General features: G+C 37.3%; 2 protein-coding genes across 2 annotated transcripts; both read right to left on the bottom strand.

Moving 5' to 3' along the window:
- Nucleotides 1-18,119: 18,119 nt before the first annotated feature.
- LOC140169303 (uncharacterized) lies at nt 18,120-48,398 on the bottom strand. Its single transcript, XM_072192561.1, has 3 exons — nt 48,264-48,398; nt 19,905-20,726; nt 18,120-18,919 (listed from the first exon to the last, which is right to left on the bottom strand). Exons 2-3 carry the CDS (start codon nt 20,125-20,127, stop codon nt 18,120-18,122), a joined length of 1,023 nt encoding a protein of 340 aa, XP_072048662.1. The 5' UTR covers nt 20,128-20,726; nt 48,264-48,398.
- On the bottom strand, nt 20,159-20,707 carry LOC140169304 (mitogen-activated protein kinase kinase kinase 20-like). Its single transcript, XM_072192562.1, has one exon. The coding sequence runs from the start codon at nt 20,705-20,707 to the stop codon at nt 20,159-20,161; it is 549 nt and encodes a 182-aa protein (XP_072048663.1).
- Nucleotides 48,399-54,692: the final 6,294 nt, after the last annotated feature.

Here is a 54,692-nt window from a genome sequence, read left to right on the forward strand (position 1 = left end):
TTCTGTATTCACGGGACACACTTCTCAGAATTTCCAAACTCTCTGGTCTCTGGGTGCGATCTTGATGCCAGCATCTCTCTATCAACTCTCTCAAGAATTTGGGGCAATCATCTGGAATCGTGGGACGAAGGCCGTTCACACTAACTTGGAAGATAACAGTCTCAGCTTGCATGCCTTTGTATGGTATATCACATGATACCATTTCCCAAACAATGACTCCAAAAGCAAATATATCAGCTTTTGGTGACAGTTGCAAATCAGTAAACCTCTCTGGCGCCATCCATCTTGCACTTCCTTTTGTGCTTTCTGTCGTCTTCGTACTAGTAAGTTCTTTTGCGATACCGAAGTCACAAATCTTTAAGACATCATCAGCTGTTAAAATGCAATTGTGCGATTTCAAATCGCGATGTGCCACATCATGTTTCTTAAGGTAGTTAACTCCGCGAGCTAAGTGAAAGATCCATCGATGAAGAAGATGTTCTGGAAGTTTGTCTTTATCTTTGAGATAATCATAAAGGGATCCTTTGGCAGCAAATTCAGTTACAATAACTACATGTTCCTTCTCCAGGACTGTATCATAATACTTGACAATATTCTTGTGATCAAGTCTCTTGAGGAATTCAATCTCACTTTTTTGCTGGGTTGTCAGTTGTCCATCAAATCTAATCTTCTTTGCGGCTGCTTCTATTGTCCCAAATTCTTTGGATTTCCAAGTGACCCTGAAGACTTCCCCACTGGCTCCGCTCCCTAAGCGCTCATGATAGGTCAAATTTGCACCCATATGGGCTTAAATCTAGTTCTGAAAGAAAAGAAAAGTATATTTTGTTGTTCATTTTGAGGGGAAAAATCAATAATAGTATGTTCCAAAAGTTTTCAAAATCATAAGATATTGATTGACCAAAAGTAACACATTGCTTGATCACAAGGCATATTACATGTATACAACTTTGTTTTTTTGTGTTAATTAAACTTCCTTACATACATATCATAACAAAAGAAGAAGAGAAGATGTGTGATTCTTTTAATAAAAATCATTAGATATTATGAGCTAAAACTTACCGTAAAAATCTAGCTGCCAAGTTTGTGTCGTCGTCATAATTAGTTGTGGGAAATATTTTGTCGGTATAAATAACTTGGGTTGTAATCAAATTGGGCTATTCCAGTTTGTATCCTCACACCCCTATGGAAGACATGACCTTAATCTTTCACATGGCGAGTAAGAATTTCATGGGGCTACCCAAGTGTTCAATTACCTACATTTGAAATCTACACCTCCTGTATGGGAGATTAAGATCATATCTTCCATAGGGGGCATAGGGATTTCAAATGGAATAGCCCATTGGACCTTGATCAATACCAGTTTTGTGACTTTAGGGAGTAGCATCGAACACAAGAGTTTGTTCACTTGACTTTGGTAGCTTTTGGTGGTTTATATATAGAGATAATGTTTACCCTGCTTGAAATTTGTGGAATCATGTTCAATCAAAACAATTTATCTTGTCAGAGTGAGATAAGTGGTGATTACAAGTTTTGTACAATTGAAGAGATAAATAAAAATTCCTTTAAAAGGAATAGGGCGAGCAAATGAAAAATTGTCAAGAGAAATGAAAGAATGTGTAACCCTTCACAATTAAAAACAGCTAAATATGACACAACATTGATTTCCAATGGAGGAATAACACAAAACTTATAAACAAAGTTAAAAGAGTTTTTTTTAACTTTATACGTTTATGTTATTCCCCCATTGGAGGTTGTGTCATATGCTTGATTTTGATCTTATCCATTGCTTATCCTTTGGTTCCCTGCTGGTCAGTTGGAACAGATTTTCCCTGTTTTTATATTAACCCTTCACATCATAACAGAAGACGTTTTATGTTAACATTTTATATAAAACATTGTTATAAAATTTTTGTAGATAATAGTTATTTAAAACATTTTCGTAAGCATACCTAGAGTTTTTTTTTTTTATCATCAGATAGAAGGACTTCTTCTCTCGAGACAACAGGGCTGGGGTATCTTTCCATATCAGAGTTTCAAAATCTGTCATATCAATTTCCTCAATATGTTGTTTTGATACAACTTATGAGGGGGAAAGTTTGATTTTACAATATTTCGATATTATTTTTTAACTTTGTAACTTTATCATGATTAACATAACTGTATTTCAAAGTGTCAAACTATATCATTATTTTGTCCCAACAAATATAATCCAGGGAATAAAATATTCATTCATATGTTTATTTATTTTTATTCAACCTGGGCCATTTCTACTGGTGCTACATACATGCAGGATTTTTCAATAATACATTATACAAGCATCAGCAAGCACAATTTGCCACAAGATTTGGAAAGTAAATAGCCTATGTACACACTGAACACAATGCACATACAAGCTGTAAAGTACATACTGAAGCTGTCAGTATAAAATGATATATATGACCTTCACGATGCTATTAATTTAGCCCAAAGATTAGGAAAACTAGCAAAACTGGAGAACTGGCACTGTTCAAATAAAAACATCTGCAAATCTTGCTGCAATTTCCAAATAGTATTTCTATTACTTAAATAATTATTTTTGTTATTTCTTTTAATACAAACACATTACTGCCTATGATGACTTTATCGTATTACTTAAATATCAAAATCAAGTAATAATTACAAAACTCGCCGTAAACTAGCACCTCTGTGGGTTTTTGGGTATATAACCAGCACGAATATTTTCTGCAAACACTGCATGAGAAAAAGTAGGTCAATAGTCAGACAAAAAAGCAAATATATCTATTTTTCTCAATATAACTTGAGCATGATAAGAAAATATGTGCTGTTTTTGATCATAGTTTCAAAATAATACATTCATAAACATAAGGACAGATGTTGGTGGGGCATTAACACAAAAGTTTGAAAATGTCGTATATTATGTTTTGCATCTGAACTTGTCAATTGGACAGTAGCTATACAGACTGTCATCTAAATGATTGGTATCCATTAATTCTAGTGATGTTGGACTAGACTGCCACATCAAATGATTCCCCTAGTTTGTGGATAAGTGTTGTAAATCAGGCTTGAGATTTTTCAGCTGATCAGCTGAATTCAGCTTTTTTGACTATTCAAATTTACACATTTTTATTTATTTTCAGCCCAATTTTGTGTCTTTTTTTACCAATTTCACACTGTTTTTCAGTATTTTTTGTTATACTTCAGCTTTTTTCAAGCAATTAAGCCACTCTCATGCCTGATAAATGGACATAAAACTATAGATTATAGTTATATCAACAGGATCTCAAAAACATTTGAAAGAAGCAGGCTTTTCAATAAACTTCAAAACTGATGGGTACCAATTATTTTGATATACACGGTATACTGTCAGGTTAGGGTAGTGGTCTTCTGACTTGCTTAAGGAATCGGATAATTACATTTTCCCAGTATTTTTTTGTGGGAGCTGAGAGTACATCAGATATATCAAATTGCATTCTGAAAATGGGGAATGTCCTGATATCAAAATTTTTTTGATTTTTTGAAATTTACGATATAATACAAATTTTATGACAAATTATTCAAATTTGGTATTTTTTTAATTTTTAAAATTTAACAGTCCTCAAAGTAAACTTTATAAATCTAATATACATTTAAAATAGACTTGCTGATTTAAAGCATTATTTACAACATTGTTTCATGCAGGCCAGCCAAAGCCGACCTACACTCATCAATCAGAATATGCTATTCACTGGAAACTGATTATGATGCTCCGATTTCTAGCGCGGAGCACTCACGCCGTTAAGAGTGAGAGCGAAACGCGTGGCCAAGCACGTGGATCTAGTGCTAGATATTCAGACAATTCAGTTGGCATAAATTTACAGTCAAAATGGTTAGATAACATTATTTAAGCAGGTAATCCAAGTACATGATGGCAGTCAATACTTGACATATTGCTGTAGTTGATCAAGAGATACTTCTTCCTGTGCAGTAAAGAGAGAAGAGGCTTAAATATGATGAAGTATTTTTACTCTAGACAAAGTCTGCATAGTTTGTTGGTAGTTGAATAGTCCTTAGCCTGACTAATTAATTTCCATTCAGTTGAATAAGGTATTTTCTTATCCTTCAATTTAATTGATATATTGCTTTGTCAACAGCTTGCCAACGTCAGATCTTGAGATTTGACAATTGTCAGCAATGAAAGTTGTACTCGACAACAGCCCTTGGTGCTGATGTTAGATAAAGTGGACATTTTGGTGCAAGACCCCCCCCCCCAAGAAAGTAGATTAAGCATGATCAAATTTTAACAAAAAACCTTAAGCATTTAAGAATGGTTGACTTTTTATGTGCAACAGCTTCCAAGAAGTTGTAAAAAGTTTTCTTCAAAATACCATTTTGCAGGTGTTTGGATGGATGCACTCATTGACTTTACTCTTAGAGTTTGGTTTGTCTTGAAAATGGTGGGTTTATATTATGTTCTTTTAAATCTCATTACAGTTCTGACGTCTTATTACTTACCAACTGGGCTTCATCGATACCAGAGCCTTATGTTATTCTACAACATCAGGATATTTGAATGATACTTTGGATCAGAGAAGTATGTGGTAAGTTTAAATTTTGATCCACCTTAAAGGAAGGTGACCTGATAATATTTGGAAAATCAAATTCTTTAAAACTTATGTGTAACATAAACTGTTGTCCCTTTCAAGCATTCATGAAAAAAGATCATGTAAATGTTCATTATAAACGCGACCAATTCTTCATGGAATTACTGACATTTAATACAGCGTAAAACTGGTAGTCTACAGTGTTTTTATTAATGATAATCATCATGATCATGTAATAAATTGATATCAAATAAAAGATCCTCTTTTTCTCATTAACATACTGAAATTTACAATTCCACCCTGGGAATTCCACTTATATGTCAAAGGATTCCATAGCGCCATTAGGCAAATCTTTACGGTATTGAGGTTTGTGTAAATGGCACAATATCTATAGCGTGAAGAAGAATAGATGATAATCCTATGTCCTCATAAACTGTTGTCCCTTTCAAGCGTTCATGCAAAAAGATCATGTAAATGTTCATTATAAACGTGACCAATTCTTCATGGAATTACTGACATTTAATACAGCATAAAACTGGTAGTCTACGGTGTTTTTATTAATGATAATCATCATGATCATGTAATAAATTGATATCAAATAAAAGATCCTCTGTTTCTCATTAACATACTGAAATTTGGAGTTCCAAATCGGTGTATATCCAAAGATATCATCAAAAAACTGCTTAATTTGTAAAAAATGTGGTATACCATATTTGAGACTAATTTGGCAGTTTTTTGACGATTTCTTCGTTAATATACCGATTTGGAATGCCTAATTTCAATATGTTAATGAGAAAAATATGAGCTTTCACCTGATACCAAAATCTACATTTTGATAGGGTAAAGTTGGGGATGAGGCTGTCAATCAGGTCACCCATCTTTAAGCAGTGTCTTGGCTACATACTATAAAGATTTGCCTAATGGTGCACTTGGGCTCCTTTGCCTTGGGGGTAAATTTCATATACAAAGAGAAAGCTCCCTCCTCTGAAATCCTAGCCTTGATCAAGGCTTCCTCCTTACTTTTTCTCTATTTATGCTCTTCATTGGATCCATGTATAATCAGTGGTAGAAGTAGGCCTATCATATACTGGACTCTCTAAAAATTTTAGTCAGGTCAGATTTTTGTGTAGCGCTGGCAACATGAACTAGGGAGGAAGTGTGCCTTGTGGGGTGGGCGTGGTGGCATTTTGCTCAAACACTACCCCTGCAGTGCACAGTATGCCTGGAGTAAAGTAAAGATAAGAAAGTCCACTATCTGGTCTCAACAATTCAAATGTCAAATAATTTTTTACAAAGTTATGATGCTAAATAATTATTTCTAAAGAATAACTTTTGAAACAGAAATTTTTGTGGCAAAGCTTCCATGAATTTTATATTCACTAACTCTGGACGCCAAAGGACTTGAAACAAGTCTACTGAAATCCCAACAAGAATTAAGGTTCTGTATCCTTATTTGCTGGTTTACAGGAAGGTACTTTTAGTTTGTGCCTACAATTCCACTAATGTCCAAAGATTCCATAGCGACATTAGGCAAAGTTTTACGGTATTGAGGTTTGTCCATCATTTTAACCAAATTGCCCATCCTATTAATTGGATCTTGATCTTTGGTAGGATAATATTTTGAATGATATTGTATGCAAATATTGTTTAATTGATACAGTGAGCTTGCAGACTAAATAAACAAACCATATATTAATTGTATTACAAGTCAAAGGTTTATTTTATTCATTCCTTGTTTGCTGGTATCACCAGGATCTTAATCATGCTCATAGTCAGGACACAGTTCTTTAACCCCAATATGTTTGTACATTCATAAAATGACCTTTGAATGTGTTGAGTACAAACAACTCATACCCTACAACATTAGGTCAAATTTTAAGCCTGACCTAAATAGAGGTTAATGAACTGTGCCCCTGGTTATGACACTAATTTGGCTCATATTGGGCTATTCTTTTTGAAATCCATACGCCCCCTCATGAAGACATGACCTTAATCTTTTACTTAGGGGATGAAGATTTTAGATGGAGTCACCCATTCAGGTAACCCCAGTTAAAATTCACACTCCCTGTGTGGAAGATTAAAGTCATGTCTTCCATAGTTGGTGTATGGATTTCAGCACATTGTGTTATACATTTTATATTCTTTAATAATTGCTTCTGTTATTACATATTTCATACAAAAATTGAACCTTTTGGACATATACATTGATTGCACTCTTGAATGTTGCTTAACCCTATTGGTTTAGGATATGGATTGTCAAAACTTACATACAATGTCAAATATTGTTTACATACAATGTCAAATATTGGCCTCCTTTATGTATATGAGAAATGATGCATTATTTTGAAATGAGAAATAGGTTGGATATCCAGGACATATATATCCGGGCAGACGGGCAAGGCCTGCTTGAAAAACACAGCTATGGATTCCATAGTATGGAAGGAATCAATGAAATTGCATTATAAAGATTTTCAAATATGTAAGAATTTTATTTCAAAATATCCAGGGAAAATCCCCTTTAATCAAATACCAATATTGATGTGATCTTTGGTAAGATAATATTTTACACAATATTATTGTAACCTAATATCGCTTACCGTATTTAATTAATATAACAAACTGTCAGACTAAATAAACAAGCCAATCAAAATTAAGAAAATTACAATGTTAAAGTTTCATTTGTTCAGTTTCTTGTTTGCTGGTATCAAACACAGTCTCAAACATGCTCAAGACATGGTTCTTTAACCCCAATATGTTCGTACATCCATTACATGACCTTTGAATGTATTGGGTACAAAAACTCATAACACAAGGCTCAAAACTAATTTTAAGCCTGACTTAATGAACTGTGCCTCTGGTTATGAGACAAATTCAGCTCAATAATAATGTAAGGCTGTGTCAAAATCATTGGTACCCATCAGTTTCCAGTGATAATGAATAAGACTACCACATCAAAATGCAACACAGAAGCTGCGATTATAGATGAATGTTGAAAAGGCGGTAAAACTACAAATCCTGGGCATTTCAAGAGGAGCCAATGTTGTATCCCAGCAAACACAAAAACGTTTGGTTTACATAAAAACGTTTTAATAACATTAAAATAATAATAACATTAAAATTAAAGGTCATGAAAACGTTTTAAAACGTTTCGTATGAAAACACACTACAACAATATTTTTCAAAAATGTTATTGTAAACTATTTTTGCAAACATTTTGCCAAATATTTTGTCAACACTTAAATAACATTATGTTAAAATATTTGCACTCAGCAAACACAGAAATGTTCTTTAAAATGTTTTTTTTTCAAAACGTTTTAGTAACATTTAAATGTCGGGTTATTTAAAGGTCATGAAAACGTTTTTAAAACTTTATTGCAAATATTTTGGGCAAACACAAAAATTTTTTCAACAAAATAATATGTTTAGAATGTTTTGTATCAAGTTTTCAAAAAATGTTTTTGGAATGTTATTAAAACGTTTTATACCCTTTATATAACCCGACATTTAAACGTTTTCTCTAAAACATTTTTTGTTTGCTGAGCAGTAGATTATCAAAAAATGATTTTTAATGTTATGAAAACGTTTTATACCCTTAATATACCCTTTATATAACCCGACATTTAAACGCTTTCTGACAACCTTTTATAACCTTTTGCGAATGATGTCAAAAACATTTTGAGTTTGCTGGGATATTGAAGAAGCAGGCTTATCAATAAACAACAAAAACGGATGGGTACCAATTATTTTGATACAGTCTGTATGATACAATTATTCTTTTATACAAATTCAGCTCAATAGTATATGATACAATTCTCATACATATGAGTCAAGATACCACAAGCATCGGTATTTGCTATCAAATTCAGTTCAATAATGTATGATACAATTCTGTTATACATATGAGTCAAGATATCGCAATTTATCTATGCCCGTGCAACAGGGCATAGATATTGTATTTGTTGTGTTTAGTCTTCTCCTTCGTCTTCGCCTTCGCCTTCTTCTCCTCCTTCTCCTTAAGACCACTGCTTTGCACTCCTCTAGCTCAATAACTAAAGTAGCCTCGGGGTCCATACTTGGTATAATGATGGCCCATGACCTCTAAAAATTTCCTAGGGTACCCCCGACCCCAGAGGTCAAAGGTCATGGGCTACAGGGGGAAATATGTGTAAAATTTCAAACAGCTCTAGCTCAAGAACTATAGCGCCCTCAGGGTTCATACTTGGTACAACGATGGCCCATGACCCTTAAATATTTTCTGCAGTAACATCGACCCCAGAGGTCAAAGGTCATGGGCTACAGGGGGCAATATGTGTAAAATTTCAAACAGCTCTAGCTCAGGAACTACAGCGCCCTCAGGGTTCGTACTTGGTACAATGATGACCCATGACGCTAGATGTATTCTATGTTAGCCGCATCCCCAGAGGTCAAAGTCTAAAGGCTCTAAAAAGCAAACTAGATACGACATATTAACACAGTTTGGCGCAATAGGTAGTATTTTGTTAGCTACCTTTGTTTGCAATGATAAAGGTCTGAATCGTACGTCAAGGAAACTCATCACTTGACAAAAACTCCCTGAAAAGGGAATGTGTAGGCATTTTGATTTTGGCTCCTTGGACCACCTCAAAATGTTATCATGATGGGACAAGGGGTGTGGTTGGTTAAGGAGTGGAGTATAATTAGAGAGAGTGTGGTCCAGGCTGGTGGTGTTTTAGAGAGAGGGTCTGATGGGGTATAAGAGAGAGTGAAGGCTTGGTAGGGTATAAGAGAGAGTTTGTGCTAGTCTGGTGGTGTTTTAGAGAGATTGATGGTCTGATGGGGTATAAGAGAGAGTGAAGGCTTGGTAGGGTATTAGAGAGAGTGTGGGCCAGTCTGATGGTGTTCTAGAGAGAGTGAGTGTATAGTGAGTATAGGAGAGAGTGAAGGCTTGGTGGGGTATTAGAGAGAGTATGGATCAGTCTGGTGATGTTTTAGAGCGAGCGAGTGTCTGATGGAGTATAAGAGAGAGTGAGGGTCTGGTGGAGTATAAGAGAGAGTGAGGGTCTGGGGGTATTAGAGAGAGTGTGGTCCAGTCTTGTGGTGTTTCAGAGAGAGTGATGGTCTGGTGGAGTATAAGAGAGAGTGAGGGTCTGATGGGGTATAAGAAAGTGTGTGGTCCAGTCTGGTGGTGTTTTAGAGAGAGTGATGGTCTGATGGGGGTATAAAAGAGAGTGAAGGCTTGGTAGGGTATTACTATTAGAGAGAGTGTGGGCCAGTCCAGTGTTATGAGCATTACATGTATATCAAATGAAAGCTTAAAACAAGTGCTTTCACATGGTGCTCATCAAGTTTTCGTTTGTGAATAGGGGAAGGGGGTTAGGTGTGGTCACGGGCATAGATATTCGTGTTTGGTCAAACACAACTGTGGTTTCTAGTTGGATCTGTATTTGCTATCAAATTCAGTTCAATAATGTATGATACAATTCTGTTATACATATGAGTCAAGATATCGCAATTTGGAAATGGTAGCCAGTGTTTACGCTGACCAGAAGTGAATGCTTGGTGGAACTTGCCGGCATAGCACAAGGAGTATAATAAGCTAGGTATGGACACACGGTAGGATCTAGGAGTAGGGAAAATTTATGTAACTCAAAATATGAACATGACTAAGTTGAATTCAATTCAACTAAATGATGCACCTGTGATTCATGCGTTGCTGATGAATAACTTCATATTACAGTCCTTATCAAATATACTTATTTCATAGTGTGAACAAACCCCTTGGTTGTATGATACAATTCACACACATTTGCTTTTATGACATGATTCGTACAAAACTTATTCATAAATCAACTTGTGACTTATTAATAGTGTAGACAGGTCCCTTGGTTGTATGATACAATTCATACACATTTGGTTTTATGATATGATTTGTATACAGTATACAACTTATATTTCAAAAATCAACTTGTGACTTATTCATAGTGTAAACAGGCTCCTTGGTTTTACAGGGTGAGTCAAAAAAAGTGCAATAGAGAAAAGAATCCATTTTTATTTAAGAACTGATTTGAACCTCTTAGGTTTTAAAACATTTTTTTAATGATATATTTATTAGTGACCTTGTGTGAAAAAACCTAGGAATTAGCATTTACCGTTTTGTTTTTATGACACATTTTATAGCGATACCCAATTTTAATGTTTATCCAAGAAACATCTAAAATTTGAATGTCAGCCCACTCTGTGTAAGGTAGATTTGGAACGACTGCTATTTTCTTAATCTCATTGGCATTGAAATAAAATGGAGCACCCAAATTGTTATTGTACTTGGTCTTGTTTAAGGAAAAGAAACATTATTTGTTGTTATTTTCATTTTACCTTTACTTTAAAGATGTTTATTCTCTATCAAAAACATACACATTTTTTCAAATGTCGAAATAAAATGCGCGCAAATTGAAGTGGAGTGAATTATAAATATCCAGTAAGTTGGACATATTGGGATTAAAAAACTGGAGTTGGAGTCGAGTGAGGTATGAAGGACTTAAAGTAATGTTAGAAAGTTTGTTTGAACAGAAAAAGAAATTAAAATAACGCAAAATCAACCTTATTTAAGTTAAAGTCAGTTTCAGAGCTGGTGCCTTTATTGTGCATTGTGTGCTCTCATTCAAAATACATGGTACCTCGTGGACAAATAATGAAATTGGGTATCGCAGCAAAAGGACTCATAAAAATTAAACGGTAGATGTGATTGACTTCATTTTTTCACAACAGGTGACTTTTGAGTGTGGCATTTATAGAAACCTTCAATAATTGGAAAATTCAACGTGGTTCTTACATAAATATCGATTCTTTGCTCTATTGCACTTTTTTTGACTCACCCTGTATGATACAATTCATACACATTTGCTTTTATGATATGATTTGTACACAACTTATTCATACAATGATTTGCACATAACTTATATTTTAGAAATCAAATTGTGACTTATTCATAGTGTAAACAGGCCCCTTGGTGGTATGATACAATTTGTACACATTTGCTTTTGTGATAAAATATGTACACTTATTTTCAGTCCTACATTGTAGGTTTGCTTACTGTATACCATAATTGCCGTAATTAGCACCATAAATCAGTCATTTTCAGGGGGCACTTATTTAAGGTGGAATAGGAGGATATTTCAGGAAATTAGGAAAAGAGCTGAAAAGCATATCATGCTATACAAAGTTAATCTACATCATCCATGGCATTACCTAGTATGGATAAGCAGAGTTTTACAAAGTGTCACAAAATGTGGACCAGTGTAACAAAGTTTTCAAAATTGATGAGGGCCTCAGATTCCAAACATAAGAGCATGTTTCTTGAAGATTTTGGTTATTTTGAGCACTTACTGCATCACATTATAAGCAAGACATATCACCAGGGTCCAATGATGGGGCGAAAAAAGATTTTTTGGGGGGATGAAAAAATTGGCACATTTGACGGGAAAAATGGCTGATTCAGGGGATGAATTGGGTTATTCCAGTTGAAATATATACACCCCCTATGGAAGACATGACCTTAATCTCCCATACAGGGGGTGAAGATTTCAAATAGAGTCACCCATTCAGGTAAACCATTTGAAATTTGAAGATTAAAATCATGTCTTCCATAGGGAGTATAGGTTTCAACTGGAACAGCCCAATACATATGTAGTATATAGAAATTGTTACATCTTTTTGTTTGTTTGGTTTTTTGGGGAGTACATAAAAAATGTGGGGGCTTAATTGCATCGCAAATGGCTGATTTTACAGGGATTTAACCATGTAGAGCTTTGAGAAAATAAAAACCAGTTTAACTAAAACAATAATTTTGATTAAAATCATCATGGAAATACAGGGACCAAAAGAGATTTACTTGTAGCTGCAGAAAGTTAACATTAAAACTTAAATCAATTAGATCAAGCAAAAAAAGAAAGAAGTAAAACAACATATTAGCTGAAATTTGGCATGAAATAAGTAAATTAGGTGTAAAAGTTCACATTGCCTAAAATCTTTTCCTGTAAACTTTTGACAAAAGGGTATTTTAAGCGTACATTGCATATTAACTGCGGCACTTGTCTCTGATTGGCTGCTGAGGCTATCTGCTGTTGCTGAGTGGAAATTTATGTACTTTGCACCATATGCATCACGATAGTACGTGCTCATCAGAGGTTAACAGTAACTTGGTTTAGCTTAGATATCATAAAATGGATGAAACCTGTTTTCAATACGAATTCTATCACATACAATTATTTTTATTAACAAGTGTGTTTTTTATCTGTTTCAATGTCACAACCAGACCTGCTGATAGGGTTAAAGTCCTTGTGTTACATTTTTTAGTATTGACATACTGAGCTCAGTGCTAAAAGCAGACATAGATTTACTTTAAATTACAAGTGAAGCAAAAAAACCTTGTTAGCATGTACAAAATAAGCAAATCATCTCTTTTACATGTGTAATTGTTTTGGAAAATATTGGAGACAAGCTCAGTTCTTTCAAAATCACACTGATGTTCTTCAGGCTAGTTAGTGAAGCATTTCAAAAATAACATTACAGTATAAATGTATATATACACACTGAAACAAACAAATCATCTTTTTTATACATACTCATGCTTTGTACAATAGAGGAAAATATATAAAAATATTGCTGACCCGCTCGGTTCTGTCTAAACTAGAGTCCGAAGTTTACTGTTTTCTAAAACCCATTTTCCGTGTTGTAATCTGTGTTGTAAAATTTGTAAATCCGTGTCATGAATAAAGCTTAATGTATAAACAATGATATTAATGTCACAATAAAGTGTTCAATATCGCGATCAATATGCCCTGATTGGAATATTCTCAGGATAATAGGCCGACTATTACGATATTTGGAAGGATATAGGGGGCTCATGCCTTGGTAATAAACCTTTATTTCGGTATTATTAAACAGTAATTTTATCATAACAATTGACATACACAACTCATGATTGTTTTTAACATTTGTTTCTCTTATCTTTTAACAATTTTTGTCACATCATACAAAAATGTCATTTTCCTCCGATTCTGTGATTTTCTTCCGTTTTCCGGAAAACTTCGGACTCTAGTCTAAACCCATTTTGTTTCAATAACACTATGACTGAAAGCCAGTCAGTGAGGCATTTATAAATAACATCACAGTATTATACAAATTACATCACATAGGTCTTAAGGGCCATACAGGCTCTAATAATTGGACATAGAATGTTTGATGTAACATGTCTTTGCTATTTTATCTATTCCCATTCTATTTCCAGTAATGTTTACCTTCTAACGAATGTTTGATGATGTAAAATGGATAATATGTTACGTCAAATATCTGGTGGAAATATATTATCGATTTTACATCATCAAACATTTTATGAGTTACATCACAAAAGGTCTTAAGGGTCATACAGACTCTGAATATTGGACATATAGAATGTTTGATGTAACATGTCTTTATTATTTAATCTATTCCCATTCTGTTTCCAGTAATGTTTAACTTCTAACGAATGTTTGATGGTGTAAAATCGATAATATATTACGTTATATTATCTAACATTCATTAGTTAAAAATTACTGGAAATATAATGGGAATAGATTAAATAACCAGGACATGTTACATCAATTATTCTACATCCATAGAGGTTATGTGTGAAATTATTGATTGGCAGTGGCTCCAAACAAAGAATTTGAACTGGTGTCCTTCACCGTAATCAAAAAATGGTCAAAATTAAAAAAAAAAATGAAAAACTTGTCTTGGATATTGATATCTAGTTTTTAAAGATTAATAAAAAAAAATTTATTTAAAAATTGTTATGTTACATTGTCCAACTTGAAAAGTGTGGGTCAAAGAAAATGTTTTTTTTTTTAATTTTCTCCAAAACTGAGCATTTTCCAAAATTTGACATCACAGTTAGTTGGATTCATCAAGTCTTTGCCATTCTGTAAAAATGTATACTTTTTCAACTTTATATTAACAATTTAATAACAATTATGAGGCTCAATGCTAGGTTTCCATAATTCAAGGTTGAGACCAACCTTAACAATTGAGGATGCTAGTTCGGAGGGAGTTAAAGCCATATTATAACATTTGCTGAGGAGAACGCCCTCAAAAAATGTTAAATTCTGGTTTTTACATGATTGTAATGTACTTTAGTCAATAAAGATACTCTGCAAAAATCAAGACTTTAGTGCTGTAGTTTTGTCAAAATCCGAGATTTTGAATAAAACGATGGAACCGGCGTTTTATCATTACAATGGAAATATTAGTCGGACACGTATGCACAGTAGACTGCGGAACTCAGTCCTCAATGATAGTCAGTCACTTATCTTTTGGTCGTTATATGACTACCATTTGAGGACTGAGTTCTTACCATACATCTTCCGAGGTGCAGTTTCAGACAATAGCTTGGGATTATTGGGGCAGAGGTTATCTTTTGAATTCTTTCAAGACCACTGAAGCATAGTCAAGCCTGTCAAGGACACTCGGCGTGAATTGAAAGACCATGTCACTCGCCACAAAAGAATGTCAAAGGTCACCCGACACCAATTTGGTTTACTTCCGCGTCTTGGAAAATGATGTTTAAGGTTTAGGACTATATGCACAGTATGTACACGGCGTGCGGGATACACACACACACACATCCTGAGGATCATACCGTATTACAACCGTGGGAGTAACATGCATGGGTGCTAGTAGTAAATTCCAATTTTCTATGCTTTACCTGACTTGTTCGGCTCAAATTGAAAGAGGACATATCTTACAGTATAAGCTAACATTTTATGGAAAATAAATACTAATCTATTTTTACAGAAATGTTATAATATGGCTTTAAGTCACAAAATCATGAAAACAGAGCCAGTATCAGTTAACTGCTACAAGGGGTATTTACACCCTCTGTGCAAGTTTCATATATTGAAATAATGTGGTAGAGCATTGAAACTGCATGATCAAAACCATCTACTTGCATTGGAACTACATGCACCTTCTTTGCTTGCCATTTATCTCAGAAAACACTCAATGTGATTTAACCCCCTTTTAGAATTAGAATCCTCAAATATCTTAATACTAATAACGGCGTGTCCGTCCGTGTCCGTTCGCGTCCGCGCGCTATCGCGTTCGCGTCCGCGCGGTTCGCGTTCACGCGGTGCACTATCGCGTGCTCGCGGTGCGCTATCGCGGAGTATCAACGGGAGTGTGCGCGGAGTACAGTGCGCGCATCGGAAAAGCATTACAGTGTGACTAACAGGTGCATCTCATCGGACCAATAATTATAGGCCTTATTTTCAATTCTTTATTTCAATACCGAACACGTGCACACACCAAACACGTGCATATAGGCCTATTTCAGCAGAACATGACTATTTCCGGAATCCTCCAGAATGGTTAACATAAAAATTATCCGTTGTGGTAAGGCCTATAACCGTTTTTGCGTTCACGTTTCTCGCGATTGATTTCATTACTTTAGTAACGGCCTATATCCACGTCCAGATACTAATTTCGGTTTCTCTAAATGTGGTAACAGGGCAGGGCTTGGAAGAGGTGAATGATGGGTTTCCAGATTATGGGTAGGCCTACCGAACTACCGAAGTAAGCATCACACCTATAAAACAAACAGAGTTGATTAAGTTGTATCAAGTTGGGTCTTGATCATTGAGAGACGCATTTCATAGTAGTTTAAAAAGTCAGGGTAGGTATATGGGTAACGGGTTTGGGTAATTAGAAACAGGCCTATCACGAGAAACGCCCGACCCGAGAACTGCGAAATCTAGTTGGATATATTTTTGTACAACAAAACCATCTCTGTCAGCAGGGTGAATGCCTTTTTAGCATCTATAAAAAGAAGCAAATCATCTTTTGGAAAATATTAGAGACAAGCTCAGTTCTTTCTAAATCCATTCTGCTCTTCATTAATAACACTCTGACTGAAAGCCAGTGAATGAGGTATTTACAAATTTGTCATTTTTACCCAATTTAGGAATAGAATTGATGAGATCTTCATGGTATTTTCCATCTAGATGTGTGTGGCGACATGGTGTGTAGCGACGTGGTGTAGCAGTGAGTGAGTCTATACCAAATACCACATGCAGAACCCTTACTAAATAAAGCGTGGCTCTGTTTTATGCAATTCGGTACAATTCCATCAATACATATTTGATGCCATGGAACTACAATATGTACAAGCAATGAATTTGAATTTATTCTGTATAGACCTTTTTCTGATGACGTCACCTAATCGATATTGGGGTCTGAGATGTAAACAAACAACACGTGCGTTTCTCACGTGTCCACGGTGTAAAATCACCAAATACTGCGTATTTTCTCCTCTGTTTTGTCATATTTCACTTTAGCTTCCATAAATAGTTGTTAAAACGGGAACTGTATACTACTATTACTAGTTACCTTTGTTCCAGTTTGTTTTGATGTCATAAAATACAAAAGATACGGAAAAACGGCGATGCTATTTAAAATTCAATCTTTGTTATGTTTCACAATTTTGTTTACTTTTTACACCGTGGCGAACTAAACGCGTACTGCGAGCTGGCAATTCCGCGCAGGACGCCTAGCGTGGCGCAAAAGTTGATCGCGCGCCAGGCCTATTTGCGTTTGGGTGCTAATGCTAATGACTCGAATGCTGGACCCCAATATCGATTGATTGGTGACGTGTGAGAAAAAGGTCTATAGTGGTAGTAATGGTGGTAATCATAACTTGTTTTGCATTTTTCTTCATAAGCATGGATACCCAACCAAAATCAAAGACCACCACCCATGGCTTCCTCCCCCCCCCCCCCAAGTTAGAGTCCACAAATGGTGAGACATGATATCTTCCCTATCTCTGTGTTCAATAGGACTTCATGAATTACTGACATATATACAGGCCTAATCCCACTGTCTTTAAGTTAATAGGGATGCTGTGTACAAAAACTTTCTTTCGCAAATAGTTCGTGTGAAACAAGAAAATACATATGACGATTGGCATTGTAAAAACTAGCTCACAACTTTGCAACCAAGTATCTTAATTGATGATACTTGAATTTGATAATAATAATAATAATAACTTTGTTCTAAGCAATTGAGATCTCTACAGAGATTTTTATTTGATTCTCAATGCAAGAAAGGGAAATGTTAACAATAAGGCACAAATGTGTCTGAATGGCGAAACAAAAACATAGGGTAGGTAGGTTGGGATTTTATTTTTTATTAATAAAGTTTTAAAGTCACAGAAAAGTTTATTTAAAATGCCTGCAGTATTCAAAAATCAAAATACTTCCTGTTTTCAGTGGTGTCTATTGGAACAAAATAATAATAATAATAAGTTTGTTTCTAAGCTATTAGAGGTTTTTATTTGATTCTCAATGTGAGAAAGGAAGAAAAGCAGTTAATTGACCTTCCAATGGACAGTGGTGCTTGTGAAGTAAGTATGGTTGATAGAAAATATTACATTTTGCTGTAATATTTGGAAGTAAAGGATCTAAAGCATAGAAGCATGTTAACATATTTTTTTATGTCTGTGTGAGCTTTGAAACTAACTGCTTTGGGTCTTAATTATTCTAAACTGAATATTCTGGTCTCTCCCTGGTAGTTACTCACTGCAAGTATCCCATCTGATGTGACAGACAACCCTCTAAAAGGCACATCACCCACATCCTCAATGACACATCCAGTGTTGTGATAGCTAGGTGTGCCATTTCCATGCCATATGTATTTGTACACATGCCACTTCCCATCCCCCATATGATGACATGTGGCATATAATTGCCTTGCATCGTTCCTATAGGATACAGCTTTGAATATACAACTATCAGGTGGTTGTATACTACACAGATCCTGACCTACATCACACAATGCTTTGATTACTATCTTATCCCATCCCATTACCACCAGGTATTCTGTACTGATACTAAGATGATATGGAGTGAAACTAATGGATACAATCCTTTGCTGTGTGAACCCTGGCAAATTACAAACCATCAATGCATATCCAACTAAACCTATCACAGCTGTATTGGCATTAGCTGCAATACACAGTGGATTCCCATTCCCATTATGAATCTGATATTTCTCTACATGGTTTGATGATTCATGCATTGGGAACTGATACACATAAGATTTATTCTGGCATACTACCAATATACCATCAGGTACAGACTCACTCACTGCTGCACCACATGGCCACACATAATGTCCCCACTCATCAGATCTGAGTGTGTACAGTAGATGTGTCTCTTCCCTGCTCACATGATGTACCTCTACACTGTCATTTCCACAAATAGCCAGATGATCACTAGCCACAAAACACAATTCTCCCTTTGAGCCAATCTTATGTTTTAACTTCCACTCCAGCCCTGAAATGTGGAAAAATAATGGGAATAATAAGTTGGTTTTTTTTACATTTGTGATTTTTAATTAATGAATGACTGGATGGATGCATAAATGAAGTCAGAATGATCATTAATTCAATACATAAATAAATGTGTATTATGTGAATATTTGCAAACAAAATGTGGAAAGATAATGGAAATAATATAATATTTTTGTTATATTTTGTGAATTTTATTTGAATGGATGACTGGATGCATGAATGAAATCAGAATGCTCATCAATTCAATGCAAACAAACATGAAGAAATATGACTATGTATGTGTTAATGTTTATATGTGACCATCCACAACGAATCCAGTATATATGTTTCACTTTTGAGTATCTTAGGTTATTAAGCGATCCTACAGACTTTTTATTGGACGTAAAATATTTGATGTAACATATCTACATAATCTAGTCCCATTCTATTTTGAGTAATGTTTAAGTTCTAACGAATGTATGATGACGTATAATCGATAATATATTTCAACCAGATATTGTACGTAACATATCCACCATTTTGACACATGTTGTTATCATTACTTAAAACTATAAGTGTGCCCAAAACAAAAGTCAAAACCAGCAATTCTTTATCTAAATGTCAAAAGCTGATCAAATAATTAATCAGATGTATGGTAAAAACCAACCGGAATAGCGAATACAGCCATTAATGTGATTTACTTTATTTTAGCAGGTTAGAAAATACATGACCTTTCATTGTAGTTTTAAAATGGCTAACTTGGTATTCGGAAAAAGAAGAAAAACAAAACAAACAAACAAACAAACAACAACAACAACAACAAACGAGCAACAACCCTAACAAAATTTTCGTTTAAAGGTGACACAACAAGTTTTTTGTTGACCTATTTACATACCAGGCTAAAAGATTATCTCAGAAGGGACAATGACTTGAAAATTGTTGAAACATAAATATATGAAATGTTTATATGGAAGTGGAAGTATATTTACCATCAGCTTCTGTGAGATATTGCTTGTATTCATGGTACACAGATTTCACTATTTCCTTGCTCTCTGGTCTCTGGGTGCGATCTTGATGCCAGCATCTCTCTATCAGCTCTCTCAAAAATTGGGGGCAATCATCAGGAATCTTTGGTCGAAGGCCTTTCATCATAACTTGGTACATCACAAACTCATTCCGCATTCCTTTGTATGGAACTTCACATGATACCATTTCCCAAACAATGACTCCAAAAGCAAATATATCACCTTTCGGGGACAGTTGCAAAATCGGTCAAAAGCTCTGGCGCAATCCATCTTATACTTCCTTTGGCACTTTCTGTTGTTTTGGTACTAGTTAGATCTTTTGCGATACCAAAGTCACAAATCTTTAAAACATTATCTGCTGTTAAAATGCAATTGGGTGATTTCAAATCGCGATGTGCCACATCATTTTCCTTGAGGTAGTTAACTCCGCGAGCTAAGTGAAAGATCCATCGGTGAAGAAGATGTTCTGGAAGTTTGTCTTTATCTTTGAGATAATCATAGAGTGATCCTTTGGCAGCATACTCAGTTACAATAACAACATGCTTCTTCTCTAGAACTGTATCATAATACTTGACAATATTCTTGTGATCTAGTCTTTTGAGGAATTCAATCTCACTTTTTTGCTGAGCTGTAGGTTCTTCATCTAATCTAATCTTTTTTGCAGCTGCTTCTATTGTTCCAAATTCTTTGGATTTCCAAGTGACCCTAAAGACTTCCCCACTGGCTCCGCTACCTAGGCGCTCATGATAGGTCAAATTTGCACCCATATGGAACTCAAATGTATTTCTGAAAGGAAAGTAAAGTGCATTTTGTTATTTTTGAGACATGACTGATAAATAATAGCAAATTTGAAAAGTTTGCAAATCATCATAAGATACTGAGTGATAGTGGTCAAAAGCAGCACATTACTTGAACATAATAGACATGTACAACTTTGTTTCTGTTAAAATGGTTAAGGGCTGGCATAGGGGTGAACTAAGATACAATATACCCAATATACCCCCAAATCACAGCACCAGGTAATGTCATTGGCCAGGCCACTGAGTGTGAATCTATATTTTATTTTGGAAGACTAATGTTTCTTATTAATTTTAGAGTGTTTTTCTCAAATTTGATATTTTTGGTGAAAAAGCGACATGCCAAAGACAAATCTTTGGGCACATAACTTTGTTATTATTGATATAGCTCTAACTTCCGCATACGTATGTTGCCATTCGTTATGGTGATTTGCTAATATATACATTTTGCGACTGCATTTTGGCATTTTCAGCTGCGTTTAAAGCTTTATACCATGTAATTAATGCTGATACCTGGCACATGCTCCTAGAATAATCTATGCCTGATGGTCAACTTTTGCAAACAACAGGCAGCCAAATTGGAGATGGTGGCACTGTTCTAAAACTACCTGGATCATGTATGGCATGTGTGTGTGGGGTTGTGGGGGGGGGGTGGCAGCTAAACTTATGACAGGCAGTCAGACAGCCACACAAGCAGGACCACAACGTGTGAATTATTATAAGTTTTGAAATACATGGGTCTTTGGTCATGTTGGTGAAATCATAAGCTTAGCCTACCCCCCCACACACACACACACAAGGTAAGTTTACCTGATCCAGGGGTTCATGTCATGAGCTCTATTGGCCTTTATGTTTGTTTGCATGAATTACCAAATTAATTTCATGTTGAAACATTACATACATATGGGGATCATCATTTTCAATACAAATTGATTTTAATTTGATCCTTTTCAGTTCCTCCATGACCTTCTACATGTGATATCTACAGTAGATAGCACATTAATTGAAAAATGTCAACTTGAGAACGGTCACTCATAGTGAAGTTATATTATGTTATTTAGTATTAAAACTGTTGGAAAATGATAAAATCTGACATCTTGAGGTCTGTGTAGATTTTACATCACCAAATAATATCTCTTGAGGGCTCTCGTCACGATCTGCTGTGTTTTTATATTGAGATTCCTGTTACACTTACACATATTAATAAAAACTCCTTTAAAAAAGGAATGGGGCACCCAATGTGAGCTGGACGGGATATGATGATCAAATACGAGAGAAATGCTTCATGGAATGAAGCTTTCGTGTCAATTTGCGATTATGTGGGTGGGAGTTCTGTTTTGGGGGCCTATTGTAGTGAGGATATTGCTTTGGATATTGAATATTGTTGAATTTTGTTATGCAGGGCCTAGGGTATATGATGGATAGTATAGAAGATACAAATAAGTAAGCTTCCCCACCCCCCACCCCCCCCAGTCATCTATACACTCATTCTTGTCACACGACAAATTTCGACAAAGTCATGTAAACGTAATTTCGTTTTTCACCCGACCTCCGTCCACAAACAATCCCAGAATCCTCTGAAACAATCCTGAAATGTTGAAAACCTGGGGTCAGCGCACTCATGCCAGTTTATCCAAAGGTATACTTTGTGTCTTTTGTAGCCAACCCTGTGGCTAAGAGAGGCTAGGAAATACTTAAACTAATACAAAAAAATCATACCCTCCTTTCATATCAACAATTCCAAGAAATTGACAGGCCTGTTAAATCAAGGGTAAGATCGATCGTTATTCTTCATGAAACGGGCACAGCCCATTTTTATGTTATTAATTCTGCTAAAAATAGTAATTAATAAATAACAAAATTACGTCATAATTATGACTTTAAATCGGCCATAGAACTCTATTTTAAACGGACAAAATAGCCATTGGGGTTTCTTTCACTTTACTTTGCTAGGAACCCTTCCCAGCAGTTAGGCATATTACAATAAATATTATTTCATTCAGCATTTTGGGTAAACACTAACAAAATGATGTAGGCCTAAATCGTACATTATTGCTTTAAACTGCCCAACAACGGTGAACCACGAGTTAAAAGTCGCCTAATTGGGCTACCATATCGCGGGGTTGGCAACTTGGGTTGCAAATACACTTCTGACCTTCAACACAATCATGTCTTTCGAATTTATTCCTTTCTCTGCTAAGCAGAACCGGGGCAGAATTGAAATTCGTTAATTAATGTTTTTTATCAGAGATAGTCACCACAAAGATACTGAGCTGTGTTCTAATATTTTTGGTCACAATCAGTTAGCAGTGAAGCACATAAACCAATTAGTGATTACATGATTGGTCAGTGGTCGTTTTGTTTGGTTGAAGGATTAGGTGTGCAAAGGTCACGGCCCTGTTGCTACTGCAATCACTATGGACCACAATGGCCTCATTCCAGTGGCATATTATCAATAACCTCAATTAAACAATCATAGTGCAAAATTTGACCTTAAGTTGCAGAGTATGAGTTTTTGTACTCACATTTTCAAAGGTCATTCCATGAATGCACAAATGTATTGGGGTTAAAGAACTGTGCTCTGATAGATGAGCATGTTGTAGATTCTTCACACTGTAAACAACTAGTTCATGTGCAAACATGTTCAAAACATATATAATTAGAATGGTCAAATGTCACTGTCTATCGGGCGCCCCCAAAACCAACAAAATTTGGCAGATTGTGTGAAAAATTTATGCCAGGTATTAAATGTAGGCTTGAATCTAAGCATTTGCCAAGATAGAAACAGATTATGGGTTTTTATTCAGATTTTTAATCATTATGAAAAACTTTTGTGCATCATGCCTAATTACTAGTTTACACACTTCTTATATACGGCAATTCAACTGTTGATTTCCCACCGGCTGTTCTGTCTTGTTGATCAGTGTGTGTTTTTGCGGTGCAAAAAACTTTTGCTCCATGCTCGGATATGAGAGTTAAAAGCCTATTTGAAAACCTTACTTCAAAAATTCCTCACAACAAAAAAACCCACGATATTTCATTAAAAATTCTAAATCTTGGCCACAGCAGCTAAAGAGAGTATCCCATCATGCATTGCAGTCTATCTGCTTGCTCCATAGCAAATGTATACAAAATATAAACAAGAGCCGCTTAGATATTGAGAGCTATGGATAGTTTCACAATACTTTAGAGATCATATTTTTTCAAACAAAAGTCTAAGCTCCCCTTATATAAGCGAGTAATTGAAAGTTGAAGTGAGTGATTTTGTGTACACTTTCTATGGCATGTGCAGTTCTACTACCGTAAACGTTCGCCTAATGGCGCTATGGGCTCCCTTGACATAACTGGAATTTTAGACACAAACTAAAAGTGCTCTCCATTTAAAATCCCACCAGCAAATAAGGGCACGTACCTTTAATTCTTGTTGGGATTTTTAGAGGAGGGAGCTCTCTATTTGTACATGAAATTTACCCCAAGGCAAAGGAGCCCAGGTGCGCCATTAGGCGAACGTTTACGGTATGGTACTGCAGAGCATGATGATGGGATACACCTATCAGCTGCTGTTGGCTAAAACATTGGATTTTCAATGGGAAAGTAGCCAAATTGTCACACGATTCGGAGGGGCTCGTCTGTTAAACGCACACAGCTAATTAGCATGTCCCTGTTTATTTTTTCCACAGACGGAACATGAATATTCATGCTTTCAGGTTTCCGTAGCTATAAACCTTGTTATGATTGGTTTAGAAGAAATGGCCATGGTTTTTCATCCAAAATATTAATAATGATACATATTACCAAAACTCATTTTTTCGATGTGCAGGGGAATTCCAAACAATTGAAATCGATCAGCTATAATGAGTTAACTATGGGGAACACAATGAGTTTTCCTATGCTTGCTGAATACAAGAAAGTTGAAAAGGTCGTGCAGTAAACAAAATTGCTCTTCATGCTACCACTCTGCTCATATTGTGGCTAAACTTTTTCATATGGTATTTCTCAATCGGTTATCGTCTATTCTAGGTAAAATCATGAGTGGTGCTATTCTAAAAATGAGGTGAATAAACTTTATAGTTTTCACGGTCCAGTAGCTCGGAAATTCAATTGTCACCAATATATTTCTCTTTGTTTGTTAACTTGCTTGTTTTTTTGTCTTTTACAAAATCTCACTTTTAAAAATTGAGTTGCTTCATAAGGTAGAGCCATTTCAATAGAGCCCATTTTGTACACAAAGTATAGACCACTTGACATGTGACGTCATTGCCTGTCAGTATGCGCGCACATTATGGCCATTTCCATTGTTCTTTGCCCTGCAGTGTGGATACGCATCGTAGTATGCTTAGGGCATGTGCATTTTAAATCGCTCACCACATTTCATATAGTACAAGAAAGCCATTGAACAGTGTAGTGGTTCGTTCAAGCATATCGATAGACCAGTCACTCGCCTTTGTTAATAAACAATGATGTCAAATGGTCTATACAGCGCACTGAATGGTCTATTGTTCTATTGTGTCCGATTTGAGCGCTGACATATTGGAAAATGTTGCCAATCAATATTCATGAGAGTGTACATTCAACGTCCAATTTTCGAAATTGGGTGACTTGTGCTTGGCAGATGTAAAATACATCTGACTGGGCGTTTTAAATACGTAACGCATAAAGGCATTGACATCATCGAATGGCTGCCTATAGTGCTGTTAGTGTTAGGCCTATGGGGGGGGGGCTGTGTTTAGTTTCTATAATAATTATTATAAGGCCTACATTTATTTGTCATTCCTTTCTTTTCCTTTCTCTGTACTTATTCTTTCCTTGCTAAAGTATCAATCCCTCTTCTTATCTCCCTTCCCTTCTCCATCCCCTCATACTTTTTTTCCCTCTTTCTCTCTTCCTCCAGCCCCCTCTCATTCTTCATGTCCCTCCTCCACCTCTTCCTCCCTCATCCCTCCCAAGACCTCTCACAAAAGAGCTGCCCCCTTCAGTACGGCACTGTTTATGACATTCTCCTTCTTAAAATAAAATAAAATATCAATTTGTGAAACAACTTTTATATAGGCCTATACCGGTATACTTATTATATGTTACATGTATATGTAGCTATTACCATTATACAGTACTAGACATGCAGACATGGCAGCCTTGATGTGTAACCATTCAGCAAGCGCATTCAATTTATTTAAATGAAGCACCTACAGTCAGTGGGGTGACAACGAACTGCATCAGCGGCTAATGTGTGCCTTTTTTGCTTACGGCTACTCAATCACACCCTTGGGTGGTATGACAACAAAGGGTACTTTTCGTTCCAGTAAGCGCTTTCACGCGACTTTCGTTTGATCACTTATTGACAGTAGCCTGCTAGGTAAAGCGTTAATACACTGTCGGGTCAGCTTACCGATTTAATGGTGGAAGCCCTTTGTCCCAAACAAAAGGTACCTTTCGATGAATAGCTTGTTAGATTTCAAATCGGCACAAGTGAACAATGCGTTACATAATCTATTGCCTCTCCATCTTTAATAGCTCCATGGGTCTATAGGAAAATTGATTACTATTGTGCAACCCTAATGCGCTAGACTTTTTGGAATGTATTATATCAGCTTTTATCATTGCGGAAAAGTTGATGAGTTGGCACCTAGATAGCTGTTAACCTTCTTTTTGAAGCTGGCCCATTTCACAATTCCTGGAATGCGAGGTGGGAGTTCATTCCATATGTGGGCTGTAGATGGAATGAAGATACGGGTCAGTAACAATATATAGGCTATAAATAGAAGATGACATGTAAATGTTTACTTTTAAGTTATATAATATAAAAAGTTATACATAAAGAGCCCGATAAAGAGGTGTGGTCCAAGTTTTCATGTTCTGTTTTATATCTTAGATTGAAGCTGATTGAGGCCTCAACCATTAAAACAATATGTTTCCAAGTTTTGAGCTGTATTGCTCCAGCGGTTTTGATAATGTAAAAATGTGTATAACAATGCCCCACAGGATTATACAATACGAGTACACTTCCAGTCAGCGTAATTACCACAAATCACTATATTTTTGTTCACACCATTTAATTTGATTGAGGCCTATATATTCCATTAAAACAATATGTTTCAAAATTTTGAGTTGTATTTGCTCCAGCAGTTTTGGTTTGATATAAGAAGCAATAACATGTATAACAACGCCCCATAGGACAGTATGTACACTTTGCCACAAATCAATACGTTTTTGTTCACACCATTAAACGAAAAATTTCACTGGGATAATGAGAAAAATATGAGCTTTCTTCTGTACCAAAATCTCAATTTCAATGAAGAAAAATGGGGGAAGAGGCTGTCGATCGGTCAAGGACCTTTATTGATGTATAAATCCAAAGCCAGAAATAACTTCAGCTGAACGATTTTTGATTTGCTTCAATTTGTGTCCCAGTAAATCGATTCCAATAAAATTTGCATATGCAAAAATGAAATGAGCTATTTCTTTTTATTCTCATGCATATTTCTCATCTTGTGTTCAAATTAATTCAACCGGTTATTTTTTTCTGGGGCACATTGTGTGTCCTGAACGGGGTCCTGAAAAAGAGTGGGAGATAGAACATGTTTGGATGGTTCATAATGAAATGAGTGTATTATATAGTCAACTCTACCACCTGAATGACTTAATACATTATGCATTACAGTGCTGTCTGCAAATTTACCCAAAAATATTAGCGGGATGCTAGCTTCGAGCGATCACTTATGTATCACTGAACAGGTGACATAATATACTATGGCGATTGACACCATACCTAATTGCTACTACCGTCAACATAAAGGGTAAAATATTAGCGGGATGCTAGCTGAGAGCGATCACTTATGTATCACTGAACAGGTGACATAATATACTATGGCGATTGATACCATACCTAATTGCTACTACCGTCAACATAAAGGGTAAAATATTCGCGGGATGCTAGCTGAGAGCGATCACTTATGTATCACTGAACAGGTGACATAATATACTATGGCGATTGACACCATACCTAATTGCTACTACCGTCAACATAAAGGGTAAAATATTAGCGGGATGCTAGCTGAGAGTGATCACTTATGTATCACTGAACAGGTGACATAATATACTATGGCGATTGACACCATACCTAATTGCTACTACCGTCAACATAAAGGGTAAAATATTAGCGGGATGCTAGCTGAGAGCGATCACTTATGTATCACTGAACAGGTGACATAATATACTATGGCGATTGACACCATACCTGGTTGCTACTACCGTCAACATAAAGGGTAAAATATTAGCGGGATGCTAGCTTCGAGCGATCACTTATGTATCACTGAACAGGTGACATAATATACTATGGCGATTGACACCATACCTAATTGCTACTACCGTCAACATAAAGGGTAAAATATTAGCGGGATGCTAGCTGAGAGCGATCACTTATGTATCACTGAACAGGTGACATAATATACTATGGCGATTGACACCATACCTAATTGCTACTACCGTCAACATAAAGGGTAAAATATTAGCGGGATGCTAGCTGAGAGTGATCACTTATGTATCACTGAACAGGTGACATAATATACTATGGCGATTGACACCATACCTAATTGCTACTACCGTCAACATAAAGGGTAAAATATTAGCGGGATGCTAGCTGAGAGCGATCACTTATGTATCACTGAACAGGTGACATAATATACTATGGCGATTGATACCATACCTAATTGCTACTACCGTCAACATAAAGGGTAAAATATTAGCGGGATGCTAGCTGAGAGCGATCACTTATGTATCACTGAACAGGTGACATAATATACTATGGCGATTGATACCATACCTAATTGCTACTACCGTCAACATAAAGGGTAAAATATTAGCGGGATGCTAGCTGAGAGCGATCACTTATGTATCACTGAACAGGTGACATAATATACTATGGCGATTGACACCATACCTAATTGCTACTATACCGTCAACATAAAGGGTAAAATATTAGCGGGATGCTAGCTGAGAGCGATCACTTATGTATCACTGAACAGGTGACATAATATACTATGGCGATTGACACCATACCTGGTTGCTACTACCGTCAACATAAAGGGTAAAATATTAGCGGGATGCTAGCTGAGAGCGATCACTTATGTATCACTGAACAGGTGACATAATATACTATGGCGATTGATACCATACCTAATTGCTACTACCGTCAACATAAAGGGTAAAATATTAGCGGGATGCTAGCTTCGAGCGATCACTTATGTATCACTGAACAGGTGACATAATATACTATGGCGATTGACACCATACCTGATTGCTACTACCGTCAACATAAAGGGTAAAATATTAGCGGGATGCTAGCTTCGAGCGATCACTTATGTATCACTGAACAGGTGACATAATATACTATGGCGATTGATACCATACCTAATTGCTACTACCGTCAACATAAAGGGTAAAATATTAGCGGGATGCTAGCTGAGAGCGATCACTTATGTATCACTGAACAGGTGACATAATATACTATGGCGATTGACACCATACCTGGTTGCTACTACTGTCAACATAAAGGGTAAAATATTAGCGGGATGCTAGCTTCGAGCGATCACTTATGTATCACTGAACAGGTGACATAATATACTATGGCGATTGACACCATACCTAATTGCTACTACCGTCAACATAAAGGGTAAAATATTAGCGGGATGCTAGCTGAGAGCGATCACTTATGTATCACTGAACAGGTGACATAATATACTATGGCGATTGATACCATACCTAATTGCTACTACCGTCAACATAAAGGGTAAAATATTAGCGGGATGCTAGCTGAGAGCGATCACTTATGTATCACTGAACAGGTGACATAATATACTATGGCGATTGACACCATACCTGGTTGCTACTACTGTCAACATAAAGGGTAAAATATTAGCGGGATGCTAGCTGAGAGTGATCACTTATGTATCACTGAACAGGTGACATATATACTATGGCGATTGATACCATACCTGATTGCTACTACCGTCAACATAAAGGGTAAAATATTAGCGGGATGCTAGCTGCGAGCGATCACTTATGTATCACTGAACAGGTGACATAATATATACTATGGCGATTGACACCATACCTGGTTGCTACTACCGTCAACATAAAGGGTAAAATATTAGCGGGATGCTAGCTGAGAGTGATCACTTATGTATCACTGAACAGGTGACATAATATACTATGGCGATTGACACCATACCTAATTGCTACTACCGTCAACATAAAGGGTAAAATATTAGCGGGATGCTAGCTGAGAGCGATCACTTATGTATCACTGAACAGGTGACATAATATACTATGGCGATTGACACCATACCTGGTTGCTACTACCGTCAACATAAAGGGTAAAATATTAGCGGATGCTAGCTTCGAGCGATCACTTATGTATCACTGAACAGGTGACATAATATACTATGGCGATTGACACCATACCTAATTGCTACTACCGTCAACATAAAGGGTAAAATATTAGCGGGATGCTAGCTGTGAGTGATCACTTATGTATCACTGAACAGGTGACATAATATACTATGGCGATTGACACCATACCTGGTTGCTACTACCGTCAACATAAAGGGTAAAATATTAGCGGGATGCTAGCTGAGAGCGATCACTTATGTATCGCTGAACAGGTGACATAATATACTATGGCGATTGACACCATACCTGGTTGCTACTACCGTCAACATAAAGGGTAAAATATTAGCGGGATGCTAGCTGAGAGTGATCACTTATGTATCACTGAACAGGTGACATAATATACTATGGCGATTGACACCATACCTGGTTGCTACTATACCGTCAACATAAAGGGTAAAATATTAGCGGGATGCTAGCTGAGAGCGATCACTTATGTATCACTGAACAGGTGACATAATATATACTATGGCGATTGACACCATACCTAATTGCTACTATACCGTCAACATAAAGGGTAAAATATTAGCGGGATGCTAGCTGCGAGCGATCACTTATGTATCACTGAACAGGTGACATAATATATACTATGGCGATTGACACCATACCTGGTTGCTACTACCGTCAACATAAAGGGTAAAATATTAGCGGGATGCTAGCTGAGAGCGATCACTTATGTATCACTGAACAGGTGACATAATATACTATGGCGATTGACACCATACCTGGTTGCTACTACCGTCAACATAAAGGGTAAAATATTAGCGGGATGCTAGCTGAGAGTGATCACTTATGTATCACTGAACAGGTGACATAATATATACTATGGCGATTGACACCATACCTGGTTGCTACTACCGTCAACATAAAGGGTAAAATATTAGCGGGATGCTAGCTGAGAGCGATCACTTATGTATCACTGAACAGGTGACATAATATATACTATGGCGATTGACACCATACCTAATTGCTACTATACCGTCAACATAAAGGGTAAAATATTAGCGGGATGCTAGCTGAGAGCGATCACTTATGTATCACTGAACAGGTGACATAATATATACTATGGCGATTGACACCATACCTAATTGCTACTACCGTCAACATAAAGGGTAAAATATTAGCGGGATGCTAGCTGAGAGCGATCACTTATGTATCACTGAACAGGTGACATAATATATACTATGGCGATTGACACCATACCTGGTTGCTACTACCGTCAACATAAAGGGTAAAATATTAGCGGGATGCTAGCTGAGAGCGATCACTTATGTATCACTGAACAGGTGACATAATATACTATGGCGATTGACACCATACCTAATTGCTACTATACCGTCAACATAAAGGGTAAAATATTAGCGGGATGCTAGCTGAGAGCGATCACTTATGTATCACTGAACAGGTGACATAATATATTATGGCGATTGACACCATACCTAATTGCTACTATACCGTCAACATAAAGGGTAAAATATTAGCGGGATGCTAGCTGCGAGCGATCACTTATGTATCACTGAACAGGTGACATAATATATACTATGGCGATTGACACCATACCTAATTGCTACTACCGTCAACATAAAGGGTAAAATATTAGCGGGATGCTAGCTGAGAGCGATCACTTATGTATCACTGAACAGGTGACATAATATATTATGGCGATTGACACCATACCTAATTGCTACTATACCGTCAACATAAAGGGTAAAATATTAGCGGGATGCTAGCTGCGAGCGATCACTTATGTATCACTGAACAGGTGACATAATATATACTATGGCGATTGACACCATACCTAATTGCTACTACCGTCAACATAAAGGGTAAAATATTAGCGGGATGCTAGCTGAGAGCGATCACTTATGTATCACTGAACAGGTGACATAATATACTATGGCGATTGACACCATACCTGGTTGCTACTACCGTCAACATAAAGGGTAAAATATTAGCGGGATACTAGCTGAGATCGATCACTTATGTATCACTGAACAGGTGACATAATATACTATGGCGATTGACACCATACCTGGTTGCTACTACCGTCAACATAAAGGGTAAAATATTAGCGGGATGCTAGCTGAGAGCGATCACTTATGTATCACTGAACAGGTGACATAATATACTATGGCGATTGACACCATACCTAATTGCTACTACCGTCAACATAAAGGGTAAAATATTAGCGGGATGCTAGCTGAGAGCGATCACTTATGTATCACTGAACAGGTGACATAATATACTATGGCGATTGACACCATACCTGGTTGCTACTACCGTCAACATAAAGGGTAAAATATTAGCGGGATACTAGCTGAGATCGATCACTTATGTATCACTGAACAGGTGACATAATATACTATGGCGATTGACACCATACCTGGTTGCTACTACCGTCAACATAAAGGGTAAAATATTAGCGGGATGCTAGCTGAGAGCGATCACTTATGTATCACTGAACAGGTGACATAATATACTATGGCGATTGACACCATACCTGGTTGCTACTACCATCAACATAAAGGGTAAAATATTAGCGGGATGCTAGCTGAGAGCGATCACTTATGTATCACTGAACAGGTGACATAATATACTATGGCGATTGACACCATACCTAATTGCTACTACCGTCAACATAAAGGGTAAAATATTAGCGGGATGCTAGCTGAGAGCGATCACTTATGTATCACTGAACAGGTGACATAATATATACTATGGCGATTGACACCATACCTGGTTGCTACTACCGTCAACATAAAGGGTAAAATATTAGCGGATGCTAGCTGAGAGCGATCACTTATGTATCACTGAACAGGTGACATAATATACTATGGCGATTGACACCATACCTGGTTGCTACTACCGTCAACATAAAGGGTAAAATATTAGCGGGATACTAGCTGAGATCGATCACTTATGTATCACTGAACAGGTGACATAATATACTATGGCGATTGACACCATACCTGGTTGCTACTACCGTCAACATAAAGGGTAAAATATTAGCGGGATGCTAGCTGAGAGCGATCACTTATGTATCACTGAACAGGTGACATAATATACTATGGCGATTGACACCATACCTGGTTGCTACTACCATCAACATAAAGGGTAAAATATTAGCGGGATGCTAGCTGAGAGCGATCACTTATGTATCACTGAACAGGTGACATAATATACTATGGCGATTGACACCATACCTAATTGCTACTACCGTCAACATAAAGGGTAAAATATTAGCGGGATGCTAGCTGAGAGCGATCACTTATGTATCACTGAACAGGTGACATAATATATACTATGGCGATTGACACCATACCTGGTTGCTACTACCGTCAACATAAAGGGTAAAATATTAGCGGGATGCTAGCTGAGAGCGATCACTTATGTATCACTGAACAGGTGACATAATATACTATGGCGATTGACACCATACCTAATTGCTACTACCGTCAACATAAAGGGTAAAATATTAGCGGGATGCTAGCTGCGAGCGATCACTTATGTATCACTGAACAGGTGACATAATATATTATGGCGATTGACACCATACCTAATTGCTACTATACCGTCAACATAAAGGGTAAAATATTAGCGGGATGCTAGCTGAGAGCGATCACTTATGTATCACTGAACAGGTGACATAATATATACTATGGCGATTGACACCATACCTGGTTGCTACTACCGTCAACATAAAGGGTAAAATATTAGCGGGATGCTAGCTGAGAGCGATCACTTATGTATCACTGAACAGGTGACATAATATATACTATGGCGATTGACACCATACCTAATTGCTACTATACCGTCAACATAAAGGGTAAAATATTAGCGGGATGCTAGCTGAGAGTTATCACTTATGTATCACTGAACAGGTGACATAATATACTATGGCGATTGACACCATACCTGGTTGCTACTACCGTCAACATAAAGGGTAAAATATTAGCGGGATGCTAGCTGAGAGTGATCACTTATGTATCACTGAACAGGTGACATAATATACTATGGCGATTGACACCATACCTGGTTGCTACTACCGTCAACATAAAGGGTAAAATATTAGCGGGATGCTAGCTGAGAGCGATCACTTATGTATCACTGAACAGGTGACATAATATATACTATGGCGATTGACACCATACCTAATTGCTACTATACCGTCAACATAAAGGGTAAAATATTAGCGGGATGCTAGCTGAGAGTGATCACTTATGTATCACTGAACAGGTGACATAATATACTATGGCGATTGACACCATACCTGGTTGCTACTACCGTCAACATAAAGGGTAAAATATTAGCGGGATGCTAGCTGAGATCGATCACTTATGTATCACTGAACAGGTGACATAATATATTATGGCGATTGACACCATACCTAATTGCTACTACCGTCAACATAAAGGGTAAAATATTAGCGGGATGCTAGCTGAGAGCGATCACTTATGTATCACTGAACAGGTGACATAATATACTATGGCGATTGACACCATACCTAATTGCTACTACCGTCAACATAAAGGGTAAAATATTAGCGGGATGCTAGCTTCGAGCGATCACTTATGTATCACTGAACAGGTGACATAATATATTATGGCGATTGACACCATACCTGGTTGCTACTACCATCAACATAAAGGGTAAAATATTAGCGGGATGCTAGCTGAGAGCGATCACTTATGTATCACTGAACAGGTGACATAAGATACTATGGCGATTGACACCATACCTAATTGCTACTATACCGTCAACATAAAGGGTAAAATATTAGCGGGATGCTAGCTGTGAGCGATCACTTATGTATCACTGAACAGGTGACATAATATACTATGGCGATTGACACCATACCTAATTGCTACTACCGTCAACATAAAGGGTAAAATATTAGCGGGATGCTAGCTGAAAGCGATCACTTATGTATCACTGAACAGGTGACATAATATATTATGGCGATTGACACCATACCTAATTGCTACTATACCGTCAACATAAAGGGTAAAATATTAGCGGGATGCTAGCTGCGAGCGATCACTTATGTATCACTGAACAGGTGACATAATATACTATGGCGATTGACACCATACCTGGTTGCTACTACCGTCAACATAAAGGGTAAAATATTAGCGGGATGCTAGCTGAGAGCGATCACTTATGTATCACTGAACAGGTGACATAATATACTATGGCGATTGACACCATACCTAATTGCTACTACCGTCAACATAAAGGGTAAAATATTAGCGGGATGCTAGCTGAGAGCGATCACTTATGTATCACTGAACAGGTGACATAATATACTATGGCGATTGACACCATACCTGGTTGCTACTACCGTCAACATAAAGGGTAAAATATTAGCGGGATGCTAGCTGAGAGTGATCACTTATGTATCACTGAACAGGTGACATAATATATACTATGGCGATTGACACCATACCTAATTGCTACTACCGTCAACATAAAGGGTAAAATATTAGCGGGATGCTAGCTGAGAGCGATCACTTATGTATCACTGAACAGGTGACATAATATACTATGGCGATTGACACCATACCTAATTGCTACTACCGTCAACATAAAGGGTAAAATATTAGCGGGATGCTAGCTGAGAGCGATCACTTATGTATCACTGAACAGGTGACATAATATACTATGGCGATTGACACCATACCTGGTTGCTACTATACCGTCAACATAAAGGGTAAAATATTAGCGGGATGCTAGCTGCGAGCGATCACTTATGTATCACTGAACAGGTGACATAATATATACTATGGCGATTGACACCATACCTAATTGCTACTATACCGTCAACATAAAGGGTAAAATATTAGCGGGATGCTAGCTGCGAGCGATCACTTATGTATCACTGAACAGGTGACATAATATATACTATGGCGATTGACACCATACCTGGTTGCTACTATACCGTCAACATAAAGGGTAAAATATTAGCGGGATGCTAGCTGCGAGCGATCACTTATGTATCACTGAACAGGTGACATAATATATACTATGGCGATTGACACCATACCTGGTTGCTACTACCGTCAACATAAAGGGTAAAATATTAGCGGGATGCTAGCTGAGAGCGATCACTTATGTATCACTGAACAGGTGACATAATATACTATGGCGATTGACACCATACCTAATTGCTACTACCGTCAACATAAAGGGTAAAATATTAGCGGGATGCTAGCTGAGAGCGATCACTTATGTATCACTGAACAGGTGACATAATATACTATGGCGATTGACACCATACCTAATTGCTACTACCGTCAACATAAAGGGTAAAATATTAGCGGGATGCTAGCTGAGAGCGATCACTTATGTATCACTGAACAGGTGACATAATATATACTATGGCGATTGACACCATACCTGGTTGCTACTACCGTCAACATAAAGGGTAAAATATTAGCGGGATGCTAGCTGCGAGCGATCACTTATGTATCACTGAACAGGTGACATAATATACTATGGCGATTGACACCATACCTAATTGCTACTATATACCGTCAACATAAAGGGTAAAATATTAGCGGGATGCTAGCTGCGAGCGATCACTTATGTATCACTGAACAGGTGACATAATATATTATGGCGATTGACACCATACCTAATTGCTACTATACCGTCAACATAAAGGGTAAAATATTAGCGGGATACTAGCTGAGATCGATCACTTATGTATCACTGAACAGGTGACATAATATACTATGGCGATTGACACCATACCTAATTGCTACTATACCGTCAACATAAAGGGTAAAATATTAGCGGGATGCTAGCTGAGAGCGATCACTTATGTATCACTGAACAGGTGACATAATATATTATGGCGATTGACACCATACCTAATTGCTACTACCGTCAACATAAAGGGTAAAATATTAGCGGGATGCTAGCTGAGATCGATCACTTATGTATCACTGAACAGGTGACATAATATATACTATGGCGATTGACACCATACCTAATTGCTACTATACCGTCAACATAAAGGGTAAAATATTAGCGGGATGCTAGCTGCGAGCGATCACTTATGTATCACTGAACAGGTGACATAATATATTATGGCGATTGACACCATACCTAATTGCTACTATACCGTCAACATAAAGGGTAAAATATTAGCGGGATGCTAGCTGAGATCGATCACTTATGTATCACTGAACAGGTGACATAATATACTATGGCGATTGACACCATACCTAATTGCTACTACCGTCAACATAAAGGGTAAAATATTCGCGGGATGCTAGCTGAGAGCGATCACTTATGTATCACTGAACAGGTGACATAATATATACTATGGCGATTGACACCATACCTGGTTGCTACTACCGTCAACATAAAGGGTAAAATATTAGCGGGATGCTAGCTGAGAGCGATCACTTATGTATCACTGAACAGGTGACATAATATACTATGGCGATTGACACCATACCTGGTTGCTACTACCGTCAACATAAAGGGTAAAATATTAGCGGGATACTAGCTGAGATCGATCACTTATGTATCACTGAACAGGTGACATAATATACTATGGCGATTGACACCATACCTGGTTGCTACTACCGTCAACATAAAGGGTAAAATATTAGCGGGATGCTAGCTGAGAGCGATCACTTATGTATCACTGAACAGGTGACATAATATACTATGGCGATTGACACCATACCTGGTTGCTACTACCATCAACATAAAGGGTAAAATATTAGCGGGATGCTAGCTGAGAGCGATCACTTATGTATCACTGAACAGGTGACATAATATACTATGGCGATTGACACCATACCTAATTGCTACTACCGTCAACATAAAGGGTAAAATATTAGCGGGATGCTAGCTGAGAGCGATCACTTATGTATCACTGAACAGGTGACATAATATATACTATGGCGATTGACACCATACCTGGTTGCTACTACCGTCAACATAAAGGGTAAAATATTAGCCGGATGCTAGCTGAGAGCGATCACTTATGTATCACTGAACAGGTGACATAATATACTATGGCGATTGACACCATACCTAATTGCTACTACCGTCAACATAAAGGGTAAAATATTAGCGGGATGCTAGCTGCGAGCGATCACTTATGTATCACTGAACAGGTGACATAATATATTATGGCGATTGACACCATACCTAATTGCTACTATACCGTCAACATAAAGGGTAAAATATTAGCGGGATGCTAGCTGAGAGCGATCACTTATGTATCACTGAACAGGTGACATAATATATACTATGGCGATTGACACCATACCTGGTTGCTACTACCGTCAACATAAAGGGTAAAATATTAGCGGGATGCTAGCTGAGAGCGATCACTTATGTATCACTGAACAGGTGACATAATATATACTATGGCGATTGACACCATACCTAATTGCTACTATACCGTCAACATAAAGGGTAAAATATTAGCGGGATGCTAGCTGAGAGTGATCACTTATGTATCACTGAACAGGTGACATAATATACTATGGCGATTGACACCATACCTGGTTGCTACTACCGTCAACATAAAGGGTAAAATATTAGCGGGATGCTAGCTGAGAGCGATCACTTATGTATCACTGAACAGGTGACATAATATATTATGGCGATTGACACCATACCTAATTGCTACTATACCGTCAACATAAAGGGTAAAATATTAGCGGGATGCTAGCTGAGAGCGATCACTTATGTATCACTGAACAGGTGACATAATATATACTATGGCGATTGACACCATACCTGGTTGCTACTACCGTCAACATAAAGGGTAAAATATTAGCGGGATGCTAGCTGAGAGCGATCACTTATGTATCACTGAACAGGTGACATAATATATACTATGGCGATTGACACCATACCTGGTTGCTACTACCGTCAACATAAAGGGTAAAATATTAGCGGGATGCTAGCTGAGAGCGATCACTTATGTATCACTGAACAGGTGACATAATATACTATGGCGATTGACACCATACCTGGTTGCTACTACCGTCAACATAAAGGGTAAAATATTAGCGGGATGCTAGCTGAGAGCGATCACTTATGTATCACTGAACAGGTGACATAATATATACTATGGCGATTGACACCATACCTAATTGCTACTATACCGTCAACATAAAGGGTAAAATATTAGCGGGATGCTAGCTGAGAGCGATCACTTATGTATCACTGAACAGGTGACATAATATATTATGGCGATTGACACCATACCTAATTGCTACTACCGTCAACATAAAGGGTAAAATATTAGCGGGATGCTAGCTGAGATCGATCACTTATGTATCACTGAACAGGTGACATAATATATACTATGGCGATTGACACCATACCTAATTGCTACTATACCGTCAACATAAAGGGTAAAATATTAGCGGGATGCTAGCTGCGAGCGATCACTTATGTATCACTGAACAGGTGACATAATATATTATGGCGATTGACACCATACCTAATTGCTACTATACCGTCAACATAAAGGGTAAAATATTAGCGGGATGCTAGCTGAGATCGATCACTTATGTATCACTGAACAGGTGACATAATATACTATGGCGATTGACACCATACCTAATTGCTACTACCGTCAACATAAAGGGTAAAATATTCGCGGGATGCTAGCTGAGAGCGATCACTTATGTATCACTGAACAGGTGACATAATATATACTATGGCGATTGACACCATACCTGGTTGCTACTACCGTCAACATAAAGGGTAAAATATTAGCGGGATGCTAGCTGAGAGCGATCACTTATGTATCACTGAACAGGTGACATAATATACTATGGCGATTGACACCATACCTGGTTGCTACTACCGTCAACATAAAGGGTAAAATATTAGCGGGATACTAGCTGAGATCGATCACTTATGTATCACTGAACAGGTGACATAATATACTATGGCGATTGACACCATACCTGGTTGCTACTACCGTCAACATAAAGGGTAAAATATTAGCGGGATGCTAGCTGAGAGCGATCACTTATGTATCACTGAACAGGTGACATAATATACTATGGCGATTGACACCATACCTGGTTGCTACTACCATCAACATAAAGGGTAAAATATTAGCGGGATGCTAGCTGAGAGCGATCACTTATGTATCACTGAACAGGTGACATAATATACTATGGCGATTGACACCATACCTAATTGCTACTACCGTCAACATAAAGGGTAAAATATTAGCGGGATGCTAGCTGAGAGCGATCACTTATGTATCACTGAACAGGTGACATAATATATACTATGGCGATTGACACCATACCTGGTTGCTACTACCGTCAACATAAAGGGTAAAATATTAGCGGGATGCTAGCTGAGAGCGATCACTTATGTATCACTGAACAGGTGACATAATATACTATGGCGATTGACACCATACCTAATTGCTACTACCGTCAACATAAAGGGTAAAATATTAGCGGGATGCTAGCTGCGAGCGATCACTTATGTATCACTGAACAGGTGACATAATATATTATGGCGATTGACACCATACCTAATTGCTACTATACCGTCAACATAAAGGGTAAAATATTAGCGGGATGCTAGCTGAGAGCGATCACTTATGTATCACTGAACAGGTGACATAATATATACTATGGCGATTGACACCATACCTGGTTGCTACTACCGTCAACATAAAGGGTAAAATATTAGCGGGATGCTAGCTGAGAGCGATCACTTATGTATCACTGAACAGGTGACATAATATATACTATGGCGATTGACACCATACCTAATTGCTACTATACCGTCAACATAAAGGGTAAAATATTAGCGGGATGCTAGCTGAGAGTGATCACTTATGTATCACTGAACAGGTGACATAATATACTATGGCGATTGACACCATACCTGGTTGCTACTACCGTCAACATAAAGGGTAAAATATTAGCGGGATGCTAGCTGAGAGCGATCACTTATGTATCACTGAACAGGTGACATAATATATTATGGCGATTGACACCATACCTAATTGCTACTATACCGTCAACATAAAGGGTAAAATATTAGCGGGATGCTAGCTGAGAGCGATCACTTATGTATCACTGAACAGGTGACATAATATATACTATGGCGATTGACACCATACCTGGTTGCTACTACCGTCAACATAAAGGGTAAAATATTAGCGGGATGCTAGCTGAGAGCGATCACTTATGTATCACTGAACAGGTGACATAATATATACTATGGCGATTGACACCATACCTGGTTGCTACTACCGTCAACATAAAGGGTAAAATATTAGCGGGATGCTAGCTGAGAGCGATCACTTATGTATCACTGAACAGGTGACATAATATACTATGGCGATTGACACCATACCTGGTTGCTACTACCGTCAACATAAAGGGTAAAATATTAGCGGGATGCTAGCTGAGAGCGATCACTTATGTATCACTGAACAGGTGACATAATATATACTATGGCGATTGACACCATACCTAATTGCTACTATACCGTCAACATAAAGGGTAAAATATTAGCGGGATGCTAGCTGAGAGTGATCACTTATGTATCACTGAACAGGTGACATAATATACTATGGCGATTGACACCATACCTGGTTGCTACTACCGTCAACATAAAGGGTAAAATATTAGCGGGATGCTAGCTGAGATCGATCACTTATGTATCACTGAACAGGTGACATAATATACTATGGCGATTGACACCATACCTAATTGCTACTATACCGTCAACATAAAGGGTAAAATATTAGCGGGATGCTAGCTGAGAGCGATCACTTATGTATCACTGAACAGGTGACATAATATATTATGGCGATTGACACCATACCTAATTGCTACTACCGTCAACATAAAGGGTAAAATATTAGCGGGATGCTAGCTGAGATCGATCACTTATGTATCACTGAACAGGTGACATAATATATACTATGGCGATTGACACCATACCTAATTGCTACTATACCGTCAACATAAAGGGTAAAATATTAGCGGGATGCTAGCTGCGAGCGATCACTTATGTATCACTGAACAGGTGACATAATATATTATGGCGATTGACACCATACCTAATTGCTACTATACCGTCAACATAAAGGGTAAAATATAAGCGGGATGCTAGCTGAGAGCGATCACTTATGTATCACTGAACAGGTGACATAATATATACTATGGCGATTGACACCATACCTGGTTGCTACTACCGTCAACATAAAGGGTAAAATATTAGCGGGATGCTAGCTGAGAGCGATCACTTATGTATCACTGAACAGGTGACATAATATACTATGGCGATTGACACCATACCTGGTTGCTACTACCGTCAACATAAAGGGTAAAATATTAGCGGGATACTAGCTGAGATCGATCACTTATGTATCACTGAACAGGTGACATAATATACTATGGCGATTGACACCATACCTGGTTGCTACTACCGTCAACATAAAGGGTAAAATATTAGCGGGATGCTAGCTGAGAGCGATCACTTATGTATCACTGAACAGGTGACATAATATACTATGGCGATTGACACCATACCTGGTTGCTACTACCATCAACATAAAGGGTAAAATATTAGCGGGATGCTAGCTGAGAGCGATCACTTATGTATCACTGAACAGGTGACATAATATACTATGGCGATTGACACCATACCTAATTGCTACTACCGTCAACATAAAGGGTAAAATATTAGCGGGATGCTAGCTGAGAGCGATCACTTATGTATCACTGAACAGGTGACATAATATATACTATGGCGATTGACACCATACCTGGTTGCTACTACCGTCAACATAAAGGGTAAAATATTAGCGGGATGCTAGCTGAGAGCGATCACTTATGTATCACTGAACAGGTGACATAATATACTATGGCGATTGACACCATACCTAATTGCTACTACCGTCAACATAAAGGGTAAAATATTAGCGGGATGCTAGCTGCGAGCGATCACTTATGTATCACTGAACAGGTGACATAATATATTATGGCGATTGACACCATACCTAATTGCTACTATACCGTCAACATAAAGGGTAAAATATTAGCGGGATGCTAGCTGAGAGCGATCACTTATGTATCACTGAACAGGTGACATAATATATACTATGGCGATTGACACCATACCTGGTTGCTACTACCGTCAACATAAAGGGTAAAATATTAGCGGGATGCTAGCTGAGAGCGATCACTTATGTATCACTGAACAGGTGACATAATATATACTATGGCGATTGACACCATACCTAATTGCTACTATACCGTCAACATAAAGGGTAAAATATTAGCGGGATGCTAGCTGAGAGTGATCACTTATGTATCACTGAACAGGTGACATAATATACTATGGCGATTGACACCATACCTGGTTGCTACTACCGTCAACATAAAGGGTAAAATATTAGCGGGATGCTAGCTGCGAGCGATCACTTATGTATCACTGAACAGGTGACATAATATATTATGGCGATTGACACCATACCTAATTGCTACTATACCGTCAACATAAAGGGTAAAATATTAGCGGGATGCTAGCTGAGAGCGATCACTTATGTATCACTGAACAGGTGACATAATATATACTATGGCGATTGACACCATACCTGGTTGCTACTACCGTCAACATAAAGGGTAAAATATTAGCGGGATGCTAGCTGAGAGCGATCACTTATGTATCACTGAACAGGTGACATAATATATACTATGGCGATTGACACCATACCTGGTTGCTACTACCGTCAACATAAAGGGTAAAATATTAGCGGGATGCTAGCTGAGAGCGATCACTTATGTATCACTGAACAGGTGACATAATATACTATGGCGATTGACACCATACCTGGTTGCTACTACCGTCAACATAAAGGGTAAAATATTAGCGGGATGCTAGCTGAGAGCGATCACTTATGTATCACTGAACAGGTGACATAATATATACTATGGCGATTGACACCATACCTAATTGCTACTATACCGTCAACATAAAGGGTAAAATATTAGCGGGATGCTAGCTGAGAGTGATCACTTATGTATCACTGAACAGGTGACATAATATACTATGGCGATTGACACCATACCTGGTTGCTACTACCGTCAACATAAAGGGTAAAATATTAGCGGGATGCTAGCTGAGATCGATCACTTATGTATCACTGAACAGGTGACATAATATATTATGGCGATTGACACCATACCTAATTGCTACTACCGTCAACATAAAGGGTAAAATATTAGCGGGATGCTAGCTGAGAGCGATCACTTATGTATCACTGAACAGGTGACATAATATACTATGGCGATTGACACCATACCTAATTGCTACTACCGTCAACATAAAGGGTAAAATATTAGCGGGATGCTAGCTTCGAGCGATCACTTATGTATCACTGAACAGGTGACATAATATATTATGGCGATTGACACCATACCTGGTTGCTACTATACCGTCAACATAAAGGGTAAAATATTAGCGGGATGCTAGCTGAGAGCGATCACTTATGTATCACTGAACAGGTGACATAAGATACTATGGCGATTGACACCATACCTAATTGCTACTATACCGTCAACATAAAGGGTAAAATATTAGCGGGATGCTAGCTGTGAGCGATCACTTATGTATCACTGAACAGGTGACATAATATACTATGGCGATTGACACCATACCTAATTGCTACTACCGTCAACATAAAGGGTAAAATATTAGCGGGATGCTAGCTGAGAGCGATCACTTATGTATCACTGAACAGGTGACATAATATATTATGGCGATTGACACCATACCTAATTGCTACTATACCGTCAACATAAAGGGTAAAATATTAGCGGGATGCTAGCTGCGAGCGATCACTTATGTATCACTGAACAGGTGACATAATATATTATGGCGATTGACACCATACCTAATTGCTACTATACCGTCAACATAAAGGGTAAAATATTAGCGGGATGCTAGCTGCGAGCGATCACTTATGTATCACTGAACAGGTGACATAATATACTATGGCGATTGACACCATACCTGGTTGCTACTACCGTCAACATAAAGGGTAAAATATTAGCGGGATGCTAGCTGAGAGCGATCACTTATGTATCACTGAACAGGTGACATAATATACTATGGCGATTGACACCATACCTGGTTGCTACTATACCGTCAACATAAAGGGTAAAATATTAGCGGGATGCTAGCTGCGAGCGATCACTTATGTATCACTGAACAGGTGACATAATATATACTATGGCGATTGACACCATACCTGGTTGCTACTACCGTCAACATAAAGGGTAAAATATTAGCGGGATGCTAGCTGAGAGCGATCACTTATGTATCACTGAACAGGTGACATAATATACTATGGCGATTGACACCATACCTAATTGCTACTACCGTCAACATAAAGGGTAAAATATTAGCGGGATGCTAGCTGAGAGCGATCACTTATGTATCACTGAACAGGTGACATAATATATTATGGCGATTGACACCATACCTGGTTGCTACTACCGTCAACATAAAGGGTAAAATATTAGCGGGATGCTAGCTGCGAGCGATCACTTATGTATCACTGAACAGGTGACATAATATACTATGGCGATTGACACCATACCTAATTGCTACTATACCGTCAACATAAAGGGTAAAATATTAGCGGGATACTAGCTGCGAGCGATCACTTATGTATCACTGAACAGGTGACATAATATACTATGGCGATTGACACCATACCTAATTGCTACTACCGTCAACATAAAGGGTAAAATATTAGCGGGATGCTAGCTGAGATCGATCACTTATGTATCACTGAACAGGTGACATAATATATACTATGGCGATTGACACCATACCTAATTGCTACTACCGTCAACATAAAGGGTAAAATATTAGCGGGATGCTAGCTGAGAGTGATCACTTATGTATCACTGAACAGGTGACATAATAATATACTATGGCGATTGACACCATACCTAATTGCTACTATACCGTCAACATAAAGGGTAAAATATTAGCGGGATGCTAGCTGAGATCGATCACTTATGTATCACTGAACAGGTGACATAATATATTATGGCGATTGACACCATACCTAATTGCTACTATACCGTCAACATAAAGGGTAAAATATTAGCGGGATGCTAGCTGCGAGCGATCACTTATGTATCACTGAACAGGTGACATAATATATTATGGCGATTGACACCATACCTAATTGCTACTATACCGTCAACATAAAGGGTAAAATATTGGCGGGATGCTAGCTGAGAGCGATCACTTATGTATCACTGAACAGGTGACATAATATATACTATGGCGATTGACACCATACCTAATTGCTACTACCGTCAACATAAAGGGTAAAATATTAGCGGGATGCTAGCTGAGAGCGATCACTTATGTATCACTGAACAGGTGACATAATAATATACTATGGCGATTGACACCATACCTAATTGCTACTATACCGTCAACATAAAGGGTAAAATATTAGCGGGATGCTAGCTGAGATCGATCACTTATGTATCACTGAACAGGTGACATAATATATTATGGCGATTGACACCATACCTAATTGCTACTATACCGTCAACATAAAGGGTAAAATATTAGCGGGATGCTAGCTGAGAGCGATCACTTATGTATCACTGAACAGGTGACATAATATATACTATGGCGATTGACACCATACCTGGTTGCTACTACCGTCAACATAAAGGGTAAAATATTAGCGGGATGCTAGCTGAGAGTGATCACTTATGTATCACTGAACAGGTGACATAATAATATACTATGGCGATTGACACCATACCTAATTGCTACTATACCGTCAACATAAAGGGTAAAATATTAGCGGGATGCTAGCTGAGATCGATCACTTATGTATCACTGAACAGGTGACATAATATATACTATGGCGATTGACACCATACCTAATTGCTACTATACCGTCAACATAAAGGGTAAAATATTAGCGGGATGCTAGCTGAGAGCGATCACTTATGTATCACTGAACAGGTGACATAATATACTATGGCGATTGACACCATACCTAATTGCTACTATACCGTCAACATAAAGGGTAAAATATTAGCGGGATGCTTGCTGAGAGCGATCACTTATGTATCACTGAACAGGTGACATATATACTATGGCGATTGACACCATACCTAATTGCTACTACCGTCAACATAAAGGGTAAAATATTGCGGTTTATACTTTAAATGAAAGTCTATTCTATGACGTTTGCACCTCGGGCTTCCTCTTTTTTGTGCCATGGAAACGGAATAGAACTCGCGGGGGTTACAGATTTGACAACATGGCAGAAAAGTTTCTCCAGACTCTTCTGAACATTTTGATATATGATTTGTCCATTTGAAACATCTGTCCTACCGTTAAAAAGATCACTTTTGGCTGCATGGCCTCTATACTGTAAGTTGGATACATGTTATTTCTACCATGTATGTATATGGTACACAAAAATATGTTACTATAAGAATGCATATGAAATAACACTTATTACAGATTTGACAACATGGCAGAAAAGTTTCTCTTCTGAACATTTTGATATATGATTTGTACATTTGAAACATCTGTTCTACAAAACCGTTAAATGGATCACTTTTGGCTGCATGGCCTCTATACTGTACAGTTGGATACATGTCATTTTAACCCACCATGTTTGTATACATGCCCGTAACCAGGATTTATTTGGGGGCTGACTTTGAAAAAAAAATTGACCTTTTGGGGGATTTTGAAAAAATGGACTTTGTTTCCAAAATTTGGAACAATAAGATTGCATGAAATAACACCTATTTAAAAGCAGTAACTATTAATGGGTACAATAATAGGTCCTTGATTTTATAGTTATGGCACTTGTCATTATTTTGAACCATTCTTCAAGTTTTTATTCCATGAATGAAGACTGATGCTGCATATTAAAGTCATTTCAATGTGTGCATGAACAGTTTGATATTTCCCTTTAAAACTATATATGCGTGAATTTAGTAATCACAGTAAAAGCACAGTAAAAAGAATTATATATTTTATGATAATTAATATGACTTACCCCAAGAAAAAGTTGGTCAAACATGAAGGCTGCTGTAGATATTTGATATGCAGAGTATAGAGGTGTGCATATGTATGCTTGAGCCAGGGGTAAACATGAACATGACCAGAGTACTAAATGAGGAAGTAGGGTACAGCTACACCGTAAATTGCATGTAAATATATTAATAAATACTACATGTACAAATAACGGGTTACCAAAATCAAACCAATGAACCATGCATAACCATGACAGGTTACTGAACTTGATCGAGCGGTATTTCTTTAGTTATTTGTTAAGTTTCTTTCAATCTGTATTGTTCTATTGCTTTGCGTAAAGTCTGCAATTGCTGCATAGGTAGGGAATGGGGGTCAATGTCATTCTACCAAGAAAAAGTGTAATGTTATAATCAGACCATCCTCCTTTAAGGCAGACTTCCAGTGCAGTTGATGGATTGAAAACAATTAGAATTCTTCAAAATAGAAAACTTGTTTTTCTATTCCATATTTGGAATTGATAAGAAGTGACATACTGACATCATAGAAGTCAAAGAGAATGATTTAAATTTGCTCTTGTTTATAGATTTTGTTTTGTATTTGTGACCCAAACAAGCAAACTGAGGACATAGTTTAAAACTTAAATATTGCATTTTGTGAATTTGTTATAACAATTTGTTATATATCTGCTTGTTACCTCATTAATAAGTAGGCCTAATAAATTTGTGACACAGTCCTCAGTCCTCACTTTTCTTGATCAGATCACACAAATTTACATATTCTAAAAGTAGAGATTTTTGTGCAAAATTTATTTTTGCATACAAGGCAGTTACTGTCAGGCCCATAACCAGGATTTATTTGGGGGGTGGCTGGTTTTGAAAAAGTGGACCTTTTTTCAAAGTTTTGACATTGTTGGACTAGCGAGGGGGTGGATGTTGAAAAAGTGGAATTTTTTGTCATAATTTGGACCTTTTTTGACCAAAAAGGGATAAAAAAACCCTATTTTTTTGCTCATTACGCTCGCAAATGGGACTTTTTGAGTCAAAAACTCTGCCTGCAGCACCTCTGGTTACGGGCCTGGTTACTGTGAATATAACAACACTCAAATATATAGTGTAAATAGGTCATGTAAGAAAACAGTTAAACCATTCAAAAGTGGCAAAGTGCAAAAAATTAATCCAAAAAAATGTCCACATTTACAGTATTTGACAATATGGGCTATTCCAGTTGAAATCCATACACCCCGTATGGAAGACATGACTTTAGTCTCCTACACAAGGAGTGTGAATTTCAATTGGGGTTACCTGAATGGGTGACTCCATTTGAAATCTACACCCCCTGTATTTTCATGCCATAATATAACATTTTACGACCATACTGGCATGTGTAATTTCTGAGATAATCAATGGTCTAAATCATTTTATTTTCATTTCCATTTTCAGAACCAGCTTCTCCTGAGGACTGTTGAATATGTCTCTACTGCCCTCATTGTTTAAGTGCCTGTGTACTGAAGCTGTTTTATCTACTAACCCGAGTAAATCTTTGACAAGTTGCAGGTTTGTTTACCTTGTTTGTTTGTTAGTCTTTTGTTTGCTTGTTTGTTTGGGTTGTGACTGTTGCATTTGTGTCTACTGCTCTCATTGTTGAAGTAACTGTACAGTGTGGTCCTTGTAAAAATCCTTTAGGGGTCCAAGAATTTTACATCTTGGGGCATATCGGGGTCAGTTGTTGAAGTTTTTAAAAATCCCAGTGGGCATCATTTTGGACCTGTGTTACCACACATTGCATGCAAAGTGCACAAAAACACTGAGAAATTTGTTGTTTACCAGGCTATTTTAGTCAAAAATAAAGGTGAAATTTTTGTGAGTGTTTGAAATGTTCTGGGAATTGATTTTAGGGGAGTTGAATGTTCTTTTAGGGGTTGATAACCAAATCACAGGGGGTCCGTGCAAGTACACTGTGTTTGTGTACAAGTTATTTTATCTATTTACCAGAAATCCAGAATCAATATTTGAAAAGTTGCGGCACACTTTGTTTGTTTGTTTCTTTCTTTACTCATTTGAGACTCTTGCATCTGTGTCTACTGCCCTCATTGTAGTAGTAGGCCTAGGGCCTGTGTACAAAAGCTATTTTATTTTACCACGGCTGTTTGATGTACCGGTATATAGAATTGACTTCATTATTAACTAAATGCAAACTATAGATGGCGCTATTTATCCTAAATCATATTTTATCAATCAATAAAAGGAATTATTTGTATTAAAAGCTTGAAAGGGTAATTTCCAGTAACTAAATAGTGCCACCAATTTTGGCATCGAAAAAGCTTTAAAAAATACTATAAAAGTGAATAATTTTGTAAAAGAGGGGCAGTGGCTCCGGAACCGGGGGGGGGGGGAGGGGGGCAGCCCCCTCAATCCTTTTGGGGGGGGGCCCAAGTACCCTAGGGCCCCCAATAATCTAAGGTAAAATTCATAATTTTAGGGTAAAATTCAAAAAGTAAGGATAAAATTCATAATTTTAAGGTACTTCATAATTTCAGGTATAATTCGAAATGTAAGATATAGATAGAATTCATGTAAAAATGTACACATTTCGAAAGCTTCCGCACCCACCCCCTCCTGCACCCACAGCATTCTGCGTTCCAGAGCAAGCCCAAAAATTTGCCCCCCCCCAATACAATATTAAAAATCTTCCGGAGCCTCTGAGGGGAAATTAAAGTCGAGAGCGACTCAAAAGCATCTGTATACATTAGCATGATATCACTTTTAGGTGTTTAAGCCTAAAATTTGGTTATACATGAGGTTTTGTTTGAAAATGTAATAAATGATCCCATCAAACAACCGTGTCACCCAAGTTGCAGGTTTGTTTGTTCATTGCTCATTATTTTGATCTGGGTCTATTGCCCTCATTTTTGCTTAAACATGTTAAAGTACAAAAGCTTTAACAGTTTAAAATTGTTCCTTTATCTCGTTTCAGTTATGGCATCTTATCACAGGCAAACTGGGTTTCATCGATACCAGAGATCTTATAATCAGCCTTTAATGAATCTACAACTTCAGGATATTTAAAGGACACTTTGAGTCTTTGCTTGGGAATCCTCGGATGATGCCTTGCGGTCCTTGAGGTATGTGGTTAGTTGACCATTTGGTATCACCTGAAACAGTGTATTTGCTAGAAATGGAGGTTTGCCCATCATTTGAATAATTTCAATACAATTGCCTGTCCCTAATTGATCTTGAAAGCTTTATCCAGACATCTACAGCTTATTGGTGATTCAAATAGTTCAAATAATGTGTTGCTATAACCTTGTTTTGTAAACCTGGTGTACTGAAAAGCACATTTTTCTCAACTGTTTTAATTAGAAACTGCCCTTCCAAAATGATGGGCAGGTTGGCTAGCTAAGACACTGACCTGAAGGAATGATTTGTTTGAGAGTATTCTTTGAGTTTTAAAAATGGGAAGTTCCCCTTTAATCATATACCCAAAATATTGACACCATGATATTTGGTAAATAGTATTTTGCACAATATTATTGTATGCATATGCAAATTAGTGTTTATTTAATTAATATAACAAGTCGGCAGACTAAATAAACAAGCGATTAAAAAATGTGGAATTTACAATGTCAAAGGTTTATTTGTTCAGTCCATTATTTGGTGGTATCACTAGGGTCTCATACATTCTCATATTTCAGGACACAGTTCTTTAACCCCAATATGTTTGTATATTCATAACATGGACTTTGAAAGTGTTGGGTACAAAAACTCATAATCCACAACTTGAGGTCAAATTTTGAGCCTGTACTGTTAAAGGGCAGTTAATGAACTGTATGGAAGACATGGCTTTAATCTTTCACACAGGGAGTGTGAATTTCAAATGGAGTCACCCAGGTAGGTAACCCTATTTGAAATCAACACTCCCTCCCTATGTAAAGGATTAAAGTCATGTCTTCCATAGGGGTACATGTATTTCAAATAGAATAGCCCATTGTATGATTCAATTGAATTGCTTCTATGATTTACATAATTATTTGCTACAAATGGATACTACTAATATTAACTGATATAAAGCACCCACACTGAAAACATAAACTAGTCAGGCAGCTGCTTGACTACCTTTAAACTAGTCAGACTGGCTAGTCAAGCTGGCTTGACTAGCTGTTATATAGATTAGTCAAACCTGCAATTCGAACTTTAAAATTTGGCTTGACTAACCTAAAGCTAGTCAAGCCTGTTTGACCAACGATATATGTTGTGCCCGACTAGTTTACAATATCTAACGGACAAACTAATCATGCAGGCTTGACTACATGTAGCTTCAGGTCAGTCAAGCCAGCTTATGTAGCTTTAGATTAGTCAAGCCGGCTTGACTAGCCTTAGGTTATGATACAATTCATACACATTTACTGCTATGTAGGCACACTCCGACCCAAAGTGAACCAAATGGGGACCATCTGGACTAACGTAAAGTTAGTCATACTGACCAATTTATAGTTTCAGTGCACTTTTACTCAAAGTAAAACAGAGTCTTGGTTGTATGATACAATTCATGAATTCGTACACATTTACTGATATGTAGGCACACCCTGACCCAAAGTGAGTCTTGGTTGTATGATACAATTCATACACATTTACTGATATATAGGCACCCACTGGTCAACTCAAAGTGAAACCACAGTCTTCATTGTATGATACAATTCATACACATTTACTGATATGTAGGCACACCCCGACCCAAAGTGAACCAGAGTCTTGGTTGTATGATACAGTTCATACACATTTACTGATATCATATGTAGGCACACCCCGACCCAAAGTGAACCAGAGTTTTAGTTATGATTCAATTCATACACATGTTTGTAGGCACACCCCGGCCCAAATTGAACCAGAGTTTTGGTTGTATGATACAATTCATACACATTTACTGATATGTAGGCACACCCCGACCCAAAGTGAAACAGTCTTGGTTGTATGATACAATGCATACACATTTACTGATTTGGGGGCACCCCCGACCCAAAGTGAACCAGAGTCTTGGTTGTATGATACAATTCATACACATTTACTGATATGTAGGCACACCCCAACCCAAAGTGAACCAGAGTCCTGGTTGTATGATACAATTCATACACATTTACTGATATGTAGGCACACCCCAACCCAAAGTGAACCAGAGTCTTGGTTGTATGATACAATTCATACACATTTACTGATATGTAGGCACACCCATGACCCAAAGTGAACCAGAGTCTTGGTTGTATGATACAATGCATACACATTTACTGATATATGAAGGCACACCCCCAACCCAAAGTGAACCAGAGTCTTGGTTGTATGATACAATTCATACACATTTACTGATATGTAGGCACACCCCGACCCAAAGTGAACCAGAGTTTTGGTTATGATTCAATTCATACACATGTTTGTAGGCACACCCCGGCCCAAATTGAACCAGAGTTTTGGTCGTATGATACAATTCATACACATTTACTGATATGTAGGCACACCCGACCAAAAGTGGACCCGAGTCTTGGTTGTATGATACAATTCATAAACATTTATTGATATGTAGGCACGCTGTGACCCAAAGTGGACCAGAGTCTTGGTTGTATGATACAATTCATACACATTTACTGATATATCGCTCATTCTACAAAATCCGGTGCCAATCCACTAAAAAAATAGAAAAAAATAAAGTTGTTCAAAAAGACCTGCTTTTTGCGTTTTTTAAGAGTAAATGTATCACTACTTTCAGATGTAAAAAATTGCCAACACCACTTGCATATTTTTCTTTCAGGAAGTCATGATGTTTTTTAACACTAAAACTCAATGTAATGTGAGCTACGTTACCGACTACAAAAAGGGCTGGTTTTACTCAATCCAAGGTCATAAAAAGCAAATTAAAGATCACTTGAGTGAAATGTAAAATAGATTACACCATTTCATAGAAGTTTTGAAGATGCGTAAAGGAGTGTGTAACGTAGCTCACAGTAACGTAGTTCACTGGTTTTTAATGTGATTTGCGAACGTTAGAAGGTTATGTCGGTTAATTCTAATATAAATGGTGTTTGACCACTGGTAGCTTTCACATATTATTAGGAAGTACATGTAATACAAGTGCATACTATAGAATCCTGGTAACGTAGCTCACCAATCTTAACATGGTCGGTCGAAATTTCAATATTTACAACATTTCTATGCCAAAAATGCTACAGCATCACGATTTTTACTGTGATTTTTAAAAACCTATGAGTGTTTCCTTTCAAAAACCGCAAATTACATTGATACCTCTGTTTTACTTCTTTCCAATAACGTGTGTTAAAAAGGGGTAACGTAGCTCACAGCGTTTTGGTGGAAAGTGCAATTTATTTTAGAATTACACAAAGACGTTTTAATCACTAAAAAGTAATGTTGATAAACAATATGATGGTGGGTTATCTAATTAAAAAACA

The sequence above is a fragment of the Amphiura filiformis genome, chromosome 14 (genome assembly GCF_039555335.1).
Source record: "Amphiura filiformis chromosome 14, Afil_fr2py, whole genome shotgun sequence".
NCBI classification, from domain to species: Eukaryota; Metazoa; Echinodermata; class Ophiuroidea; order Amphilepidida; family Amphiuridae; genus Amphiura; species Amphiura filiformis.

Coding starts and splice junctions, on each gene's coding strand:
- LOC140169303 (XM_072192561.1), bottom strand. CDS start 20,127: ATGGTATCATGTGAAGTTCCATACAAAGGAATGCGGAATGAGTTTGTG. Junction 18,920..19,904: donor ATATCTCACAGAAGCTGATG/GTAAATATACTT, acceptor TCCACATTTCAG/GGCTGGAGTGGAAGTTAAAA.
- LOC140169304 (XM_072192562.1), bottom strand. CDS start 20,707: ATGGGTGCAAATTTGACCTATCATGAGCGCCTAGGTAGCGGAGCCAGT.